Source organism: Gymnoscopelus braueri, assembly GCF_963280865.1.
Source record: "Gymnoscopelus braueri genome assembly, chromosome: 18".
Lineage (NCBI taxonomy): Eukaryota > Metazoa > Chordata > Actinopteri > Myctophiformes > Myctophidae > Gymnoscopelus > Gymnoscopelus braueri.
This window is the reverse complement of record NC_137618.1, coordinates 14,470,345-14,542,433: the sequence shown is the minus strand read 5'-3', so window position 1 is coordinate 14,542,433 and position 72,089 is coordinate 14,470,345. Positions and strand designations below refer to the sequence as shown.

The following is a 72,089-nucleotide window of genomic DNA, read 5'->3' as shown; positions in this document are numbered from 1 at the left end:
TACTGTGTACATAGGCCTACTTGCATACATTCTGTAAAGTGCAGTATATATCTGTATAAGTGTTTGTGTCTTCACATTGTTTGAAATTGATACAGTACATGCAGGTGTGTTTGTGTCTACGTACTGTATATATATGATGGCCAGAGGTTCTTTCTAAAATTGGATTTTATATACAGTATATATATATATATATTTTTTTTTTCCCAGTGTCTGTTTTGAAATGGAGAAATGTCTCATTAGGATAACGATGTGCCAACCTAACCACTTAAACCCTATAGTAGGGCAGGGGACAGGCCCTACTATAGGGCTGGCTCCAGCAGCACAGAGTGCTGCTGGAGCCTCTCCCCGGCCCTACTAGAGAAACTGACTTCTCTACTTGGAATGCTTTTTTCCGTGTACACCAAGTCTCTTTGACAAAAATAGCTGATCTACAAGCTCAAAATGTGTCGCAACACAACAACAGCTTGTAGATCTGCTATTTTTAACGAATGTTCATCCCCAGAATAGCCATGCTGGGGTTCAAGTGTCTAACCACAGTCTCTGACCCAGACCTTCCTGACTGGATTACTGTCCAATTCATCATTACGACACATTGTAATTAAGTGTTTCGCTCTCTCTTATCTCCTGCGATTACGTTTTGTGACCATTCTTCTCTGCCACTTCGCATTTAATCCCTCTCTTTCTGCCTCTCGCGTTCTATACCTTACAATAGTCTTTCTTTATCTTTACCTATTCACTTATTTTTGTTCCTTCATGTTGTTCACTCTTCTTTCATACCCTTCTTTCGCACCTTAACTCCCCCTCTTCTTTCCTCATATTTTTGATTCCCCTTTCCCTCCTCTTATAATCCCTTCCTGCTCTCTTTTTCACACCTTACTTCTTTCCCTTCTTTTTCTCCATATAACATGTGACCTTGAGCTGTCAGCTTCACTTTCCCCACGAACAAGGCTCTGGACCAAGGAGGATGGCCTGATGTCAGGTTGCGTTCTCATAGGCGTATGTTATTGTGGGATTAAGTCTGATCTTTGCCACTGGATATCCGCCCCGCCGTGGGCTAGGTCATCAAGCAGAAAAAAACAACAACTGCAGTGTCTTTCAGCTGTGTGCATCCAGCTTGCTCCTTTACTGTGAGTGCATGTTAGTGAATACTTTATGTGTGTATATGCACAAGTACTGTATTGTGTCAAACACATAATTGTACATATACAGGTTTAGTGGGGGGTGGGGGCTCACGGTTGAAATAATTTCCTTACAGAAATAAATGTTTGAAAAGTATCCACATTACTTCCTATGACAAATATAGTACAGGGACCACGGAATTAAACATTTGGAAGGTATTGGCACATCTGTGTCACTGAATGACCTTTGAAGTGTACTGGCACAGTGGTGGTGCAGCTGGAATGTCGTTGATACACTGCGTTATCTCTCACTTGAATGTTGCTTGAATCAGTACGTGGTGGGGCAATAGTACTTAACCATGGAGATCTCATGCACGCAGTGACCAGTAATTATGAAGTATTATGATACGTGACCTTATAAGTAATTAGAAAAGGCTTTATGATGTGTTATGGTTGCATTATGAGTGCTTATGAGTGCTTATTGCTGTATTCATACAGTGTTATAAACCAATTACAATGCTTTATATACTTGACCATATAAGTCATTATAAAATAATTTATTCGCCTGACAGCTAGAAGGTCCTGGGTTCGATTCCTGCCGGGGACGCTGTGGGCGCTGGGGGCGTGTCTTCTCCTCCGCGTCATCAGCGCCCATACCCTAGGTGGGGTTGACGAAAGGGCCTACTCTGTGTGGAGTTTGCATGTTCTCCCCGTGTCTCTCAGGGTAGTTAATACCCTCACAAAAACATGTAGTAATCCTGGTCGCTATACCGCCTCCCCCATGACAGCTGGGGCACCTGATGGAGGAAAAGGGAACTGGTTGGAATAACGTGTTCCTTCCACGCGCTACGTCCAACCAGGGAAACTCCCCCCTGTCAGGTGACAAGAAGGTCAGTTGGCTCTCATGCATTGAAGGAGGCATGAGCTCGGCCCTGGCCTCCCTAGGCTGGTGAGGGGAGTGTAGCGCCCAGGATCACTTAAAAAATTGGCACCGGGTGAAATATAAGGGTTACAAAATCACGGGATAAAAATTATTTAAAAAAAAATATTATGTGTTGTGATTATTAATATTACAAAGAATTATGAGTATTTGAGTTCTTTTATAGACATAATAGCATCAAGTGTTACCGAACTTTGATCTTGTTGTCATGGAAATGACCATGATCGCATGCTGTTGCAGTGTGTCATCAGGCATTGATCGCATTTCTATGCCGCAGTGAACACGACTGTAGAATACTAAAGATAAAGATCTTGAAGTTCTGCAACTCGGGGGGCTTACACTGTATAAACAAGATGTTTGATATAATCCTGTATACATTATATTCGTTTAAAACTTTTAAAGGGATAACTACTGTACCATATAATCACAGAGGCAGAACAGATACTCTCTCTAATCTTCTGCCAAAAATATCAAGGCATTTCAGGGCAACTCAAGTCAAATTCTCCTTCTAAATTTGGACAAGCATCAGTGTTGCATCCCCAGTGGGGTGGTGAATAAGCAGTTTTAGCTATCATTATATTATTGTTATCGTTATATTGTTATTATTATTGTTAAAAGCATAAAATAGGGCTTAGGTGCTTAATCAGACGATGTAGTCGAACATAAAAAGTCTATTTCAATGTTTACGCGGCTATTTGTTGTATAAAATTTCATTTTACTACTTTATTTTATGTAATGTCACTGAACAGTATAGGTGGGAGGGAGGGTTTTCTTTTCCTTTGTCTTATTTGTTGTGCTTTTTTCTTAGAATTTTGTTTTATAGAAGAAAGAATGTACATTGTACAAATTGTATAACATTCTATATTCTGCTCTTAATTAACCCTCTTAGTTGTATAGTGTTACCTTCTTAGAGGAAGAGATCATCATTACCATCTCTGGCCTCACGCCTTATTCAGCTGATGTTCTCAGCTGGTGCATAATGACTGAGAACTTTCATTTCCTTCGCTTGACGTCGTTCCTCTGAACAGAGTTGACCTCATGAGTCTGTCTTGAATTATCTGTGGAAACTGTTCTTCCCTCTCACGTCACAGTTTGACCTTCAGACCCCACATTAGAGACCAATGAAGCGAAGTGAAATCGAACACTGCCAAACACACACACATGCACACGTACGTACGCACGCACGCACGTGTACACACACACACACACACACACACACACACACTTGCACACACACACACACACACACACACACACACACACACACACACACACACACACACACACACACACACACACACACACACACACACACACACACACACACACACACACACACACACACACACATCTCTCACACACCTATCACACACACCTATCACACACGCAACACCTACGTATCACACTACAAACTTGATTCCACACTCGTCACCAAAGGAGTAGCTCACCCAGAACTATTGTTTACTCACCCACATGATGTCTTGAATACAAGGATAAGTTTAGTTTATAAAACATTCCTTTACAGCGAATGAAGAATCTAAAAAAGACAATAAACTACTTCTGGGAAAGCATCTGTGTCATTTTAGATTTGAGCTCTATTCATTCATTCATTCAACCATTATTTAAAGGAGGAGTTCACCCAAAAAATGACTTATTTTCTATCAATTGCACACCCTATGAAGCCTTGAATCCATTATTTTTTGTTTTTGTCGCATTCCTAAGCTAATAATTTGATTCCCGTCTCCTACCGGCTAATGTATCCAGTAGGAGACACAAAGTAGATTAATTGTGTCTCCTACTGGAAATACACCCGGTCATCAAATTATTGGCTTAGGAATGCCACAAAAACTAAAATAAATCCATGAAATCAAGGCTTCATGGGGTGTGTAATTGATAGAAAATAAGTCATTTTTTGGGTGAACTCCTCCTTTAAGATTCTCTGAGAGATCATTGAAGGAGACCCTCATTTAAATAACATACATATAAATAACATAAGAGTATATACAGTAGCATCATAACGTTTTTCAGAAAACTCTTAGGATTTGGAACATTGGTTTAGAACAGTGGTTCTCAAAAATAGCAGATATACAAGCTCACAGCACGTCACTTCGTGCCGCACTGCGAGCTTGTACATCTGCTATTTTTGAACATTTTTTTTAATTAAAACAAAATTTTGATTTTGTTTTAAGTCTTCTCTTCTGGGGGTCCCTGGCACAAACATTTTCAGATGGGGGGGGGGTCTGCGACCATATATATATCAATTTGGAAACAAAAAAGTTTGAGAAAGTACTGATTTAGAAGGCATTTGTAGAATCGGCCTCAGGTCTTAATGGGTTAAGTGAATTGATACATACAAATTTGGGGTGAACTACTCCTTTAAGCACAGCATGCATATCATCCAAGTGATCAGTCATTCAGAGACACACACACACACACACACACACACACACACACACACACACACACACACACACACACACACACACACACACACACACACACACACAGGTCCATCCAAAATTGATTTCAGGCTAGTTTAGAACGATATCCATTTGGGATCCACATATGTACCCTGCCAGTTAATCAGTAGAGGATTAACGAAAAAATTGCAGATTAGGAACCACTGCCGTGTTTCCTGGGGGACAGAATGAGTCATCTACACTAATATCCATATCATTTTGTGTGTGTGTGTTTGCGTGTGTTCAATCAAGTCTCATTTAGAAAAAGTGAGAAAGTTTGTGTTTGTGTGTCTTTTCTGTGACAAGCATCTGCGCACGCGTGCGCCTGTGCGTGCGTGCGTGTCTTTTCCTTTCTTTCAGTCATCTTCAGAAGCTGCCCACACGTCCGTTCCACCCGTGGGAGGAATTCCATTGTACAGTGAGACTGAAGCAAAAGGCTGTTGTACTGGAGACGTGCCAGCTCACACAAAGACTAATGGAACAGGTACAGAAGAGAAAATGTATGACTCCGTTTGGTTCAATATCGTGAGATAAGACTAGACTAGACATCATCTGGGATTTTGCATATCGTAATATCGTGATATGGCCTAAGTGTTGTCTTTTCCTTTCAGAACTTGTCCTAGATTTTCCAAAATGCTAAAAATTCTAATCTACATGCAAGCTCACACGTAAAATAGTCTATTGCTATTTTTGCTATTTTTGACCATTTTTGACATTTTTAAAAGTACATTTATATTACAGTATCGTCACAATATGATATTATTGTCACAATAGCGATATCGAGGTAGGCTACTGTATTTGGTCAAAAATATCGTGGTATTTGATTTTCTCACTGTGTAGGATCGGATGTACGGTATCACTGGCACTGAAAGAAACTTGTACATGTCCACTAGAATTAGGGATATAAATGTGTCATTTTAATATAGCGGGTTGCTTTGTTTTGTGTTTCTTTTTGCTTTTTTATGATTATACAAGCATTGGAAAGGAAGTTCATGTGAGCAAAGGCCACAATTCCTAAAAAAAACACCAACTAAATCTGAGCTTTTCATATAACAGTAACCCATCTGTACCACAAAATTTGGTACCACAGAATGTGGTACACATGGCACAGCCCATGATTATACACAGCATGCCATTATGTAAGAATCAGGCCATCAATTGTTATTTTATTTTTCCTTTCTTGTTTGTGTTGCTTGCACACAAATACTCAATAAAATCCTTGGATGACTACAGCCGCTTGGTCTGTCTGTACACAATAAGACACAATAAGATATCTCTATTTCCTTCTCTAGTTCATTGCTGCCAAGGTTTTCTTTTTGCTGCAAATGCTGACAATGTATAGAATCTTATCACAGATTCTATGATGCCAATAGTTTTTCTGTGAAAATAAGATTTTCCCGTCTGCCTTTGCACATAATTATTATTAATTAGTTGGTGATGTCAGCTCTTTAAATGGCAAACATATGGATGAGGAGAACAACATACAAAAGTATGTTTTATATGACCACACGTTCAAGAGCTCAGCTTTGACAGTCGGAGTTCCAGCGGAACGGACAGAAGAGAAATGAAAAGAGAGCTATACACACCAAAGTGACCAGAATAGAACAGCGCACTTGTGTGTGCATGCGCAGTGTGTGTGTTTGTGTGTGTGCGTGTGTCTGCGTGCGTGCGTGTGTGTGTGTGTACAGTACCTCCCTTGTTCCATTCCGGTTGTTGCGGTGTGGTTCAAATTATTAATAATTGCGGTGCAATTATAGTGAACAACTGGCCTCACATGATGTGTGTCACTTGATGCTTGCAGGGCCTTTAGGGCACTATTTTAGGAAAACAGGTGAACCCGCCTGAACTGCAGTCAGCGGCGTGGCAGGTTGGGGCGTGGTGACTGACTTTTGGTATTTTCTGTGGCTGGAGAACTGCTCCACCCTTCTCCGGGAGAAGGCTGGAGTATCTACAGTGAGGTGGGTTGGATTAGGGTACGGTCACACATACAGTACGCATCAGAAGGGGAGTAATCTCTCAAGAACAGATTCTGCTCTGCGTTCTGAATCTGTCGTGAAGGTTCGTCATAACGTACTGGGCTACAAGTGGGTGTGCCTTCAGATCAGGAAGCAGGCCGCGCTTTATTACCCAATCAAATGTAGTGGGCGGGATTTACGTGTCCGCCGATCATTCCCCACTCGAAACCAACCGAAACTAATTTAACAATAGCGTCCGCGGAGCAGACAAAACCACGAAAAGATATTCACATTTTAACTTGCTCTTTTATCATAGAAACAAGTGGGCTTATAACCAAAACGATCCATGTTCTCTGGGAGAAGTGGTGTTAGTGTTCCGTGTAGACATATTGTTAGTGGGAATGAAAACATAGTCGCACCACCGGAAGTGAAACGCTGAAGGCAGACCAAAACCCAGGTTTCCTTGCGCACGGGTGCTACAGTACGTCGTCATTGTCCCAGAGCCAAGTGAGATAGTACAAACAGCAGAGGGCGCTGTTTTTCCTTCTCATTTGGTTCTGGGTTCCCAGATTGGAAGGGGAGTAGCAAACGCATGCCGAGGTGTCATACGCGCCATGTTGTCTTGTGCGCGGTGGCGATTTGCTGGTGTGTAGTTTGTTTGACTTTAAGATTAGAGTGGTTGGCTCACTGAAAGAAAACTACAAGTGAAATGCCTGCCAAGTTGGGTCAATGATGCACTTCTTTTGTATTGGTTGACGGTTGTATTGGTTGAACTCCATGCGTTGAACGCGACAGACATCGACGCACGGAAACGGGAAGCTCCAACCCTTCTAACCCAGACTAGAAGTGAAGGGGTGTCTGTTTCTGATGTGTGACCGCGCGTGCCTTAACTGAATAGGCTATATTGTGGGTGCGTTGACTTGCAGGTGGATTCAGTGATGACAAATCAGCTTTTTACCTTTAGGAGCAGTGTACTGTGATCAGTGCAAGGTTGTTCTGGTAATTTTCACAGTGGCATGGAAGAAAAGCCTTGGAAATTTAATTTCTCCCAAGAGTAAACTGATGTCCTTGTGGCATGGCATCACAAGAGCAGATGATGTAAAATTATCTTGCGGGCAATCCGGCAGCCAAGTGGTTAAGGCCATTAAAAAAAAAACGTATCACTTTCTCTTATCAAGTACTGTAGGTCTATTTGTGAATGCATTAACAGTGAATTAAATGTCATTACTGTATGCGTGGACAACTCCTGGGAGAATCTATTTAATTAAATATAATTAAAATGCATTAGTTCTGTCAAGACAGAAGACTGACTCAGACTGAATATGAACTGCAGTAGATCATGTGCTCAGTGGAGCTCAAATCTCCGCCAGGAGGCACACTCCAATAACAATACATACACTGTCTGGTGCAGTAACATCTTTACCTCTCTCTGTCTCTTTCTCCGTTTGTCACATTGTCGTGTTTAGTGTGTCGTGCTTAGTGAGTTTCTCTCTGTGTCTCTCTCTGGCTGTGTGCGGTGCCCATCTGCAAGCATCATACTGTGGGTGCACTGCGCCGTGTGGAAGAGACCGACGTAGTGATCTTTTAGAAACGTAACCAATGAGGGGGCTCTGGTGGTTCAGGAGTAAAGTTCCTGCCCACCACCACAGTCAGAGACTATAGGGTTTGAATCCTCTGCGGTTCCTCCGGCTTTGCACTGTATCTCTTTCTGTCTCTCCTCTGTCTGTCTCTCCCTCTCTCTCTCTTCTTTCCCCCGACACGGTCGAGGCAGAAGGCCGCCACCCTAGAGCCTAGGGTCTGCCTGACGTTTCTTCCAGTTAAGAGGGAGTTTTTCGTTGTCACTGTCGCAAAATTGCTTGCTCAGGGTGGGATGTCGGGTCTCTTCTCTACATGTAAAGTGTCTTGAGACAACTTGTTGTGATTTGACACTTTAATTAAATTGAATTGAATTGAATTGTCACATGTATCAGAGGAGTGGTCTCTTCCTGGGGCCAACTGTAGGAGTCAGCAGTGACAAGGAACTAGAATACACTGGGAATCGGAAATTGGCATAATGACTAAATTGGGAAAAAACAACTGTCAAAAAATTATAATAATAATAACTTGAGCAATGAGACCAACACTTCTGCTGGATTTTTTTAATTTGTATTATATATATATATATATATTTTTTACAACCCCAGATGGGGTCTCAAGTACGACTCAAGGCAATATAGTTGCTCGGCTTCAGCAGAAGGGAGGAGCAAATTGACATTCAGTAGTATAGATGGATTCTTTCCAAAATGTAAAAAAAATAAGGAATTTGGAAAATGGTCTGAAGTAATGTCAAGTATACATGATTTGAACATTCACGGTACGTCATTATCAGACCTATAATTTACCCTTTAACTTCTTGTTTATGTCAAAGAATATTGGCTGTACAGATTTTTAAGCAAATAGATCCCATAATACCGGATGGACATCTAGTGCTGATTGAGTAGTCCCACTCCATACCATCACGGATATGTATATCACAGCCTGGAGGGATAGTGGTTCTGAAGTTATAAATTCACAAAATAACATATAGTTGTCATTATTTGGGAACGGCACAAGTAATTCGATGCTAAACGACGTAATTTGCAAGATTAGCTGCGGGGAAAGATACACAGACATAATATCTCTGGCTTGTGGCCTGGCAGAGATAACAATTTCCCCAGAGTGTAAAAACAAAAGAGAACCAAGACTATACTTTTGTTATGTTTTAAGAGAGGAAACCTGTAATCTTCCCTCGACATTGAATTGATTACTAAAATAGCTTATAGATTCGGTTGTTCCCTTTAATCCATAAAGTGTTTTGGTATTTCCTTTATTTTCTCTCCATTGAGTGATTCAGTTTACTTTTCTCATTTTCTCGCACCGATAATCTACCAGCGAAATTGGCATTTTTATAGAACTGTCACTATGAGTCACTGAATCCCTCCATTAACTGGAGGTCATGGTGAGTGGGCTTCCAGAGGAATTTGTCCCAGTTACGTTGAAGTTAAATGGAAACCACGGTGCATGACGTGAACAGAATTTTAAAGTGGACATTTAAGTGTGGAACCAGTCTTCCTCTCCCATGCCTCCATCTTTTTTCTTGCATTCTTTTTTCTTCTGTCCCTGTTTCCTTCATCCCCGACTTCCTCCCTCCCTTTTTTATCCCTCTTTCCTGTGTCCCTCTTTCTCTCTCCCACTCTCTCTCTGAAGACCCATAGAGAGTCTCACCAACAACATTGCCATGTTTTTTCAAAGGCTTTCCAACTTCATTAGAAAATATCAGATGAAGACATACAGTAGAGTGAGAAGCAGAGAAGGGCGTGATGCAACAGATGCTATTTGCCAGATTCAACATCACCGCTTCACAATTGCAACATTTGCCATGCTGTGTTCAGAGCCGCCAGTACATTCAATTACTCTTCTTTTTTGGGGTAATTGCTTTGTTATTTGTTTACTTGCAACTTGCTTAGCTCCCTGGCCAAGTCTGTCAAAAGTCTGTTGGCAAATGAAAACGTTGTGTGAGAGCCCACTGGGAAATCGGACCGAGACAGAAATACACACGAGCACTTGGGAACGGGAGACAAATTTGATTCTGCCACAGAGGCTGAGCACTGAAAATGTCATTTAAAAAAATGACATCTGTGAATTACATTATAGAGTCTCTAATCAACTTGAAATGTAGTCCACTGGAACTCTCTGGGACCAGAAGAGGAGAAGATGGCTACTTTATGAACAACTTTGGATGATACTGTAGATATCCAAGTTTTGATGATACCAATGATTACTTCTTCACACAAGATTGAATGTGACTTCTGCTCCTTTCGCGACATCTATCCAGCCTATAAGTCAACATTTCCACGAGAAAAGGTACATTCAGCAATAAATCACTGTTGATATGAAATAAAATATGTCCCCTGGGATACCGGTAGATCATTATTCCTCTCATGATGCCACAAGAAATAGCACACAAGTTTTAAACTATGAAAGGAAGCGGGTAAAAGAAAGATGAAGAGAGAACAGGCGAAGGTTAGATGGATGAGGCTCATTAGACACGCCAGGCCTCATGGGCACTTTCTTCTCTGAACCATTCTCTCATTGTGAAAGTTTTTATTGTGAGTGTAAGGTTTTCTACTTTTCTACTGTCAGTGAGCCTGTGGTGATGCAAACATCACCATTTTGTTCAGTGGATTTTCACCCTTATTTTGGCTTGAGTGACTCCATAGCAAGATCAGAATGTGTGACCGGACAAAGATTTTGCTTTAGTTATGTCTTCTTTATGTTCAGTGAATCTGCAGACGTTAGGCCACCAACACCCTCTCTTGAACATTTCCTTCACCTCCTCCAATATTTCTGCTGCATTTCATGGATTTACTTTGCAAACCATATCCCATCCCTACCATTGGTCTCAAACCCGAGTCATGGTTTCTGTCCAGCTATAGGATAGATGCTCCAAACCAGCCCTTGCCTTGGCACTGCACAACAAAGTTTAGAGTGTTAATGTAATTTAACTATCAGAGTTCACATTTAGGCAAATTCCTGCCAAGATTCCGAATGCGTGAAACTTGTGACACAACATTAGTTTGACTTAACTCGACTTGAAAACAAAAATAAATAGTTTTGTTTCTCAGCAGGGCAGATAATGTTTTTTTATACTGTATAAAAGACATTGACAGAAGATTTTCATTTGAATAGGAGCTCTTCGTGGAAGCTTATTTCATTCATTTCATCTCAAGGGACACCAAAACATAGCGAGCATAATAACTCAAAAGCAATAACCACATTATAACCACATATACCCTCTATGATCAAATAGATATTTCTGCTGCTTTATTGGACAATATGTTGGTGATGGATGGGTGCCATTTCCTGGTATGCTCTGAGGCAATCTTTGTATGAGAAGGCCTTTTACACCATGCAATCCTCAAATCCACAAAATAATAGCATCAGGCAGTATGTGCCTCAGTCCCCTGGTCCCCATAGCCTTCAGGACACCATGGGAAAAAAAGTGATGACAGAAAGTAATAATGAACTGCCGTTAACAAAATGAAGGCCCTTTTACAGCACAGGGTTATTTCAAAGGAAGACAATAGAGGCAACATTCTGTAACGTTGAAAACCTTATTGGTTCCTGCATTTAAAGCAGGAGACAATCATCACATTGTTACCCAGGGAGACATTGTTACCCAGGGATGGAGGGAGGGGGGGGGGGGGGTGACAGAGAGAGAGAGAGAGAGAGAGAGAGAGAGAGAGAGAGAGAGAGAGAGAGAGAGAGAGAGAGAGAGAGGAGAGAGAGAGAGGAGAGAGAGAGAGAGAGAGAGAGAGAGAGAGGAGGAGAGAGAGAGAGAGAGAGAGAGAGAGAGAGAGAGAGAGAGAGAGAGAGAGAGAGAGAGAGGAGAGAGAGAGAGAGAGAGAGAGAGAGAGATTAACAGGGCCAGGGGAGAACCATGTCTCTATCGCGATGAAGGACAAAGAAAGAAATGATGAGAGAGGAGCAACGTTCTTATAGTACAGAACAATGCAAACAAGATGGGGGTCACGACGCACAATGAGAGAGAAATAGTGAAGCATGGTTTCGAGCTGGTCTCCTGCAGAACATGAAGTGTGATAAATCATTCTATAATGTGTTCGGAAGCCTTGTGAAATGAAGAACCCACAGCTCTGAATGTTACTGGTATATCAGGAAAAGCCACAGCATCTGTGTGCAGTTACACCGCTCCACCCAGCCCCTCCCTCCAAGCAGGAATACACCAGAGGAAGTGTACTGTGTGTGTGTGTGTGTGTGTGTGTGTGTGTGTGTGTGTGTGTGTGTGTGTGTGTGTGTGTGTGTGTGTGTGTTTATGCCAGTGAGTGAGTGCCATGTTGTCCCTGCAGTCACAGTAAACATTTACATCTTTCCAACAGTCTCACGCTCTCTGCATTTGCCTGAATTGCCTCTCTCCTGAATGGAAAACTGGGAAATGAATAAAGGGGCGACGACAGGAGGCAGATAGATAGATATAAATAGTTTGTCTGTAAAGAGGAAATTATTTTCCACAGTATGTAGGTGGAATCTCTGTGTGTGTGCGTGTGTGTGTGTGTGTGTGTGTGTGTGTGTGTGTGTGTGTGTGTGTGTGTGTGTGTGTGTGTGTGTGCTTGTATGTAAATGGTAAAATGTGCATTTATATAGCGCTTTTTATCCAAAACGCTTTACATAGATTGTGCATTTACATTCACCCATTCACACACACACACATTCATACACCGATGGTGGAGGAAACCATGCAAGGCACCAACCAAGCCCACAGAACCCAGTGGTTGCATTGAAGTGCATTGGACATGCTGGCCATTCATACTGTAGATACTGCAGCTCAAAGCGGCTGGGGCCACTGTACATGTACATGAACGAGCGAAAACGGTTTCGACCACTGGGCTCGACTCACGAGCTTGCGCACGGGGCCGCGCACCGAGGTGACGCAAAACGCTTCACCGAAGTGACGCAAAATGTGTCACAGAATCTTAATCGATTGTGCCATTAACCCATTCACACACATATGGCGGAGGAAACCATGCAAGGCACCAACCTGCTCGTCGGGAGCAATTAGGGCTCAAGGACACGACACTAACTCTAGGGGAGCGCCCCAGCCTGGGATCGAACTAGGAACCTTGCGGCTTTCCAGTGCACTCTACCCGGCCACTCTGCCCCTGAGCCACTGCCGCCCCCCAAAAGTACTCTGATAACGGGTACAGCCCACAAGTGATGCCCATCGACCGTGAATGATGGGTAATTCACTAGTAACACAAACTCATGAGACATACAGAAATGTACAGCATTATACAAAATACAGGATTTACAGGAACAGACTCAGGCATAGTCATGGACTGGCACTCTACTGTATACACCTCAGACTGGATTTTTTTTTTGTAACTTTGAGAGGAGGTTCCTTTTTCAATTCTTGTATGGCTGTAGGAACAAAGCTCTTGCTAAAACAGCTCTTGCCACAAATAGTTTATGGGCTACCTACGGCCAGAAGGAAGGAGGGAAAAGTGCTGCTAGAGTGGGTGGTCTGGTTCATGTGTGATTGTGATTGCTTTGGTTGGACTTTGACAGTTGTTTGTATAGAGGGCGTAGAGAAATGGGCTGAGTATGCACCCCTGACTGTGGGGTTGCCGTATTGAATATAATGGTGGGTGACAGAAACATCTGTTTTGTGCAAATTGAAGCAGGGATATACAGTATGCTACTCCCAACACTTGAGCGTAGTAGATACTGATATCTTTGCAGAATGACTCATGAAGCTGTACTGTACATAGGACTGCTGTACGCAGTATGCAGCAAAATTACACTTTGCTTGAGGTTTGGGTTGTGTACCTTGCCATGATGTAACTCCAAATATTGGTGAGATATCTTCAATAGTTCAGAATCAACTTTATTGTCACATCACAGGTTTACAGGTGTAAAACAATTGCTCCGTTGATTAGAAATTGATAATCCAAAATATTTTCCTCATTGTCTTAACATTGCACAGTGAAACAGGTCTCAAAGTCACTCTTTTAGCATACATAAACGAATGCAAACAATGCAAATTCTAATTATTTTATAGGGTAACATTATAAAACCCAACAAAATATTTTTTTAAAGAGTCAACTTCCTGATCTCGATCTGGACAGCGGATCCAGTCCGAATCTTCTTCCTAATTTAAATATACACAACGTTTAAAATTTGATTTAAAAAGAAAAATAATAAAATTTGTTTGCATTCGTTTATGAGCTAAGAGTGTCTTTGAGACCTGTTTCACCATGGATGATCAATTTCTAATCGATGGAGCAAGTATTGACAGTATACTATACCGAAACATCTACCCAGGTGTAATTTTGCTTTAAGTCTTGGCTAATTGAATTAAATGCTCATCATTTTCAGATAAATATACCCACGGGTTTCCCTCTTTCTTTCTTTCTTTGTTTTGTTTATTTTATTTTTATTTTGAGTATGTAGTTCCTTGCAGCTATCAGATTGCATTCATGAGTGTGACATAAATAATTTCATTACAAGTAGTAGACAGTAAAATCCTCAGTGTCAATTTATCCATTTGTAACACATCCAACTTATAGTATATATCACTTTTCTGGTTAAAATAACACTCAGATTGGTGCACTGACGCTCAAGTGACGTTGTTTCCTCTGTCACCTGACCTGTGGCTTCTATGCCTGATTCATCCAATGACTCATCCTGATTCATTCCCAGGTTTTCACTCAGAACATTCTGTTCCCAGTCTACCTCACTGAACCACTTGATCATTACTTGATTACATTAGCCAAAAATAGCAAATCTACAAGCTTGTTGTGACAGTTGTGAGCTTGTACAGTAGATTGGTAGATTTTTGGCGAAGAGATTTGGTGTAGATGGAAAAAAGTGGTCCAAGTAAAGAATGTAAACAGCTAAAGAAAAAAAGGTAAACACCAGAAGTAGAAACTTAATGTCAGCTCTGAGGAAAGATAAGTTCCTGCTATGTAAGATGTTGTTAGCAGGAAGTTAGACAGTTTGTTTAGCACTGTGGATATTCCAATTGAGCTTTTCCCCACAGTGTGTCCTCTTACAAAGGCAGTCAGACTGTTACTTTGTGGTTTTGTTTTAATTAGTTTCAACTGGCCTGGTTAGAGTGCTGACAGGGTCACATGATTTGAGATGGACTGATGTCCGTGGAGGAATGGAATACTGTATGTGACAGACAGATAGCTCTGTTGTTAACTACAAGTCTTCCACAAAGAGCTGGCTGAATAGCAGCTGGACCTAATTATAACCATAAATTAGTTGAGTTGTAGCTGGCTCTATATACAGTACCCATGTTGTTCTTTGCCATCATTTTATTAAATTCTTCCTGTATGTCTCCGCCACATGTGGGGGCGGGGGGGGGGGGGGAGTTGATGGTTTTCTTCTATCCAAACTATATGGATTTTCTGAAGTGGTTTCCCTTGATAACGGCCCTTCACTGGAAGCTGTGTGTAATGATCTCCATGAGACAAAATCACACAGCATTGTTTGCCTCATTCAGTTCCTGCGTTGCTTACATTGGACAGTAAGGGTGTGCGGTAGCTGGACCACGACTGAGTCAGGTTGTAATCAAAGGGGTGGGGGGGGGGGGGGGAGGGGTAAATAAATATATTCATAACATTTCCAACGTACCAGATAACTAAAATAGAAAACAAAAACAATACTGTAAAATGGAACCTGTTACATCTCAACTAATTTATGGTTAAAATGTGGTCCAACTGCTATTCAGCCAGCTCTTTATGGAGGTTTACAATTGAGCATTAATAGACTTAAGGCTTGCAGGTAACCCATTACACATAACTTCTGCAGAGTATAAAAACAAGTCCTTTTTTCCTATACAGCTTTACAGCATTTAACCTCAGGCAATGATGAATGCCACGGCAATAAAACATTTGATTATCACATACCCACAGCTTTAGTTATTCACAGAACTGGCACTTTAGCAGAGTTGATTGGTCAGCTGCAGTATCATCCCTAGAGGTTACTGTATATAGCAGCTGACCTATCAGCCTAAGCACCAAATACACACTATACTTAGGTGACGAGGGCCCCCGGGTTCTTTATACTTGGTCTTATCCTTTTTTCTTTCTACACCAAATCTCCTTGCCGAAAATAGCCGATGTACAAGCTCAAAACACCACACGTTGTGAACTTGTAGAGCGGCTATTTTTGGCGAATGTTCGCTCCAGAACAGGGACGCTAGAATTAATGTGATAAAATTCATATGAAGTGTTACTAATGGACCACACAGACAATTTCATTTGCAATGTTTTGAGTTTCTCAGACAGTTTTTAAACAGCTTTAATTCTTCCAAGATCAAATATTGTCAAATCCGGTCAATCTAACAGCAAATTAGACTTTTTTTTATCAAACCTTCACTTTGACAATTTCAACAGCTTTTGGCAGCAAGCACAATGAGATCATTTCCTTGAGGTACAGTATTTGTGAGTGTGTTTTATAAAGTGTGTTCTTGATGACAGCGGGAGTTTGTGCAGGTCAATTGAATCTGTAAAACAAGGCCAACTCTCAAATGCATCATGGAAGAAACAGTCCAAACGAAATACAAGAAACACTGGCAGTCACAGTCAATAGAACCTTATTGATACATTAGCAAAGCTGTTTTAAGCAATACCATTGCAACATTGCCTTGAACAGCAGGGATGTTGATTGGCAACTGGATAAAGTTCAAATAATATAAAAATAAGTCAAAGATGTGTGATGCTTCGTTTTGTCGACTACCAGAAATGTAAACCTGGATAACAGAGAGCATTAAGAAACAAAAATGTAATACAAAAAAAAGTTTAATTCCAAAATGAGATATCCACTTTGAAAACAATGACAAGCACTCTTACATAATGGTTGCTTACATAAATTGAAGCACATAATGGGTTCCTATTGAAGTGATGAGTCATCCTAAGACCCTCAATGATAAAATAGTTAGTTGTATAAGGACTTGTTTTTTTGGGTGTTTTTTATTTTATTTTATTTTCATATTGAAATTCAGATACAAAATGTTACCAGGTTGGATGTATAAATATTGTTTTTCAGAATTTGATTGAATAACTGAGCCATTATTTGCACCGAACGCTACACTGCCTAAAAGCAGTGCTTGTTTATCATGGCTTCAATAGCCATACTTGACATTTCAACCCGTGAGTCCATAACATTTCCTGATGTGAGCGTGTCTTTTATGCTTGCTCGGTGATAGAATAAGACAGACATGTCCAAATTGGGAGCATGACATTTGAAGTGTTTAGAAGTGTGTGTGGGGGGGGGGGGGGGCTGCTCAGCAGTGGTGTAAAGTGACTAAGGGTACATTTACTCAATTACTGTACTTAAGTACAATTTTGAGGTATTTTTACTTTACTGGAGTATTTCCACTTTTCAGCACTTTTTCCTTCTACTCCACTACATCTCAGAGACAAATATTGTACTTTTACTCCACTACAATTATTTGAAAACTTTAGTTACTAGTTACTTTGCAGATATAAATGATTACATTATAAAACATACATTAACCACTTTAGCCCTATTTTATACGTAGGCTATTTGAAAATAGCCGATCTACAAGCTCACAACGCGTCGCATCGAGCTTGTAGATCTGCTATTTTCAAACATTTTAGTACTTTTACTTTCGGTACTTTAAGTACATTTTGATACCAATACGTTTGTACTTTTACTCAAGTAAATTTAGAATTCCAGACTTTTACTTGTAACAGAGTACTTCTACATTGCAGTATTGATACTTTTACTTAAGTAAAACATTTGAGTACTTTTTCCACCACTGCTGCTCAGTTGGCTCAGATGAGCGCATGGGGAGAGAGCTGTTAGGGGTTAATTGTCTTGCTCAGGGACATGGACACATAGAATGTGCGAGCCATGGGTCAAACCGGCTACCGTCCGTCGACCCACTCAGCAATGGGCATTTATTATGGGATGTAAACATTACAGTCTAGCTGATCACAAGCCAGACAGGCGCATCATTGTGACTGGCCACAGACAAAGTCTAGTCCGCAAGCTGCCTGTCTACTGGCAGAATAACAACGCTCTGCCCAGGAAATTATATATCATGATCACAACAAGTCCAATATGAACGAAGGAAATATTGACGAAAACTAAAATGAAGACTCTAGAATGAATCGATCTGGTGTACATTTGTTTGTCTGCTATGATGGATGCCCCAAACCCATGTGTAATATAAACCCCTTTCATTGTACAGTATGGCATGTGTCTGTGAGTATTTCTAACATGCCCGCTCAGTAAAATACTCAGTGTTAATCTAATTCTGAGAGTGTACAAAATTGATTTGGACACTCTCAAAGTTAAATTAACACTTACACATGTAGGACAACAAATCTAAACATTCTTTACCAAACCTTAAGTCAAACACTGTCTACATCCACAAGAGAAAGAGATGTCCACAAGAGAAAAAATATATAATATAATCCCCATTAACACTCTGTATCTTTATTTAATCAATGTATCTGTATGTGTACATGTATGTTAAAATAGATTTTTTTTAGAGTCACTTTATTATACTGTGGCTTGTACTGGTTACTGTATGCTCCAGTAGTACTCCAAAGACCTGTTCTTTTCTAATAAAAGTCTTTTACCAGGGATATGGATGGAGAACAGTACAAGCAAAGTGCGTACTCATAGACTTTTTACAACAGAGAAACTGATGAGATTTTCTCGCTTCTATGATTCATGTCTGTGTGACCCAAGTCACTCATGTATTCTCAAGTCCATAGCTGACATGATGTTTTATAACATCACATGGTGCTCCAGAGCTGCGACAGTTGTCGGAAGAGTTCTGAAGTGGTTTCCCTTGAAAACGGCTCTTCACTGGAAGCTGTGTGTAATGATCTCCATGAGACAAAACCACACCCCAAATAAGGGGAGCATTGTTTGCCTCATTCAGTTCCTGCTTACACTGGACAGTAAGGGTGTACGGTAGCTGGACCACGACTCCGTCAGGTTGTAATTAAGTCTGTGTCCACAATCCCCATAGACACGTGTATGCTGGCTCTGGTCCTGGATCAGTACTAATACCACAGTCTTTCACATAATAATCTCTCAGTGACACTCTCAGGAAAACACCATGGTACCACTACCAATGTTCACTGAAGGCAAAAAACATAAAAGTGGAGTTCATTCTACTAACCCCCTTTGAATTCTACTTCTGCTACTAACCCCCCACAATTTTCAATAAAGGCAGAGTGAAGCTTTTCTTATAGTCAGCATGTTTAGCATGTTTGGGTAAGGTAAACCTATTCCTGCAGTGTGGCAAAAGCTTTAAAAAAAGCTTTTAAAAAGCCTGCACTGAAAATCCCCCTTCCTGCAGCCAGAAAAGCACATTTATCATTGCAGCTGAAAAACCTTCAGAAGACAATTGGTCATGCTTTATCTGATTTTTTGTTTTGTTTTGGTGGCTACAACCTTTTGAAAAAGAAAAAACTCTTCTTCAAATGCAATTAAAAAGGCCTTCATCAGGTTATCTTTAGAATACTCCTAAAGATAACCTGATGAAGGTCTAACGGACCGAAACGTTGTTTTCCATAAAATCGTTTTAATTGCATTTGAAGACGGGGGTTCTTTCTTTTTCAGTGCGTTGGGCCCTCGTTTGGTCTTACGGTCCTACGCACCTGTCGCTTTTGTAGGTGTGCAAGAGACTTGCTTTTTATTGGCTACAACCTTTTGAAACATGTTTGAAGGACAAATAAAATATTTATTTCAAAAAGAGCTTCAGTGTTACTTTATCCTCCACTCACTCGCCTCAGCTCCCACACATCTGGCACACCACCACACCTTTCTCCCAGCACCCACCGACCGCCGGGCCCCTCCCTCCTCACTTCCACCAGACTAGACCATGCCCTCGCTCCGCTTGCTCCTCCACACCACCAGTGCCGTCATGAGGAGGGTGACCATGACGGGGATGACGATGAAGGGCCCCAGGATGCGGTTGGGCGGGTCGCTGAGGAGCCGGCCGGACATGGAGCACTCGTGGAAGTAATGTGTGTGAACGCGGATGAAGAACTCGTCCACCAGCCGGTTGGGCCAGAAGCAGTCCAGTTTCAGCGCCACCAGGTAGGTGCAGTTGGTCAGCTCGCCGTAGGGCCTGCGGGTGGATGGGAGAGAAAATTAATTACCACTGTGAATAATCCACATCCTCTGAGGCATGCATGCCTGTCATAGCCCTGCTAGTTCCTGTTGAAACGACAGAGCCCATGTGTTGTTAACCCATTAAGACCTGAGGCCGATTCTACAAATGTCTTCTGAATCCTAACAGTTTTCTGAAAAATGTTTTTGGCCGCCGACCCCATCAAAATATGTTGTTCCAGGGATCCCACGAAGCAAAGATTTGAGTTAAAAATGTTGTTTAAAAATATATATGTATTCAAAGATTTGCACAATGTTCAAGATTTTTCAAAAAATTGCAGATCTACAATGAGCTTGTATATCTGCTATTTTTGAATAGCCAAAGTATAAAATAAGGGTTATAGCTAAAATAAAAAATTACACACATGCGTTCCCGGATTGAATGGGTTAATATATCGATCAATATATCACTGATCAATAATTAATTCAACAGATCAATTCGACTAACACTCCAATACACCAATGCAAAAGGTCTTTCTGTGTAGAAAGTGGGCTATTTGACGTTGTCTTTGGCTTTATACTATGTGCCCCAAACTCGTACAGAGGCATGATGAAACTGCAGCGCCGCTGTCCATGATGTTTCAGTTTCACGGCTGTGCATGACCTCACGGCCAATTGCGAGAGTCTGCAAGTGCGTCACTTTGACTCCACGCATTCCTACACGTCCGATTTCAAAGGAGTGGATCGAGATGGGCCCAGTGCTCCAGAACGCAGCGATTGCACAAGACAAGTTCAGTTCTGCATTTGAAGTTGCTCATGATGCAGATAGTCCCTGATGTCTGATGAGCAGCAGTACTGAAAAGAGCTTTTATCCCAGTGGTCGTCCCCTTGCATGACATGAGGACCTTTAGAAGTCTCAAGCTCACTAGCACAATTTGCCTTATGGCAGCTTGAAAACCGTTAAAACACACTCGCAACTACAGTATTACGCATCTAACCCATGTGTTGAAATAAGAATGTCTTCTGAAGCATGAAAGCCTGTTTAAATGCTAGCACGTGTTGAAATAATAATGTGTTATTATCAGTTAATCAAGCCAGCCTGTTTAAACAATGGTTTAAAATCAGATCTGATCCATTTTAAAACAATTTCTGTGCAGCAGCCTGGCGCACTCACCCAAATACCTCATGCCATAATGGGGGGAAAGTTAGCATAGATGTGTTGGCAAACAAGTGTGAAAAACAAATGCAGGTGAATTCATGGAACATCTGTGAGAAATATTAGTTTAGAAATAAATATTTATTTCTAAACTAATAGACGAAGCTATTAGTGGAAATTCCTGTGTTCCAGTTCTAGTCCATGTCTTGGCTAAATAAGGGCAAAATAAATCAGTGTACTCGGGAGGTATATTTTTGGCAGCATGGCATGACACAAGATTTTGAAATGCCAAGAGAATTGTCATGCAAATGGATATGGCCGCTCCCCGCTCTGTTTTTCTCACTTGTACAGGTTTCCCTTATGTACTGTAGTATATACAGTATATCGTTGCTGTCCAGCAGAAACCAGCTAACTCCATTTTGACGCTTTGATTTTTTTTCCATTAATCAGTGATACACCCAATTACGTCTGTGTGTTGATAAAAAAAAAATTACCAATGAAAAGTATTCTGACAAAAGCAGCTAACTCCATTGGATCCTCAAACTTTCTGCTAAACCAGCTACTGTAACTCCATCAAAGGGGGGTGGAGTTAGCTGGTTTTGCTGACTCCAGGCTCCACCCCCTTTTGACCTCCAACCTCATTGTGAGCTTGGCGGTCCATTCAGCTGTTCTTATCAATGATGAACAAAACCTCCTAACTCCACTTTTTGTTTTGTTTTTGTCATTTCCTGAAAAATGAACATTTTGGAGTTAGCTGGTTCCTGCCGGACAGCAGAGATATGCAGGTTATGTGATTACAATCAGGAACATAATTCACACAGAGAAGTAGGGATGAGAAGTGCACACTGCTTTGATTTGCTGGATTCACTGACTATAATTGTGGATAAATAAAGTCTAGATAGTGAATAAATGAATAAATCTCACATAAGATCCACCTGCTCCAGCGATCTGAGAAATTAGTTTGTTCTGTTGTTCTGTTGTTATGTCATTCTGTGTGTTCTGTGTAATGAGTTGAGACTCATTACACTATCCCTGTTACTCACTGAGAAGGGTAATTTAAACGCCTGGGCAAAATAGTGTTTCACTGTGAATTAATCAGTGTTGGGCAAGTTACTTTTAGTGTAACTTGCCCTTGCGTGCGTGCGTGCGTGCGTGCGTGCGTGCGTGCGTGCGTGCGTGCGTGCGTGCGTGCGTGCGTGCGTGCGCTGCCAAAATAATGAGAATGGAATGGGCAGTTAATTTTCATGGAACTGAGGGAACAGTGGGAATGATCAGTATAGGCTGACCAGAAGAGATGTTTAACTTTTGAGTCAAAAAGGCCAAAAGTCAAGGTCAAAATTACATAATCAGACATGCCTTGCCTTGTCTCAATTGCTGAGTTTGGCAATAAAAGTAATGTTATATTAGTTTTACTCTGATACTGTACTAATGGTTCATTAAAGGATCTACACCATGAATTTAAAAAAAATATTTGATATTTAATATCATATGGTGTATGTCCCTCAAACCTTTTTCAAAAGGTTTGAGCCTAAATCATCACTCAGATATACTCATCCCAAGTCAATTGTCTCTGGCTTATACAGCACTTTCAGCTGCAATACCAAAACGTCCTTTTGGGCAGGGGGGGGCTACTGAGCAATTCTGTCTGGCCAGCATCAATGCAATGGCAATGCAAGTGATGTCACTTGCCTTGCCATTCTGAAATGGCCTGTTCAGACACGCCCATTCTGAAAATCTCTGAAATGAGAATGAATGACTGAATGTTAAAAAAATATATTTTTTGGGGTACAAGAGACACTGGGGAGCCCAAAAAATACCCCCCCCCCCCCCCAAAAAAAATGAAATTCATGGTGTGGCCCCTTTAAGTATTTGATAATGTGTGCAAATGAACAAGTGGAATCTCTTCTGTCTGTGAACTGGTTGCACAACTGAATGTTTACATGCTAAACCTGTGTCTATAATATTGTCATACTTCACAGTTTAACAAACTGCAGCCAAATTCAAATGCTGAAACAGCATAGGTCTTGCATTATTGGTGTGTTTCCGTTGGCCTTCCTTCCGTCCACTGTGTCATATAAAATGTAGGAAAGTTTTGTATTGAGACACATTAAAGTTAACCTCTCTCTGAGGCAAATGCTGTTCTGCAATGTAATCCTTATCAGATAAAAAATAAAGGTCATGTATTCCATCATGAGTGACATTGAGGGCTTACAGTTACAGTTAACTCACCATCCCAAATAACTTCCAGCAATGTTTTCGTTATGTGTGTTTGTAATTGTGTTGTGCCGCCCAACATATAAAACACTTCTGGCCTGTGGCCTTTTCGACCCAAGAGTGAATCATCTCTCTGGGGCAGACTACTGATCCTAACCACCAGATTTAATGAAAATCCAGCAATCCTCTCGTATGTAGTATATTTCAAAAGATACGCTAAAAAGGTGAAATAATCATAACTCATATTTACAGTGTTTAGCTCATTGTTGAGTGTTTCACAACCAGACAAGCTGGCAGTCAGCAGTAATGTTGTCTGCAGATATCAAATTGTACAGCCTCTGATGGCACTAACTGAACATAAAGACAGACACACTGTGTCAATAAATCTCTCTCTTTGCTGTGATTGTCTTAACTTCCTCTTGTGTAATTGCTCTAACTGTCACTCAGAATTGTCAAGGTCATTTTCCTCCAGTTATAACTGAATTGGATTTCTGTCATCTCAGATCAATAGTCAACAACTTCTGACTGGGTAACACATTCTACAAAGCGCTATGTGTATAAATCAATGCATTTGAGAGCATCCCTCCTTCAACCTAAGAGACAACTTTAACTGTTTTTGAACTTCCCGTCGAGACTAACATGTTTTTCTGTCACTCAGGCTCAGGTAGATCACCTCTTTGGCAGCACAGAGAGAGAGAACGGGGGAGATCCCTCCCTATGAAAACATACCAAGCTGTCACACATCAGACAAAATGTTTTCTCACTTATCCCTCCCTCACTCTCCCTCTTCCTGGCTCTGTCATTTGCTTATCCACTTTTCAGACTGCTGTTTAGATAACTTCCTGTATTTATTTGTCTTGTTCCTGAGTGTGCATGGGTGGTTAAATCCACATGCATATGTGTGTGTATTTACAATGTACGATACTGTGTGTGTGTGTGTGTGTGTGTGTGTGTGTGTGTGTGTGTGTGTGTGTGTGTGTGTGTGTGTGTGTGTGTGTGTGTGTGCGTGTGCGTGTGTGCGTGCGTGCGCATGCGTGTGTGTGCGTTCACTCCAAAAGACAAGAACTACAGTGTATGAAGAAAACCTTGCACGCGACACACGCGTGTGTGTGCTCGCATGCTGTATTATATGCTAATTGGGTTATTGGCTTTTTGAGTTACAATGAACAGTAAAATCCTCCTGTTGATTCAACAGTGACAGCGTAACAATGGACTCATAAGGGTTCAATTAAGAAAGGATTTTTTCTAAGGAGGGGCAAATGGATAGGAGAACAGGCAACCCACTAATAACTTAACCCAACTTCCTACATTACCACTGTAGCCTGTTCGAAATAATAGGTCATCAAAGGTGAATGTTACTTCTACTGTATTGATCTATAAGAGTGTTCCCAAGAAATTCTCAGACACACTCTGAACAAAAGGGCTGTTGTAACATCAAATCCCCATCAGGCTCCTGTAACTACTGGATTCGTTCTACAAACCTCTTCAGAACACAACAGGTACGGAGCCCCTAAAGGGCCATGGTGCAGATTTTTTTTAAATCTCGTTCTAACGACATATATGTCGTTCTAACATCTTATTAACTTGAGCGCTCGAGATCCTAAGACGTTCCCACATCATAATAAAGTGTGGGAACGAGATCCTTATAACGAGATAAGGATCTTGAGCGCACGACATAAGGATCTCGTTCCCACACTTTATTATGATGTGGGAACGTCTTAGGATCTCGAGCGCTCAAGTTAATAAGACGTTAGAACGAGATAAGGATCTCGAGCGCACGACATAAGGATCTCGTTCCCACACTTTATTATGATGTGGGAACTCCTTAGGATCTCGAGCGCTCAAGTTAATAAGATGTTAGAACGACATATATGTCGTTAGAACGAGATTTAAAAAAAATCTGCACCATGGCCCTTTAGGGGCTCCGTACAGGTTCTCACTAGCACTTACATAGAACATGAAAGAAATGACAGCGTACTGAAACTAATAAACATAGGTTAATTGTAAACGGCTGGCTACAACTTCTGACACATGCAGTGATTGACATTTTCTTAACCACTTTACCTATTTTGACAAAGTTTTGATAAATTCAGAAAATGTGCCCAAAATAGGGACACCAGGGTTAATTGTATGAGACAGTCTACATTTCCAAAAAGGAAATGCAGTTATAATCAAAGTGGCAGCCAGACAATGAATGAAGCTGATGTTGGACTCTATGAGGGCTGTGAAAGCACAAGGCCCATCATGATTATCAGTCTAATCAACCATCATTGAGGTCCAGGAAAGGCAATTCGTTTCCCACACTACAGAGCTCATTGCATTTATTCAGTTCTGAGCTCACATGTGACCTAATTGCAAGGTCACTCACATGTCCAAATTATGATTGTGGAGAGCTAAAAATAATCAGAAAGGGGAAAAACTCCCTCTGAAGCCAAGGGCCAGGGCTATTTCTAAAATAGCTTGTTATGAGGAGATAGATGGCTTAAAATAATGATTAATTGAAAAGATAAGTGCCTTTAAAGTTTAACATGGGAAAACCGGTCTAAATTTGATCCTGTGTTACGGTCACAGTCATCACCTCTCGGTACTGGTGTTGTTGATGCCAAGATGGATTTTAGTGAGAAGAACTCAAATGGAAGGGGGTACAAAGAACAGTGTGTACTGCAGTGCACACATAATAATCCAGTGAACGTCTGAGAGAAAAATCATCTACTGTACATTGCATAACATGTAGAACTGCAATAACAACAAATGGTGGTGCCCTCAGTTTTTCTTTTCCCCTTTTTGGAAAATCTGGAGAACCAATATAAAAGAACTGGATGATATTGAAACTGCAGTTTGTGATACAAATGAATAGAGGCTTCCTTTCATTGTATCATTTTCACACTGGACTCGGACAATCAATGCCTAGAATCAGTTTTCAGATCCACAAAATTATCCGATCTACAAGCTCAAGGCCCTCAATATACTGGGCAATCTTCGGTCCTACTCTCACATGAATAGGGTTAGGGTGAGAAGTTCAGTCACCCGGAAGAGACTCAGAGTAGAGCAGCTGCTCCTTCATGTGGAAAAGAGCCAGCTTCGGGCACCTAGTACGGATGCCTCCCACGTGTCCTCGCTCGGCTCCAGTGAGTGAGAAGGGATCATTTAAGAGAATACCATACCATCCACCTTTCTTTTACCCCATTTTCAGTTACAGTAGTAAAACATTGTTGTAATGTTGTCAACCAGCTGTTTCAGAATATTGTCCCTTTGATGTCATCTAAATTCTTTGGTATCCAATTTATAATTCAGAAACATAAAATGTGTTTTGTACTGCAGGAAGCCCATATATTGTATTATGTTATGCATCATAGCTAGGTAGCAGGAATAGAGTCCATTTGACAAAATTTACTCACTTTCCCTTTGTTTCGTTAAATTTGCATGTTGACACATCCACAGAGCTTCAGTGCCAACCGGTGTCCTGCAGGCATCACACACCATGGCCTGGAGCCTCATGCCAGCTGATAACATTTCATGCCATGTGTCCTCTCCACTGAGGCTTTCTGCACTCTGCTCAACCCAATGCATGGGCAAATACACACACACACACACACACACACACACACACACACACACACACACACACACACACACACACACACACACACACACACACACACACACACACACACACACAAACACAGCCTCTCACAAACAAGGTTGCCTTGCGACACAGATACACAAACAGTGAGGAATATGACGCATGAGTGAATACGGATACAAACAAACAAACACACACACACCCACAACATGTGTGTGTGTGTGTGTGCCGAGCTACTGTCCTGATCTGCTCTCTTGACACGTCTCTCACGCAAACACACGCACACATCATTGTCCATCAGCATATTCATTTGAGCATGGGTGGTTCAATAAATTGCCAGGCTTGGGCAGGAAGCCCTGCGTTTGGCCTGCAGTTAGCCTCGTCCGCGATGCTGGAGTGAACTGAAAACAATGATGCTTTGAGTCGTCTCCACAGAGAGGTTGAGAGGATGATAGAGCTTGCGCGCGCGCGCGGGTGTGCGTGCGTGCGTAATGTTTGTGGTTGTTTTGTAGGGTTTGATGCCTTTGGGCTTACAATGTGACTGGATGAGTTTCCTAGAATTCCTACTGTACATATACTGTAACAAACCTCTGGGATAGACTAGGCTAGGTGTTTCCTTCTTAGTAATACTGTAGTGTAGGGTGTGGTATTTTACTGATTGCACAGTTGACACTGACACTTTTGTTTTGCCTAAGCTAGGGCAAGTCATGGTATGGACAACTGTGACGGTGGGTTGTTTTGTTTTGTTCTGCAGTGCAGGCTACAGTACTGGGGGTATATTCTGTGTGAATACCTTGTTCTTGGGTTGTGCTTTGGGCTGTATACTGTGATGACACAAACCCTTGTGTTTTTTATTCTGCATGGTGCAGGCTATTTGTGGTCCTTTCTGCATGCCCTGAAGAAAGCCATAACGGCCGAGACATGTTGGCTTGTTTTCATTGTTCAAAGATGAACTAGCCTTTTATAATTAAAGCTTTTAAAACTTTTTGGGAAGATGTGCCTTGGTTTTTTTCAACTTATCTGACTTTGAAAGCTCCCCCCTATTCTAACCAAAGAGCACCATCCTACAACTGCATTTATCTTACACAGACTTTAAGAACGCTGCAGCCTTCCTTCTTTGCTTTTTTTCTATCTGTAGAGCTGTATACTATCTATTGTATACTGTTTCTGTAATGTAATTTCTTCCTTTTGCATTGCTGTACCCAACAGTACTTTCTTACTCTCAATCTGTAACTCTGTAACTCTAAAACTTTAAACCAAAATATACCACTTACAGTATATAGCACCTTTAATTGAAGCTGAAGGGTAACAGGAAAGCGGACAAGCTTGCTTTATTATGCTATACTTGGCAAAGCTTTGAGACACAGAGCATGACTATGAATGCACTATTGTTAACCTTTGGAACGTGTTAGACTTTAACCGAAGCCAAACATTTTAGCATGCAATACCAGTCGTGGGTTGATTGAGCCCAAAGGGCATCCGTTATACAAGGCCCTCCAACTTCTTTTAAGTCATTACCAGATGGCAGCATCTCCAGCTAGCAGCCTTTGTCTATAATGATGGTTGAAGTGCTATCCAGCCCTGATGTTAATGGTATTATCCAATTATTTTGACAATAAAAGGTGGGGTTTGTAAGGGATTGTGATTGACAGAGCACATTAAAACTACGGAGAAAGCCTGAACTCTAAATTGAAATATCAATGTATATTTTTCCAGGTGAGTGCTGATGATGATGGTATGGGAACTGAAACATCCAATTTCTTTTCTCACTGTAAATAAATCATCTGTGCATCCAAAGACGTGTACGGGCTTTTTCTGATTACGTTTGTCCATTTTCACACTGCAAAGATTAATGATAGTACTGCTCAATGCATTTTTGCAATGATCGATAGACGTTTCACTCTATTCTCTACAAATTCATTTTCTATTTCATTTTTTGCAACTGATTGAATTCATATTATTAAGGATGCTGTGAGCTTGTGAGCTCACATAGCATCTCTGAGGCAATAGACTAGTGGAATACTTTAGGCAGACCTTTTACATGCCAAAATATAAAGGGTACATTTTCATATGCATACAATTCAATTAACTGTCACTGTCTGTTATTTCTTGTGTTGTTATTTGGCTATTTCCTTGTTCTTTTGTTTTGCCTTCCCTGTGTTTCTGTTGTTTCTCTGTGTTTTGTTTGTCAACAGTGTTTCCAGACTTCATTGTTTTGGTCAACCATGTGCTTTTGTTTATATCATTTGAACTTCAGTTTCCTACCTTTTGTCATGTGACCTCCCCTGCTAGTGGAACCTACAGCTGCCAGGCATTGGTCACCAGGCCTGCATTGCAGTTTTCTTCCTCCAGTGCCATATTGTAAGCACTGTTACCGTGTGTTTTTGGCTCTGTATTCTGTTGCCCGTGCCCCGTCTCAGGTTCTGTATTCTGTTCTGTGTTCCTAATACCAGAGTCCTGTCTCAGAGACCTGTTCTGCCTGCCTGACCTGCTGTGTGCCTTGACCTTTTCCTTGTATCTGGATTTTGGATCATTGCGTGCTCCATTTTTGCCTGTTTGGTCTGCTGTCCCCATGGTTTTGACCTCTGCCAGATACACTATCCGTAAGTCTTGTACCCTTTGTGTGATTTAATCATTCCTGTTGTATTGAACCTGCTCCGCATCCGGTCGTCTGGCACTTGGGTGACACCCCTGACACACACTGTGACATTAAACTCGCAGGATTTTAAAGTGTGAGACAACAGATAGAGAGAGGGCCCAAACCGATCACTGTAATCTCATTTTTATGCTGTGGCTCTGTAGGGGCTACAGTAAGTCGTGCGTGCGTGCGTGCGTGCGTGCGTGAGTGTGTGTGCGTGTGTGTGCGCAAACTTGCCCGAATATTCTTTCACATGTTTAATGCTTTTTGTAATTATTATTATTAATTAAACTTGAAATGTATTCTGGAAGTGGATAGCTTTACGCAGTCTACCTCCTGTCTGCTTGGACCAGGTCAACCAGTGTATAGTGAGGAGCACACACATATTTTGTGCTATTTTCATCACTTTAGTTGGCAGAGGCTCCACTAACCTGACGACACTAACCTGCTTTAAATATGTTGTTTCCTTGTCTGTTTCACACATTTTGTCAGAAGTATGATCCACCCACTAGTCCGTGGGATGTTACGTTTCATTCAGACAGACCGACATTGCCATCCTTAGAGCAATGTACAGTAGGGACTATCCAGGCAAAAACAAAAGTTAAAACTAATTTGTCTGTATATCTTATTAGTTAGTCATCATGGTGCCAGGTGGAAATGAGTCATTGCCTGACAAAGTGGATGATACACACATGAGACACACACACACACACACACAAATGAGTCACATAGAAACACTGTGACACAGCATAAAACACAGAAGACCGTTTTTTCAGTTTCTAGTGGTTTTAAAGCAGGGTTGCAGGACTGCATCACCATTGCTGATAAGACAGTTTTCCTTGCATGGGAATGTTGAACGGGAGAGTAGGACGGAGACGGAGGCGCTACTGTACATCCTCCCAGTGGGGGCCCCTCTCTGGCAGGTGAGCCAGTAGGGTGAAACTGCATTGGCAAGCAGTGGGTGGAATTAACCCATTAAGACCTGAGGCGATTCTTTAAAAAAATCTAAATCCTAACAGTTTTTTGAAAAAAAAAATCTAGATTTTTCAAAAATAGCAGATCTACAAGCTTGTAGCGTGGCACTCGGTGCCGCGCTATGAGCTTGTATATCTGCTATTTTTGAATAGCCAAAGACATCTAAAGTTACACAGATGCGTTCCAGGTATCAATGGGTTAATTGGAAAAACGACTAAATTGGGAGAAAAAGAAATTGCCTATTCAAAATTAAATTAAAAAAATATTTAAGTGAGAACATGTCGGGCTCCTTCGCCTATTCACTCCAGACTCCATCAACTCAGGTAGTGAGCTTTCTTCAAAATAATTAAAATATTGAGAACTATTTTTTATTTTTCTTGGCACAAGGATTGTTGTCTCATAACCATTCAAATGATTTAACGAATAATTGAAACCGAACTATCTGTGTTTAGCAGACAAACTACAGCTGCTGTGTGCACTTTGTGAACGTGAGATAAGATGAGCTTTGTAAGTCCCCCCGAGGGGCAAATTTGTCTGGAGCGCGCGAGCAGTCCCGTCACATCGACATCGCATTAAACCGCCACTTTATACTGAACTCTGGGACTGACCCCAGCCCAGCTTGGCCCTCAACCCTTATTATCAAATAGACAGCCAGGATACACAGGGTGACAAGATGAAGACAGACGGACCCAGGGATAAACCCAGTGACAATGTCTCTTTAGCCTGATTTATACTTGGTTGTCATGTCACACACTGAAAATTGGCAATCTACAAGCCCACGACTTGTGGTAGCGCAACGCTTTGTGAGCTTGTATATTGGCTATTTTCAGTGCGTGAGCGTGACACCAGTGGGCACGGAAATGAATCTATGAATCACCCTTTAGCCACTCCACATCAAAGAGCTGGACTTATGGCAAAGCCTCTGTGAAATATAGAGACCTGTCCTGGGTGAATAGTGATAACAGCTCTCCATGCTGACAGCCTAATGGAGGAACAGGATGCCAGTGGACAAGAGAGACAGCACCATGTTGTACAATGAATGAACACTGTATGCTGTAGTAGGTGCGGCAACACAAAGTATCGAGCCGAGTAGATCGCAGAGGCAATGAGACTCGTGGCTACAATCATTTTAAATTGCAACTGTAATTTTCTACTCACATGGGCACTGGAGTGTTAGCTACAATATGATGATGGGAGAGGGCATGGCACAGCGAGGCACGGCACGGCACAATAACAATAATTGCTTGAGGGGATCGGTGGTAGGGGGGGGGGTAAAGCAGAGGGAATGCTATACAACAGAAAGTGGTGAGCCACATGATGAAACCATCATGACTCATACTGTAGTGTGGTTTATTTGTACTATGTTGTCACAGTGTTGACAAAACCAACAGAGAATGGAGGATCAAAATATCTGAGCACAGGAGCAATCATTAGAAATCATGATGAAAAGTCTCCTGTTAGCCATGCATTTCAATGCCAGGACATGAGGTTTGTAGGCTCAGAGATATCAGGGCATTGAAATGATGAATCCCTTCAAAAGAGGAGGGGACCGTTTACTCTTAAGTCCACATCAATGATTTGTGACACAACTAGATGCAACTTGCAACCATTTCCAACGGAATCCTAAAAATGTGGTTTGCAACGATATAAAACTGTACTGGACTGAAATGTGCGAGGAGATTGTGTAACTTGCACCACAGTTCTAAAGAAGATGGCTGGCTTAAAAAAGGGGGACACAACATGGGACACATTCGGAAATTGGCTCTGAGAATCTGCTCCAATTTCAGAGCGCTTTGGTGTTGACGTCATAGAGTGACTATTAATTTATGAATAGTCAGAGGAGATGCTCATTAACTAACGTTGCCATTTTCATCTTTTAAAATTCATTCAATACATTCCATGTATAAACATGATTATACCTTTTTTGTTACTGTAGACAAATGTTGAATGTTGTCTAGAGTACCAAACAAACTGCAACCATCGCATTTTCCAGCTGTACTTCCATTGTTCAGATTCTCGGAACGACCCGGCTTTTCAGTCGGAGTGGTCAGTGTGCTCACTGAGTGCTCTGGGAGCACAGCACTCAGAATTTTCGACGACCGGAGAGCACTCCAGCGCTCTCGGAGGGTATTTCCGAAAGCACCCATGTACTCGTAGGCTCGCTTCACATCAGCATTTGTTTGGTTGTTATAATGTACGTACGTGCAGATGCAAAGCAGACTGCACTTCCTCTGATTGCCTCCTTGGCTATAGGTGCTCAGCTACAGTCAACATTATGCAGAACAAAACAGATGAGTGGTTTTGCAATGCAAGACTTATAGCTCGGGTTCAAATGTTTTATTGTGCCACTTCAGGCTACTTCCCCCCCCCAGGCTACTTCCCCCCCCAGACATGTCAGCAATCAGGTCTTCCTCAGGGTACAGGCCTCATTATGCACTGCTACAATGAGAGAGTGGGTGTATTGTGAAACCGGGGTAATATATTGTGTGCAGGGATTGCTTGTGGCAATATGAGGGTCCTTGGAAAAGTTTGGAAACTCCTGGTTTAATGCATAATGGCCAATGATGAGGTGGAAGTAAGTGGACCGTAGAATACACAATAAGCTACAACAGGAGACTGCACAAAGCACTACAGTGATGTGCACAGAACATTTTGCTGAACCACAAAACATGGTATGAGAATCAATGAGTGAGATCTGTTTTGAATCCTATGGTGGATATGACCTCAATCTTTAATCTTTTTCAGATTAAACACATTTCTTTTTTAGAAGTATGTGCTACATCAGCGGTAGCCCTATAGAGTCCTAATAGAACTTCATAAGAGACCGATAAAATGGGTTAGAGAAGGCGAAGTGGGTTAATGTGCACTGAATGAACCGACATAATTAAGGACAAGGAACAGTTGCACATCTAATGCACAATGCAGTCTGACTGTACGTGAACTGTTCAGAGGACTATATACTGTAGAATGACGACAATGTAGCAGCAGTGGGCATAAATGACAGAAGAGGACTGAGTATAGATGACAGCCAGGTCTCACACGCACACGCGCACACACACGCGCACACACACACTCACACTCACTCTCACTCTCACTCTCACTCTCACTCTCACACTCACTCACTCACTCACTCACTCACTCACTCACTCACTCACTCACTCACACAAAGTCAAATACACACTACTCAGGATGTGTAACTATTTAAAATGTGTGTGAATGAGTAAATGTAACACACATTGTAAAGCACTTTGGATGAAGATGCTATACTGTATCTCTGTCTGTCTGTCTGTCTCTCTCTGTCTCTGTCTGTCCCCTGAAAAAGTTAGAAACAGCTCCGCTTACACCCCCCCCCCTTTCTTGTTTCTCCCATGCACCCACACACTCTAATCAATTGTTGGAAGGTGACCAAAACTCAATCAGCTACTGTATAGGGGCTGCAGCCAGGATGGAGGGATATCTATTGGGATTGTTGGTGTCCCAAAGCGTCTTGGCGCTAATATAATCTCCTCTCTGTCAATAGATCATTGCCTCTGTGGCAATTGACTGCAAAAACTTAGAATCTTGCAGAGTAATTGCATTATGCAAATTTGAAGTCTCACACTCTGCATAGTAGCCTACTGTAGACTGTGTGTGTGCGCTCGCTTGTGTGAGAGAGACAGATTGTGTGAGAGAGACAGATTGTGTGAGCGAGACAGATTGTGTGAGAGAGAAAGATTGTGTGAGAGAGACAGAGCGAGGGAGGGCAGGTGAATGGAGGTATATAAATATCTGTGTTTGTGTATGTACAGTATGTGCCTGGGCTTGTTTTGCTGGATATTTGTCTATGTGTGCATGCTCGCTGTGTGCTGTCATTGAAGCAGGGACTGTACGGAACGCCTGCCACTGACTGACTGATATGTAATGTGTGCAAAGATATGCTGTATTAATCTTGTTGGGGAGTCGTTATGATAATGCAAGTGTGTGTGTGTGTGTGTGTGTGTGTGTGTGTGTGTGTGTGTGTGTGTGTGTGTGTGTGTGTGTGTGTGTGTGTGTGTGTGTGTGTGTGTGTGTGTGTGTGTGTGTGTGTGTGTGTGTGTGTGTGTGTGTGTGTGTGTGTGTGTGTGTGTGCATTCGTGCGTGTCCTGGCTGTCAGAAACAGGCGGTGGTGTGAAGTAACTAAGTACATTCACTCAAGTACTGTACTTCAGTACAATTTTGAGGTATTTTTACTTTACTGGAGTATTTCCAATTTTCAGTACTTTTGCTTCTACTCCACTTCATCTCAGAGGCAAATATGTACTTTTACTCCACTACAATTATTTGAAAACTTTAGTTACTAATTACTTTGTAGATTTTGATTATTATTACAAAACATACATTAACTACTTCAGCCCTGTATACATTTCGGCCATTTGAAAACAGCCGATCTACAAGCTCATAACGAGCTTATAGATCTGCTATTTTTCAAAAAGGGGGGTTCTGCTTAATGAGTACTTTCTACTTTTGGTACTTTCTACTTTAAGTACATTTTGATACCTGGCTATCTCTTCCTGCGGTACTTACTCCACAGTCTCCTCCCAGCTGCACCACTGTCTCTGGTCCAGCTCCTCCATGTCCAGACGGAACTTGGCCAGGCAGAACTCCTCGATGGCGTACTCATAATGGGGACCACACCCCAGCACCGACACACACTGGCACATCATTGCTGTATAGGGGAAGAGAGAGAGAGTAGTGGATGGAACCTGGAACGCATCTTTGTCATTTTTTGATTTGAGCTAAAAAGCATAATTTTACACTTTGGCTATTCAAAAATAGCAGATCTACAAGCTCGTAGCGCGGCACCGAGTGCCGCCCTACGAGCTTGTAGATCTGCTATTTTTGAAAAATCGTGAACATTTGTGCAAATCTTTGAATATCTATTGTTTTAAAGCAAACATTTTAACTCAAATCTTTGCTTCTGGGGGTCCCTGGAATAAGATATTTTGAGATGGGGGTCGGCGGCCAAATACATATCATTTTGGGGGTCCTTGACATGAAAAAGTTTGAGCACCACTGATATACCGTAGAAACATACGCTTTTTCGAAATACTGTTGGGATTTAGAAGACGTTTGTAGATGCAGCTTCAGGTCTTAATGGGTTAAGAGAAGGGAGGGTAGGAAGGATGGGAATAGGAATAGGGAAAAAAAAGGATAGGCAATGAGACGGGCGATGAGAAGTCAGATAATGGAGAGAGACAGAACAACGAAATGGGAGGTGGCTCAGGAGAAATGGGGGGAGGGGAGGGGGGGGTAGAGAGAGATGGGAATAGGGAAATAATAAGGCAGAAAGAGTGAAAGAACAGGCAGGGTGGGGAGAGAGTGCGGTTAGGTGAGAATGTTCCCTGAAGCCCATCTACTTCTGTCGAAGGCAACCAGCTGATTTAAAGAAATGGTGTGTCACTGCCGTCTGAGATCTTTATGCTTTGTATACAGGCAATATCTGACTGAATAGCGGCTAGGTTTAGACCTAACAGACCTCAACGCCTGATCTTTTAAAAGGAACGCTCAGAAACATGAGGGGAAAAAACACAGCAGCAGACATGTTGCAATGAACTAGCTGTCTTTTGGAGTCACTCACTAAGAATTTCATATCAATCAACAGCAACTTGTATATTTTCAGTGCCTGAGACACGCACGCACGCGTGCGCGCACGCACGCACACACTTAAACCCTCAGCTGTCTTCTCACCGCTTGCTAATGGCGAAAGAGTTTACAGAAGCTTGGAGACGTACAGAGTGCCTGCTTCTCTATTGTGGCAAGATTCAGAAGAATTGAAAAGGTCTCTTTAATTACCTCTGACAGAATGGGTTTATTGTAAGTGAGGAGAAACATGAGTAGACTTTTACATTGAGCTGTCTAATACGCCTCCGTCTCTCTCTCCACATAATTTCCAACTCTTTTACCTCTTTCTCCATCTTTGTCTCACTCCGGGCTTTCTTAGTATTCTCTCCTCACAAATAAAAGTATGTGCACATTAAAAAGAAGATAAAGAGGAGGAGGTCAGGATGACCAAAGTAGGATGGCGGGATGGGAAACATAAACATGTAAAGCTGTTTACATTGCCACAAAGTTTGTGAGGCGAGAGGATGAAGTTTATCTACACAGGTTGACAGGGCCGAGAGATGAATGTGAGAGAGAGAGAGAGAGAGAGAGAGAGAGAGAGAGAGAGAGAGAGAGAGAGAGAGAGAGAGAGAGAGAGAGAGAGAGAGAGAGAGAGAGAGAGAGAGAGAGAGAGAGAGAGAGAGAGAGAGAGAGAGAGAGAGAGAGAGAGAGACATCTAGACATCTAGGAATGCCTAGGAATGTCACAACATTGTCATGGACAGCATCTACAAAAGGTATTATTTAAAAATAAAAATGTCTGCCCAGCGCAGCGGCGGAGGAAGCTACCGTATGAGCTTCTTCGCGGCAATCGTGTGTGCGGAGTCTTTGCACAGATGTGTGTGACTCACTGTAGGCATACATAAAATAGGAGAGAGAACGTGTGTGCATGCATATGTTGAGTTGAGTTGAGAGAGAGACTTATACTGCAAAGAGACGTCTATTTCTGTCTCTGACTGTCCACTCAAGTGGTGGAGAAACAACTCACCAAGTGGCTTCTCCTGTCAGCAATGTTTTCCCCCAAGTCATCATGTCGGATAAATATCCTATCGTAGAATTTATCGGGATATTATCATATTGTAGTGTAGAAGTGCCCTGACCTGGGATTGAACCCGGACCTCCAGCTCACCAGTCTGGCACGCAGTGGGTAACGCCCAAAGAGGGTCTTTTGTGGGGTCGCTACTCTATTGTGAGTTACATCCCTGTAGCCTAATAATTCATTAGGGTTTAATACTCGGATGGCGACAGTGTCACTGTTCATGGTGCTTAAGGGCTCATATCAGATGGTAGTCTATTGTCAGGGATGGACGCTGTGATTATAGGGTGCATGTTTGTGTCAAAGGAGCGCATTGTGCTGAAACAGGCCTCCAAATGGCAAAGGCTGCCACGACATGTTTAATTATGCTAAAACCAAGATGCAGCAAAATATAACACAGCTTCTTTTCTCTTTTTTGAGTGTTGTGTTGTGAGCAGAGCGGCAGGGATACTCTCTGAGTTGTAGAACAGCCTTGTGAGCATAGAGCAGGATTCTCCCCATTCAACTCTGTGCTGTAATTAACATTACTGCTGACGGTTTTACAAAGTGTATTTTCTTTAATTTAACTAGGCTATGAAAATCTACTTGCCGAGGTAATCCAACAGGAATGAAACACTGACTACATTATTTATGTGAGTTCAGCCATATTTAAATGTAACGTGAAAGAAAAAAAGAAAAACCTTATCAGAAAACGTGTCTATGTGGATGAAGCATTCTGATGTGTCAAGTTCAATTAATTCATTGCAAATTGTAATCAGCAATATAATTCAGTGCACCTGTCTTTTGTAAGCCTGTGATCAAGCTGAAAGCTGAATAAGCAGATATGGATATTAAAGCAAATTCAGAGCAGTCAGGACCGGGGCGATACATTGTGAAGTCTTGGTTTTGTAATCTTGCTGCGGATTTTGGTGCTAATTAAATATCTGAGCTTATTCAGCCTTGTGACAGACTGTTGACAGGCCTCAGTGGCTCAGGAGGTCGAGCGGCCGCTTGGGAAGCGGAAGGTTTCCCAGAATTAAGTGTCAGTGTCCATGAGCAAGACACCTGAAGCCCCTAATTGCTCCCGATGAGCAGCTTGGTGCCTTGCAGGGTTTCCTCCGCCTGTCTGTCGGTGTGTGAATGGGTGAATGTAATGCACACTGTTGGATATAGGCGCTATGTTATATAAATGCACCGTTTACCATTTACCAAGTATGCAGTGTGTTTGTTAAGCCATTAAGACCATTAAGGGAAAGCATCTGTGTCATTTTAGATTTCTTTGGTTATTCAGAAAATAGCGGATATACAAGCTCATAGCGTGGCACACGAGCTTGTAGATCTGCTTTTTTTCTTTTTTTTGTGAAAATGTGCACAAATCTTTGAATATATACATTTTTAACTCAATTCTTTGCTTCTGGGGGTCCCTGGAACAAAATATTTTGAGATGGGGGGGGGGTCCACGGACAAATACATGTCATCTTGGGTGGTCCTTGACATGAAAAAGGTTTGAGCACTACTGATATATAGCAAAACTGTTAGGATTTAGAAGAAATTTGTAGAATTCCCAGAAGCAAAGATTTTAGTAATTTTTTTTATAACATACTGTATATATTTGAAGATTTGCTAAAAATGTTCAAGATGTCTTTTTAATAGCAGATCTACAAGCTCGTAGTGCGGCACTCTGTGCTGTGCTATGAGCTTGTAGATCTGCCCCGGATCTGTTCCCGGATTGAATGGGTTAATGCCAGTAGTCAAGGCCATAGGAGACAAAAGCGTGGATGATTGGTTCCAACTGCTGGAAGGATAAGAGGGAACCCATTTGACTTAACAGTAATGGGTGCAAATAGCAATGAGAGAGAGACCTTTCCCCTCCATTTTCTACATAAGTGTGTGTTCTTTTCTGGCAGAGTAAAGGTGAGAGACAGAGAGGGAAATAAGATGTGAGATGGATGCCATATTTCTGATTTAAGTGTCTGTAAATAAAATGGAACGTGGCTTATGACAACCTCTGACCAGTCACGTGATGCTTCTTCTCATCTCTCTGTGCGAAGTCTCCCAGAGTGCACTGGCCTCTGTGTAGGAGCTCAACCTGCCTGAAGCGTGTGCGTGCGTGTGTGTGTGCGCGCGCGTGTGTGCGTGTGTGCGTGCGTGTGTGCATTTGTGTAGTGCAAAGCTAAGCTGACTCCTCCACTATCTCATCTCTTCTCAAATTCACCTTCCTGTGTCACAATGCCCTTTCGACTGCCTCAAAGCCTGTATTATATATTCAAAAGCAGCACACACACACACACACACACACACACACACACACACACACACACACACACACACACACACACACACACACACACACACACACACACACACACACACACACGGATGTACGACTCCTAGAGTTGACCCAATCATTGATCTGCTGTGTTACATCACAAAGTAAGCTGTAACTCGTGGCCTTTTCATGTTTTCTGGGGCTTTTCCAACAAACGATTGGAGAACGATACAATACTGCACACTGCACATAAAAAGACCTTGACCTTGAAAACGGTGCTGCGTGTTGGATTGGGTGAAATGGTCCAATGGTAACAGCTTACTTACTTAATCACTTAAGCCCTATATTTTACACTTCATCGTACAATGGTGTTTGTTGCATAACAAAAATGGCTTATCTAGTAGATTGGCTATTTTCCGCTGTTTCGAAAATCTTCCCTTACAATGACATGCCCAAAATAGAGATGCCAGGTAATGAGTATGACACAGGTAATGAGTATGAGTATGAAGGTATTGAAAACAAATAAATAATAATAGACCTAAATAAAAAACGTAGATGAAACATTACATTCAAAGCGTATTATGATGTGAGAGCTGGGAGGGGAAGATAAGTAGGCTCACAGTGGAGGAACGAGATTCATCTCACAGTCTGACAGTCTGGGAGATGATGGGAGTCTGAATATAGAGTAATTACCCAGGGAATGTGGGAGTCAATTCTGAACTCTTTCAGAGAGAGAGAGAGAGTGAGAGGGAGAGAGAGAGAGAGAGTGAGAGGGAGAGAGAGAGAGTGAGAGAGAGGGGAAAGTCGGAGGAGGGAGAATAAGGAGAGAGTGAGAGATGGGTGCAAAATGAGAAAGAACAGGGGGATGGGTAAAAGAGAGAAGAGAGGCAGCAGGAATTCAGATAACAGGAGGGAGGGGGTAGAGAAAGAAATGGAAGAGAAGGGGCTCATGAGGAATGGAGAGAGAGAGAGAGAGAGAGGTAAATGGGTATAAGGAGGGTAAAATGTGTGTGTGTGTGTGTGTGTGTGTGTGTGTGTGTGTGTGTGTGTGTGTGTGTGTGTGTGTGTGTGTGTGTGTGTGTGTGTGTGTGTGTGTGTGTGTGTGTGTGTGTGTGTGTGTGTGTGTGTGTGTGTGTGTGTGTGTGTGTGTGTGCGTGCGTGTAAAAGGGCTACCATCTAACTGGATTCAGAAATCCCAAATAGTTGCAAATATACAGATGGGACGGCATATAAGGTTCATAAAGATTTTAACTTGAAAGGCAGCAGATGTGGACTTTTGTTTTCCTGCAACACATGTCTTAGCAGAACTGATTAATTGTTTCAGTTCTCCTAAATGTCACTAATAAGCACGGGCAATCGAATTATTATTATTTTACCACAGTAATGCATTATAAAAAACGAAGAATCGTTTTTTCACCGCAAGTTGCAACATACAGTATAGCCTACTGTGGTATGTTGACAGCCTCTTTGAAAAGAGCTAGTTTGTGAAGCCACGGGTTGGTATTGTCATTCATTACTAATCATGCCATTTAGCATAATCCAAAACTCACAAGAGCAATACTTGGCGTGCTCATGAAAAATGTATAAGGAATTGTACGCCGTGCTTCTTGACAGTGGCCTGTCACAGTGTTGGTGTCATTCTCCATTCTGTGACCATTTTTTGGGATTGATTGAATACTTAATTAGTCAGAAATGTAAACAGCACGAGGTACAGTCAGACATTAAGGCTAAAAGGATGACACAAAAAAGTCCTGGCGACTTGTTTCCGTTGTGGCCCTTCTATGTATTCAATTCATCAACATAGCATAAGAAAATTACATATGTCATTTACAGTATGTATATATTATATATTATATGTCGGCAGTGAATGACTTTTGATGGGAATTTACATTTACCTCCCCTTGTGGTCTCCTAATGTTTTTTTTTTGGGGTCTCCTGATAGATGTTTTTTTTTGGGATCTCCTGATAGATGTTTTTTCAGGCCAATTTGGATAGAAACCAGTGATTCACATCTTTTAAATAGCTGGTGTCAGGGCAGTCCACATTTTGGTTTCAGAGTAGTAGAATGAGTCAGGTATGAGGGTATTAAGGGCACTGTCCCTTTGACCATCTTAAATACCAATCCCATTAGGGTTCCTCTGGTGCTCCTGTGAACCAGACCGTTCCTCTGCACTAGGAAGCAAAGATAATGAGACCAGGGTCGGTGTGTGAATGTCCAAGGCATAGGACAAAATATGATCGTACAGTAGAGCACTAACTTGACTTATTCATATCTCTATTTATTATTAAACACTTAAAACCCTATATCACAAATACTGTAGCAAAAAAAACGAAATGTTCTAAATTTCAATACAGCATGCATTGATATAAAAACAAATTACTTTGTAATTTGTTCTGTTCAATACTTGAGTATTTACTTGAGTATATAGTTTGACTCTATACTATCCCGCTCACCCGCAGCCCGCATAATTGCCTCTGAAATCCTGACTCGACCACCCGCACCGCGGGTTGACCCGCGGAACCCGCGGGTTACGGGTCGGCCCGCTCATCACTACTATATACCTATATAGATGACTGTACAGATGTCTCTTGGGACCTGAACCAGAGAAGGGGGTGAAGTCAATCCCAGGTTGTGGACAAAGGTTGTGTAGGTGTAGAAGGAAGGTGATTATTTTGAGACTTGGGAGGAGCAGGGATGTGAACTCAAGCAAGGAGCATGAAAAGGTAAGCAGTTATGTAGGAGACGACGAGGTAAACCGATCTAGGTTCGGAGAAGGGCTGTAATATTGCCTTCTGCCATGGTACAGGGGAAGGCTAAATGGAACAGTGATTTTGCCATATGGATCTATAGCTGAGTGGTTACTGGTTAGTGAGCCCGCCGGGGCAGCCAGAGGCCCTGGTTGTCGCAGGTTCAATTCCAGGCCAGGCCAGCAATGTGTCGATGTGTGTCCCTGAGCAAGACTCTTAACTCCTAATTGCTCCCTGCGCGCCGGCTCCCCGAGCGAATGGCTGCTCACTGCTCCTAGTGATTATACAGTAGGATGGGTAAATGCAGAGGACGAATTTCACGTATGTGGATATATATGATATAATATATCTAACCCTAGCCCATATATATATACATATAAAGTGACAAAAAACACCCCAAGGAGTGGGGACTACATATAAAACTAATCAAATCACGAGCACGTTGATTTTCTGACCAGAGAACTTTGTCGAACTTCGACAAGGCGTTGAACTTCTGCAAGGCGATCTGTTTTTTTCTTCTTCCACAATTACGGCATTTTGTTCTATACTGTATGCTCTCGCTAAAACGTCATTGTGCTGCAGCCTTTAGAGTAGTGATAGAATATCAGAGTCTCTCCTCTTGATCTTCTGGGCTCCAGTTAGAAAAAAACCTTTATTTTCGCATTGCGGGTTCATTTGTAAAATCCCTGGGCTTAGCGCTGTGGGCCTGTTCTCCCAGACACGTCCACTATATGGACAAAACAGATGGGTGCCTTTCATGCTGTAGTTACTGTACAGACGCCTCACACTGTCAGTATACAGACAGCATGTAGCATGTGATGCCTTCCAGTCTGAACTCGCGGCCACACAGGCAAACAGGCTACATACAGAGACATGTTGTTTATTTAGGGCTCAAGACTAATGAGGCAGTAAGTGAGCTGATGCCCGCTGATGGAGAGAGGAGAGGAGAGGAGAGGAGGTCTGGATTAAAGCAGATCTATATTCCCTCGTTCTCAGACTAGTATCACTCTGCATATTTCTTTATATCTTTTTTAAATTTGTTTCAAAGTTTAGTTTCAAAGTTTCAAATTGGTTTCAAAATGGTGAATACATAGAATGATTCTAGCCTGCCAGCATGGAGGTATGTCCACCTACTTTATAAAATGTTAGCCTTTTTTTGTAGTCTACTGTATGTCCAAGGGTACCTTGTCATTGTGTAAATGCAGTTAGTGGCATGATACCATTCCTTTACTGGATTTTACAGTGTTTACAGCGGATAGAAAGAAAGAAAGACAGACAGACAATAATAAAGACAAATAAGAAAGAAAGACCAAGTGGAAGAAAACTGTTTTTAAACGGTGCATGCCATTCAGCTGTTAAGGCTGCCTCTAGGCATGTTTATGAATATAAATAGCCCTCTATTAAAAATAGCTGCTATCATTCAACCCTTGATTATATGTTGTGGGAGTGAGTGAGAATTTCTGAATGCTGCCGACTTCAGCCGTCATTCCTTGGGGGCAATACGTTATTATGATGGTAATAATGTGTATGAATTATGGCGATGCTTTGCGAAGGGGCTGGGTGTTTGATAGCCGCAGCATTGTGTCGCTATCTCCAATTCACTGCTGCATTATTGCATTATCGCCACGAGACTGTACTTTATTGATCCCGCAGGGGGAAATCAGCGCAGCCAAGAAATATAAGTGTACATAAATATAACTATATGGATGCACAAAGGTTCATGAAATGAAAGACGGATCTGCACAGTGAAATCCTCAGCCTTAATGTAACTCTGAGAGTGTACAAATGTAACCAAATTGTACACTGTCAGAGTTACAAAAAAGCATAAATTAACAGTGTGATTATCAATCATTGCCAACATTAAGATTATCAGTAGCATACAGTCAGTATAACTTGTAGTCATCTAATCATCACATATTCCTGTAATAAGAAATTCTAAGCGTTGAAATGAATAATGAGGAATTAGGTGTTGAAATACATATTAATAAATACACTTTATAAAAGATTATAAAAGAATATACTGCAACAGCATTAATGCAGGGAAACATAATGGCAGACCTCTGCTATTGCTACTGTACAGATAGCTATTATACAATACAACAGCAAGAAACAATGGATACAGAAACAACTGTGCTACTATGGCCATATCAATTTAAATTGTTTTTTCAAAGATGTTATTTTGAGTTGAGAATGTGTGAAGATCCTTGTCAAAACAAGACAGATTTCTTTCTTTCTTTCTTTCTTTCTTTCTTTCTTTCTTTCTTTCTTTCTTTCTTTCTTTCTTTCTTTCTTTCTTTCTTCTGTTACTGTATGCCCTGCCACTCTCCCCTCCTCATTGAGCGCATCACAACTCATAAGCAGCCCGGAATAATTCCTAAGAAAGAATGTTCCTTTTGGATTGGAAATGAAAAGAGGTATTTCTCACCCGTGGAGTGTTCACTCGAGACACGGTGTGCACTTAAAAGTGAAAGAGTCTTTGCTTCCCCCTCCCCTTCCTGCTGAAATGACCTTCTGCTGTGGGCCTGTAACTCCACATCACCTCCAGTAAACACTTAAACAGTGTTTAACAAAAACAAACAAACAAATCAACAAAAAACAAAAAAAAATGTTTTGCATATTCTCTAGGGATTCATTTTTTTACAGATGGACTTTCAGATTTAAAATGTATTAAAAAGCAATGATAATATAATTTGACCACAAAAAAGGCTAAAGGTTCACTGTGTTACATCTGTAGGTAGATTTTTATACCATACTGAAATTAGCTCTAAAGAACTAAAACGTTCATATCAAAATCCATTTCCCTAACCCTAAAACTAACCTCAACCTAACCTTAAATTAGCGCAAAACACACATACACACGCACACCCGCAGGCACATGTGCATTAAAACTTTCATCAACCTCTGTCTGCTGCCCTAGTCAAGACAGCGGGGGACCAAGGTGGAATTTCATTTGTAACGGAAACATTATAAACTCTCATATGAGAGAGAAAAAGAGAGAGAGATTGAAAAATGCAGGAGAAAATTGAATATGAGAAAAGTGAATATATTCAAAGGAACCATGAACTCAGCATTCGTTAATCTATGTGCTCCTGTCTCCGTCCGTCCCTCTCTCCCTCATCCTTCCAACAGAGAGTAGCTCAAGGGGGCCTTGGAGGATACACCGTGCACCTCTTTCTCCTACCTAAGCACTCTTAGCATTATTAGCATTATTAAAGCCTCGGGCGAGCATCTCCACGGTTGTATGAGCACGTCTCTTGAAAGCTGCAGCATAAACAGGCCATTGAGTTCATGTAGGACCCAAACTGTATATTGACCACATTAAAGACAGATTTATACTGTACTTCATTGTGTGCCAGTATCCTGTGCCAGTGTCCCGCACGATGTGTTGCATCACGACACATTGTTGTGAGCTTGTAGATTAGCTATTTCCGTTGTGGGACAGCATTGTATGACTGTGAATATTTCGCATCAAACTATTCATATAGAGATGATGCCTCATTCATGCAGGTTGATGCCTTTATTTGCACTAAAAATAGACTTCATTCTGAATAAATGTTTTATATTATGATTAAATCTTTGGCTATAATGACAGGTTGAAAGTGGTTAATGAATGTATGGGTACAGGCAAGAGAATACGTGTCCTCAACATGTTGATGGCCGTGGATTGACATTCAATCGGCGCCAATAAAAAAAACGAAATAAAAGACGTTAAATGGCGGAGATAATATGCATAAAAGAACTGAATTTGAGGTCGAATGCAAACGCCATGGGGTGGCAATCACTATCCCTTGGGACCCCAAATGACACCCTTGATCACAACCTCGGCACCGCATGGAGGACCTCTGGTACAGAGTGGAATTACGCTATCCCGAATCATGCAAATTGACGCTACGTGGATGGTGAAAAGATGGAAATGAATACATGGGTGAACCTCTTGTGTTTGTAATGATAGCAATTAGGCAATTCAATAGTGCAGAAAATGAGAGAAGAAATGGCACGCACGGCCAGGTAGTAATCTAGGACACAAAGTCACTGATGTGTAATTGATAAAGCTTAAGGTTCCCCTCTGAGCCGCTACTGCTGCTTGTTATTAACCCATTAAGGCCTGAGGTTTCCGATTCTACAAAATGTCTTCTTAATCCTATCAGTGGTTCTCAAACATTTTCACGTCAAAGACCCCCAAAATTATATCTATTTGGCCGCCGACCCCCATCTCAAAATAGTTTGTTCCAGGGCCCTCAGAAGCAAAGATTTGAGTTAAAAATGTTTGCTTTAAAAATATATATATATTTTTAAAAAAATAGCAGATCTACAAGCTCATAGCACGGCACTCGTGCCGCGCTATGAGCTTGTATATCTGCTATTTTTGAATAGCCAAAGTATAAAATAATGGTTTAAGTGGTTACACAGATGCGTTCCCGCTTTTAATGGGTTAACAACACTGCAAATGAGTGTGACCAAAGAAATCCATGGAAATGGACAGAAGTGACACTTTTCAAGGAGAACCCATTATTTTGTGTGGTCAATCCGGAGAGGAGAGGAGAGGGACAATTTATCTACTATCCGTTCTACTAAACCATCCAATTTATTTTTTGTCCTGGTCATTACAGAACTCTTGCACGAAGGCCACCAGGTTCGTTGTCATCTGAATCATTTGCGTCATATCTCTCTCTCTATCTTGGCTATCTATGGACTGAAGTACCTGTGTTTCATAAATCATCTGAGTGTTATATCTGGAGTTAGAGTAGACTGTAGTGGTGAGAGGAGAGAACTGTGGAAGCAGTTCAGTGTGCTGTAATTCTGTGCTGTTATGAAGAGGAAGAGAAGTAGCATAGAGCACCGAAGTCCTGACGTCACTCGTCCATACCCCTGGTTCACGGAAGTAATTTTTCTATGGAGAATAACATTGGGTCATCTTAGAATCGTCTCATATAAGAATTGTGGTCCAAAAATAAACAAACTATCCCTGCGATATTGTCAGGGAGGTGGTTCGGTATCGTTTACGATATTCACTAGTCAGTCACTCATATATGATACAGTCTGTTTCTGGCGAAAAGTAGTTGAACATACAGTACTGTAGCCTGGCATTGGCCAGACTGATAACGTGGATTCACTCACGTTCCTCCCCGGTATCAGTCTGGACTTCGGCCCATAGGGAGCGAGTATGAGAAATCAGAAAATGATCGGGCCAATCAGTGACTGCATTTCAACTGCTGTCCGTACAACAGTGAAAAGCATCAAAATCATTTTCTGATTTCTCATACTCGCTCCCTATGGCCGAAGTCCAGACTGATACTGGGGAGGAACGTGAGAGTGAATCCACGTTATCAGTCTGGCCAATGCCAGGCTAACAGTACTGTGCCATGCCATACAATGTGGCTCTGAAATATTCCCACCATTCACAAAACTTTCAATAGGAACATCATGTTTATCTCTGTTCCAGTACAATATCTATCTACCTCAAGTATCGTTAGCATTAAGTACCTGTGTGGCTATATGAACCTGAGTGTGTTTCATAAAGGCTATTTCTGGCTAGATACCTGACTGGTGAGAGGAGAGGAGTGGATTGGAGAGGAGAAGAGTTTTGCACAATGGCCTTTTCTGAGACTTTCACGATCCACAAAAACTGAATATTATAAAGCAAGGTGATTCGTATTAAAAAAGGCAAGGTACAACAGCAAACGGCAACTATCCAATTGTAATTCATGCTTTAGAAATGAATGGAAGATGAGTATAACAATCTTCATAAAAACGTGTGTCCTTGATCCTGGGCTGGTAAAAATCTTAATCTGATTACATACAGACACATGAAATGACTTATAAGGAGTAAAAGGCCATTCACACAATGAACAATAACTGTAATTTTAAAAATCTTTCCAACTCAAGTTGAGGGCAGAGTTCATACCACAACTATCATGACAGTGGTGAACGATATCATTGGAATTACTTTCAGAGTTATTTGATAAGTGATTGAAACGCTAACAGCCAGTCAAAATCCATAAAAGTTTAAAGGGCAACACAATGTATTTTCAACATTTTTACAGAACTTTATCATTCATCAATGTGAATGGTCACATCATTATCGTTATAGTTATCTTTTTACTCGTCATTCTTCGTGGACGGCCTTCAGTTTATTGATATTAATCATAATTAATATCTAAAAAAATACATGCTAGAATGAACAGTTCTTTTATAATTATCTTGGTGAGGGGGCCTGTTAAAATATATATTTGATTGTGTGCCTTCGCAACAGTTTCATTACTACAAATACATAAACTTAACAGGATTAGATACCAGAGAACTATAGTTCTTGATCTTCTTGGAATTTCATTATGTTAATATTTCTGTTAAGTAATGTTGCACCAACTCCATGTATGAAATCAGTCCAACGGCCCATTGTTCTAAAGTACAATTGGTCCGATGGCGCACATTTATAACTAAGCCTAAATCTTAGCCTATAAACCTAACCCTAATCCTAACCTCATACTTACCTAACATTTGTCATGCTATTGGGAATTCTGAATAATGGGTCGTCGGACAAATGGCCAGCCCCCCAAAGAACACGCATCACCAAGTTTACCAACACACAATAGAAGAATTTTTTGACATAAATTAGTAAACACAGGTGTTACCAATTATAATAATCAAGGTTCCATTCCACTTAGTGTAGCAGAGCCTTAATTAGTATCATTTATAACAGTGTTTAGCCTATTATTTCATGTCAAAATATCTGCTGTTAGAAAGGTCTTGCTAACTGTTATACCTAAATCAAACATACCTACCATAAATTGTAATAGCTGCAGCTGTGTTTACCTTTACACATTGGGTATTGGCAGTCCATACACTGGATAATAATGAATCATGAGTCATCAGATTCATAGTATAGTTGGGGTACTGCTCAGCCCTAAACTTGGCTGAAGGTCCTGTTGTTTCCCTTAATATTTTATATTTCTGTTTCATATTTCGCTTCTGTATCAACATAAACAGAGGCAGAACAGACGTCTGTTATTCAGAAACAATAGACTGCACCGCAGAATACCTTGATTGATCAACCAGACTTGAATATTCAACAATACACCCTAATGGCAATGTGTCACCGCCAAAACCGCTCAACCTTTTGGGAAAATCATCTCCATTGTAAACCTATGTAATGTGACCTAAATTAGCTTATATCATTTGACATATCTATCCAATATTTGTTTTGATTATAATTTCCATAGTAAGTTGATCTAGTAGATTTTAAGAGTTTGTTTTGTTACCTCCGACCTGCTAAAATGTGGAAGTAATATGACATAAAATCGGCAGGTCGGAGAAGAGATTCGCTGTCGCTCTTGTTCTTAAAATCTACTTATCGAAAAAAAAGAAATCAACTTAGTATGGAAATGCTCCAAATAATTCCAGGTTGTTTTATAATCAAAACAAAAATTGGATAGAGATGTTAAATTATATAAGCTAATTTAGGTCACATTCCATTGATTTACAATGGGCATGGCTTTGGTGGCCCACCAGACTTTCCGGTCTGGTGTATTCTGTGTAATTGTGTCCTTGTTCAAAACATCTGGCACAATAAAGCCGGACTGTAATTCCGTTTCCAGACCCATATCTTTGTGAATACACATTTCTGAAGCTCATCACTTTCTCAATGTTAAAAAATATATACTGTATGGTACCTTTGTTAAATATAAAGGTCCATCAAATGTATTCATTTTGAACTAATAGGCGTAGTGTGGGACAAAAGCTTGAAATGAAATAATGACTGTTAAGGGCTTGATATACTTTCTTGCACACTGGTGTCACGCACTGAAAATAGACGATCTACAAGCTCACAACGCTTGGCAGTGTGACACGTTGTGAGCGTGTCGATTTTCGGTGTACAACACCAGCCCGCAACTGTTAAGCCTGTGTTATGCCTTAAGTTAAATACTAAATATATATAGTTTTTTGGGAGGCGTGGGGTGGTCCTTGAGGATTGTTCGAAATATGCTAGTGGTCCAGACTTCAGAGTTAAAAAAAAAGGCTGAGAACCTGAACCACTGTACTAGGCCACCAGGACACTGCAGGCATATAATTGGTTTGATAAATATCCCCCTACAGTCCACCGACTGGACAGAACAGAGACAGATAGGGCTTGCCCCAAATCTATCGGAAACACATTCACGCAACGCAGCAAGGAAGCCAGCTCGGTCTCTTTACATTCATTTCATGTTTCTCACTTTCTCTCTTTGACACTCTCTCTGTCTCTCTCGTCCTTTATTTCCCTATTTTTGGGTGCTTTTTACCCCTTTTTCTCCCCAATTTAGTCATTGCCAATTAACTCATTCAGTGCCATGCTTATTTATGGACTTTTGGCTCTGAGTGCCACAACCAAAATTCATTGTAAAGAAAAAGTGCTTAGGAGCCGAGATACAGCCTTTTTTAGTAAGTAGTTAAACAAAGAGTGAATGGAGCAGCAAATCTTCAAACCATCATATCTTGGGTTCTGAACCGTTTTTTCCAAAAAAGATTTTATTTTTTTATTTTTATTTTTTTGACGTTTTAGACGTCCTGTGGCACCCAGGGCTTTTTAGACGTCGGACGTTTTAAACGTCCAGTGGCACTGAATGAGTTAATGCCTACCCACACACATTGTGTGTGTTGTCACTGCTGACTAAGTTAACTTGGATAAAAAATGGACACACATTAATAAGACATTTCAAGGCGGCCCCCAAAGAATTGGCAAAACACGATTTTAATGATAATATAACCTTAATTAAATAAAAAGGTATGTAAAACAAATGTCGCAAAAAAAAATCTTTAAGACATAGAGAAATGAGTTTTCATTGTGTAACCAATAAACAGGAACTTAAAGCATACTACGTTAGTTCCATTGATCCAAGCCAGAACACTATAATTAAAATAAACATGCTCTGAAAAAGCACACGGCCCACCTGTGTGTGTGTGTGTGTGTGTGTGTGTGTGTGTGTGTGTGTGTGTGTGTGTGTGTGTGTGTGTGTGTGTGTGTGTGTGTGTGTGTGTGTGTGTGTGTGTGTGTGTGTGTGTGTGTGTGTGTGTGTGTGTGTGTGTGTGTGTGTGTGTGTGTGTGTGTGTTCATGCAGTAATAGTTTTATTGTAGTTTACAAAGTAGGTAAAATTTGTGAGATACTGAATTGCAACATACAATATAGCCTATAACATTTACATCAATGGTTCTCAAAGTGAACCAGGTGTCCTTGAGGGATTCCAGGGGGTCCCCAGCTAAATGACTGGTAACTCTTGAGAGTGTACAAATGGGGGTCCATGGCCTAATGCATAATAATCAGGGAGTCCGTGAAATGAAAACATTTGAGAATCACTGCCTTACATAAACTGAGATGAATAAAAGACACTTTCTTGAGTCATAGATTCATTTTAGTAGACTTCTTGGCGACGGCTCTCGTAGTTCCATTGTCATTAAAACGTTTGTCTATACGGACGTACCGCTCAAAAAGGAATACTCCTATAGCACCAGAGGAGATTTTGGAACACAAGTTGTTAAAAAACTGTGTTTATTGTATTTATTTAACTGTAAAATACATAAATAAATACATTTCCATTTATTTTGGTGTAAGTGTCGGGGGCAGACACTGTTAGTGTTTAGAGAAGTTGTCAAAAACACTTATTTTGAATGGTTATTGTGAAAAATATACCAGTGCCATGCACGCACGCACGCACGCACACACGTGCACACGCACACGCACACATGTCAGGGTAGGTTTTGGTCGAGGCGAGGAGAGGGGTGCTGAAGTCACTGAGGTGGAGAGAAGTCATCAGCAGTGATGTCAGCTTACAGAGAATAACTGCAGTAAATATAATATGACACGACACGACACTCTCTCGCACACACACACTCACACGCACACATGCAATTGTTGTCTAATAGACTTTGCCTGATTTGGGAATAGTTTACACTGGCAGGCATCGTGTGAGGGGTATCTACCTAATGTCGTGTGTGTGTGTGTGTGTGTGTGTGTGTGTGTGTGTGTGTGTGTGTGTGTGTGTGTGTGTGTGTGTGTGTGTGTGTGTGTGTGTGTGTGTGTGTGTGTGTGTGTGTGTGTGTGTGTGTGTGTGTGTGTGTGTGTGTGTGTGTGTGGTGTACATTCTGGAATGACCTTGGGGGTCAATAAAGTATCAGTATCCATCATGTACTGTTTATTTCTGTGCATGCATTCATGTACTTTACAGTATATGTGTAGAGTAGGGATGTTTGTGTGGATGTTTGTGGAGGGGATATAGCTCTATTTTAGTTTTCAAAATGTATTTGAGGGTTTAACGGTCCACCTATCCACCTCTCTGTCCAACACTTTGGTCTCAGACAAGATATCTCAAGTAGGGGTGCAACAGTTAATCAAACTAATGTATTTAATAATCTATTTGGGGACCGGGGGGTGGTATTTATATTTTTTCAACAATTGCGAAAATCAAGCTTAAGTGGTCAATCATACTAATGGATTTAGTCGATTATAAAAAGATCAATTAGAATTGTATCGCGTTGATTCGTTGCTAATTGCTATACAAAACATTAAAACCTGCTTCTCAATTATTCCATTAATCGAAGAAGAAAGTGATAGAATAAGAAAATATTCGAGTGTTGGAACCTTAATCTCAAGGAGAGGATTGCTATGGAATTAGCTGTGCACCTTTGTGCTCGCAGAATGATGATGCAGGGCTTTAGACTCTAATATGTCTAATAAGCCTCATACTGTGTACTGTATCTCACAGGTCCAAATTGATTTTACAAATACGAGACATAATAGGACACAGAGGTTATTAATGCCATTGCACATTTTAAAGCTCCCTGCATCCCACCTCTTTAGTGCCTGGCCAGACACTGCAGAGTACCGCCATACATCACGTCATGGACAGACGAACACAGAAACCTCTCGAAAGAATTCTCTGTTCTCATGTTCTTCCCTAAAACCAAGTGGAGGCATAAATCTGCCGCCTTTTGTTGTGCTGCCCAAGTGTCTGGTTTTACGCCAGGGGCCCACAGGAGACTATAAGGGGCTCCGTAGATTCACATTCCTCGCCCAGGGGCCTCAATTACTTCTCTTTCGGTCTGTGCGTGCGTGTGTGTGCGTGCATGTGTGTGTGTGTCTTTCTCACTGTGTCACTCATCTAGTCTTTGTCAAGGTATGTATTAATGCATATCTATCTTGCAGTTTTTTGGTCTGTTACTCTCTCTCTCTCTCTCTTCATCTCTGTCGCTGTATGAGTATTCTTTCTAATAGTATGCATCAAGTTAAGGTATGCTCTATTTAAAGGCCCCTACCAATGACCTCATGATTCAGTTTCAAATTTCACATTTGCTACCTTTGATCTCCAGTGCAGCTACAAGGAGAATTGTTGTCAAGGGGTGCATAGTTCATAGTGTCTGCTTCCAAAGACAGAAGTCAGATTTTGCTTGGTAAGCTAGTGACTTAATTGCCACAGTTTGTTGTCCAGCTGTTGGCATGTCACTTTTCGAGCACTTTAATTGCTCGCCGATAGCGATGGCACAGCATGTAAAGAAATGCTTTTGTTTCTCAAATTCCTTTTTATAGTGGAAGTCAATGGGGCTCAGATCGGGCTGAAATCTTGGCCAAATTTGGAGACATACCTCATAGATAGATACATAGACGACTACATCATAGCAGGCTGCTCACATTACGTCTGAGATTCACATTAAGTCATATATCCACATGATTTGACTTTTTATTTACATTTTTTATCTTTGCTCAGCTTCAACTCTGTCCTACAAATGAAATCTACCACTCTACCTCCAGTTGTTCTCTCCGCTCTCCCCACACCCTCTTGCACACTGCACTGTAGGTCACTTTATAAATATATACTCCAGTCACCACACTTACACCTGTAAATAGTCCCTATGGGGCCCAACAGGCTAACCATCACAACAAGGTCAGGTGGCCCATGAATTGTTCAGCAAACCCCCTCCAGGGGACCCTCGCTGGTGGCAGGGCAGTATCTAGCACAGCGAGACAACTGAATGTGTATCTATCCTGTTCCCCCTGCTCTCTATTAATGAACAATTCCCTTTTATTAATGAATATGGATTTAGAGCTGCCCGATCAATACTCATGAACATACAGTATATATACTGTAGCGGCTAAAATACAGATTTTGGCCCATTTTTGTCTATTTTTACATATGAAATGTCTATCTTTATTATGTATGGGACCATGCCAGGTAGCATCAGAAAAAGAGCTCAAGATATATAAAATATATGAATATAAAGGCTGGAGTTGCTGGAAGTACTCACTGGATTAAAATGATGCAGATGACAGGAAGACTATCCGAGAGAACCTCAGTGTGTTTCCTGGTTTAGAACTGACAATTGCTGCAACCCAGCCTGGAGGTTACCTCCGGCATGGAGTCCTACCGCAGATTTCCAACAGATTTTTTGCATTGGATTTTAGATCTGTTGCAATGTTCCAGAATAGCTGGTTTAATTTGTTTTATCAATGCTGTAAACAGTTCTTAGCTTTTATAGTCTTTAAAGTGTTTTATATAATTGTGTGTATAAATGCCTGTCCTTTGTTGTTTTGGTTTGTTTGTCTGAGACCACAATGGAAATAAGTCTTTGAATTTATTGTGTTTTTATCCTTCTTTCTTTTTGAGAAGCATGTCTGTTTCATGTGTTTTCTCATAAACCTAGCTTATTAAAATAAACTCTGTGGCAAACAAAAGCTTTTGATATGAACATTTTGTTCATTAAGATTATCTCCTTAAAAAAAAAAAAAAAACAACACACAGGGAAATTAAAAAGCACGTAATGGCTTCAGAGTTCACCGCTAAGATATTAATGGGTGTAATTCATTTATGTTATGTTAACAAAAGGTGAAACTCTCTTCTCTCCTTATTTTCTGCATAAATCGAAAACCCTATGGTAAAAAAAAAGCATGGAGGGGGAACCCACTAAACCCACCTAAGGCCAAGCCATCACTAAGCATTGCAAAATGCTGAAATACTGTACATATTAGGTTTCAGGCAGTACGAAGTGAGTGAGAAAGAGGCACATGGTTGACAGAAGAGGGTAGGAGCTGCTCACAGAGGAGGTTCTGTATCGTGGTGAGAAGAGGTCACACCAGGTGCAGAGAGTGACCTTCAGGTGACACAGAACCCTCCAATGCATTACACAGGAACTGCTGTCAAAATGACAAGTGCAAAAGAAAAGAAAATATACAGTACCCTGTACCCACAGTGAAGGCTGACGTTGTAATGTTGTGTGTGTGTGTGTGTGTGTGTGTGTGTGTGTGTGTGTGTGTGTGTGTGTGTGTGGCTGCGTGCATGCATGCTTGCGTGTGCATCTTTCCTTTCACGTGCATGAGTTGGTCTGTTTGACTTCCTGTGTTTTTGTTTGTGTAGTACATGTGTGAGTGAGAGAGAGAGAGAGAGGTGGTGAGCATGGGTGAACATTACACACATCTCCATAGATCTGTGCAGCCGTGTGTGTGATTTGCGAGCATATGGGCCTATTGTATAACGGCTTGTATGTGTCTGTGTGTTAATATTGTTGCAACCAATTATGATTCACATTAAAGTGATCTAACGGAGACAGGCATATGGTGGCAAAGTTAAGCAAATTATTACTCCACGGATTATGCATTTATGCATGAAACATATCCAGTCTGAAACACGAAATGCACCGTGCATACTGTCAAAGGGAACAATTAAGATTCAAACCACAGACAAGCAGTGGTGGAAAGTAACTAAGTACATTTACTTAAGTACTGTACTTAAGTACAATTTTGAGGTATTTGTACTTTACTGGAGTATTTCCAATTTTCAGTACTTTTACTTCTACTCCACTACATCTCAGAGGCAAATATTGTACTTTTACTCCACTATAATTATTTGAAAACTTTAGTTACTCGTTACTTTTCAGATATAAATTATGATATAATGAAACATACATTAACCACTTTAGCCCTATTTTATACATAGGCTATTTGAAAATAGCAGATCTACAAGCTCACAACGCGTCGCATCGCGACGCGTTGTGAGCTTGTAGATCTGCTATTTTCAAATATTTAGTACTTTTACTTTTGGTACTTCAAGTACATTTTGATGCCAATAGTTTTGTACTTTTACTCAAGTAAATGTTTTATTCTGAACTTTTTACTTGTAACAGAGTATTTTTATATTGCAGTATTAATACTTTTACTTAAATAAATAATTTGAGTACTTTTTCCACCACTGCAGACAAGTGAATTATCGTGCCTAAAATATAATATTACACAGTACAATCTGTTGTTAATGTATTCATGTGTAACTCAGAGCACAGTAAAGTCCTTTGGTAATTTATCCATTTGCAACTGAGAAGGTAAAAAAGTTATACACTCTCAGAGTCAAACTGACAAATGGATTCAGATCTGAACCAAGTCTCCTGAGGAGGCGCATCTGAAGCCTGTCCTGGACGGGAATCTCCAGACGTAAAAAACGGACGATGATTCACAGGGATAAATTAGAATACCAGCACAAACAAGTACTGTTGTTGATTGTCAACACACATCACATCACTCCCCTGTAATTAAACCGTATAATAATGGTTACTGATTGTGTACAGTGCTCACATTGATGTGGTGTGCGTGTGCGTATACGACTGTGTGTGCGTGCTTTGATTTTTGTCTATATATGACATGCATTTAGTTTGCCTTATACAGTAGCAGCTGCTCTCACCGATGGAGAGTGTGAGGGGATTTGGTTATTAGATACAGACCAGGTTGTCTGTGTGTTATAGCTACTAGCATGGCTTCCATTACTGAATAGAGTGCAAGTTGGCTCCAGGGAGCTTGACTAAGTGCTAGTTGCTATTCCACTGTGCTCTTGACACATGCGCATAATACACACACACACAAATTAACACACATACATTTCATATAGACACAAATTGGCCGTGACATACATGGCCAATTATAAAAGAGGTTAATATGGAGGGAATATGAGAGAAGAGACAGGCTTATTTTCTCTCATTGCTATACAAGCAATGAGAGGAGAGGTAGAGAGAGAGAGATATGCAGGAATGAGTGGTGGAGGAAGACATAATGTCTTGTGCGTATGTGTCTCAGAGCCAATGAATGTGATTAAGCACTTAAACCCTCTACTTTTATTAAAATGGACTGTATTTGAAGCGGGTTTTTTTTCTTCATTCTACAAAAAATCTCTTCACCATAAATAGCAGGTGTACAAGCTCACAACAAGCTCACAACAAGCTCACAACAAGCTCACAACAAGCTCACAACTCTGAGTGTAAACCTGGACCCCACGATTTTGATTTAGTGTAGGAACAGTAAAAGCCAGTGGACATGATGGTGTTATATAATGTGACATGTTTGACCACTTTAGAATGGTGCTGTGTGGCAAAAAATTGTTGATCTACAAACTCACAGCGTGTTGCATTGTGATTTGTTGTGAGATGGTAGATCTGCGATTTTCACCTTTTTGGTAAATTGGTGAAAATTGTTGATTTTTTTTTGCCTATAATGACATTCACCAGGTTGAAAGTGGTCAAGAGGAGAGTGCCACCTATAATTGAGCATTGAGCACTGCGTGGCATGATGGTCCTGAGCCCTACTAATTTGAACCAAGCTCCCAGAACCGCGGTAGAACAGTGAAGCCTCCGTCGCCTGGTGGTCAAATCTGGGACTGCGAGACTTCCGCATTTAAAACGCTACTGAGCATGCTTCTATCGTCTGAAACCCTTGTGCCCCCTGCTCGGTGTTCCAGTCAAACCAAAATGTGGTGCTCAAAATGCGGAAGAAGAGTCAAGTGAGTGAATGAGAAGAGAAGAGTGGTCAATCAAAAAGTGGCCTTGAGCAAAGCACTTAGACGACTAGTTAGGTCACTAACTGCAGAGCTGCTCGGAGACCAAACGCATGCAAGACGTGTGATGTGTATGTGCTTACACCCGGCAGGTGAGGGAGTACTTATTATGTCGAAGCAGATGCCAGGTCACAGAAGCCTATGTTTTTTTACGTGGCCCTCACTGCCTTCCTACATTTCTTGCAGAGTCACAGAAATATGCTTCTTTTATTTAACAAAGCTGTTTCCCCACAACACGTGTGACTTTATTGTGTTATTCACTCAGTCTCAGACTGCTCACGAATCAGCATAGAAGGTAATGTTATTCAACTAAACAAAAAAAAACATCAGTCATCCACGGTGAAAACAACAACAACAATATGATTTATTTTCTGTCCTTGGATGTCTCTCTCGCACACACACACACACACACACACACACACACACACACACACAAACGTGCGCACATGTCATACACACACACACACACACGCACGCACGCACGCACGCACGCACGCACGCACGCACTCGCGCACACACACACACACACAGTCTACTTCCAAAGTAATCTTAGAAAACACTGGAAAGGAGAATTTCTTCTTCCGTGGAGATAAGGAAATACAAATAGCACCTGATGAAGCGTGGGGCGAAACACATTGTGCAATAAAACTTTGAAGCCATTCAATTATATATATATATATACATACATACATACATACAGTATAGTACTGTATACAGAGAAAAGAGCAGAGTGGGAGAGATAATAAATAGGATGAAACAGGAGTAGAGAACACAAGGGGGAAAGAACAAAAAATGGGCGGGACTGTTCCATCCAAGATTTAAATACTGCTGATAGATCTTGGCCTTGTTTATGACTTAAGGGTGTGTGTGTGTGTGTGTGTGTGTGTGTGTGTGTGTGTGTGTGTGTGTGTGTGTGTGTGTGTGTGTGTGTGTGTGTGTGTGTGTGTGTGTGTGTGTGTGTGTGTGTGTGTGTGTGTGTGTGTGTGTGTGTGTGTGTGTGTGTGTGTGTGTGTGTGTGTGTGTGGTATTATTATTATTATCCAAAATGTCATATCTTTAATTAATTTCTTACAGAATAAAAACTAAAAGCCCCTAAAATATTTGTACACACCCCATCTAATTAGAAAAAGACCCCCTTTTCATACAATGCTGCTGACCTCCATGCTTTTGAGTCCCAATCCTGTTATGCTTCTTTATCGAGGTTCAGTACCCCCCCCCCCCCCCCCCAAAACTAGGACACCTCCCATGTGTAGGTTTGAATCCTGCTAAGCATTGTCATGTGTCTTCCCTCTATTTCAATCAAGCAGATGCCCCATGAACATAATCTTCTAGTCTAGTGGAAATGCCAGTCATAAACCTGATTTATACTTTAGACGCACTGGAAATATCCGATATACAAGCTCACAGCACGTCGGTGATGCAGAGTGTTCTAAGCTTGTATATCAGCTATTTTGCAATGGGAGCATACGTTTGGTATTAGACAATGTCCCTGTGTTATTATCATGGAAGGTTAAATCTAATGTATTAGTGGAGCGTGGATTCTAAAGCTCCATTCATACAGTACTTCCTCGCACGATGGTGTAGTGTGCCGAAAATAACAGATCTACAAGCTCACACCGTGTCACTTGGCGAAGCATACATGAAGCTTAAGGTTACAGAGAGGAGAAAGAGGTGGTGGTTGGTTGTAGACAGTAAATCCAGGGAGTAAATTTCACTCTGAAAGTGTCCATTGTTACTTTCATCCTTAATTAACACAACAATGGCTGACGGCTAACACAGGCAAAACAAGTGCATGCAGGCATAATAGTCTATTGTTTGTGCACGCACTGAGCCACACACACACACACACTTGCACGCACATGCACGGACACGCACTTACGCACACAGCGCACACACACACACATGGATGAGCAGATACAGATGCACAAAGACAATCACACAGTGGTCCATTTGTTCATTTAGCAAGGGGAACAATGGGAAGCTACTAGAGGATTGTTGCCTCTTACCTTTAATTCTAGAATGAATTTGGACACTAATTCAGTTTAGATATGAGTATGTGTTTGTGATTAAAATAATTAAACAATTTGGGAGATCAACATCATTAAAAAAAAAGATTTACACAGAGACGATATGCGTGTATATTTACTGGGCTATTAAAGCTACAATCCGTAACTGTCATGTACTACCCGGCTTCCGTGCCAAGGGTCCCCTCCGCAAGCACTGAAATTTCTAATGCTGAGCTAAAAAAGAAAGCCTGTTTGGGTCGTAATTTGTGCTTCATGCTATAGACCCCTTAACAGACGACGTCACACTGATAAGAACCAGTATGCGCGCAGGCAGGCACCAAATGAAACCCATTCTGTCAGCCAGGTCTCGCTAGGACACGCCTCACTAGCCAACACACAAGAGGGGGTTTAATGTACTGAAACCAGTGCACCCCGAAACAATATGTTGGGAATTGATTGCATGGAACGATCACCTGTGCGTCCAGTCTCAATGTTGGTAAACAAATAATTAGTCTATACCTCTTATCAACTAGTTGTGGTCCCACAGGATATACATTTCTCAATAGAAGAGCAGGTAGACCAACTACAACCACTGCGGACACACTAGTTATATTGTATCAACGTACTCTACGATACAGATTGGTCAAAACCACATTTTATTCACCAGCAAAGGTTAAGGATTACTGACTCACTGCTCTTTTCTAAATAGGCTACTACTGGGTCTTTTTGATTCATAATGGAGAGTATAATCATTGTCTTCTCATAGACCATGCCCAGTTTCTTTCTTGTTTTTCCTCTCTTGTTCATTTCATTGTGTTGGAATAATCTGTCAGTGAGGACCACCACACTCCTTGTATTGCATGTGCAACAGACTAGGCCGCTAACAGTGACCCTAGGGATATAATTCATTAATTGATAGTTGATTGAGTAGACTTTTTTTTTTAGCAGACTTTATCAAACGATTAATCGATTAATTAATAAGCGGAGTTTTTTGGGACCAAAAGGAAAATTCTTGTCCAAACATAAATGCCTTGATGTATGTAACATTAACGAGCGTCAACGAGCATCAACTGGAAACAGACACACACACCTCCCCTCTACAGTGCTCTATGAAGTCTCATTTCTCTCCAAAAGTACTTGAATATGATTAAGGATTACTGTGATTATGGTAATCTCACATTTGATATCACACACACCATACTTTTCATGTTTTTTTTCTTCAATTAATCGAAAATAGATCAATTCGATCATTCTTAACGGCAATTAATCGATTATAGATTAATTGTTAACGTCCCTAAGTGACCCTGATTCTGTTTTGTACAGAAACGGGCATTGGTTCATGACTGTAGCAGGTAGACTTCAGAAGATGACTGCTTAGCATTTCAGTACAGAGCTATTTCAGGGCGGTTATTAAAAACAATTGTCTCTTGTGGTTTCAGGTTGAGACGAGTTAAGCCTGATTTATACTTCGTCGTACGCCGGTTTCGTGCGTCAAATATAGATCTACAAGCTCATATCAGTTTGCAACGCGATGCTGTCATACGAGTATGACAGAGTATAAAATTAAGCATTAAAGATCTCGCTTCTAACAAGATAGAGGTGATAGGAGGAGAGAACACTCTTAAAGGGATAGTTCACCCAAACATTACTTATTTTCTATCAATTACACACCCCATGAAGCCTTGAATTCATGGAGATTTTTTTTTCTCCAAATATAATATTATTTTTTATATTTGTTAAAAATATAAAATATTAAAAAATATATATATTTTTTTATATTTTTATTAAAAGAAATATATATATTTTTTCCAAATAAAACCAAAAGATCTCCATGAATTCAAGTCTCCATGGGGTGAGTAATCGATAGAAAAAAAGTCATTTTGGGGGTGAACTATCCCTTTAAGAGCAGTGGGTTCAAGTGAGTAAGGAGAGTCAGATATCTAACATCGGATATTGAAAAACAGCTACATGAAAAAGGGCGACATGGCTTCTGTTGTTTGCAATCGACTCCTCTCATCCCTTGTTCAGCATCAATCTAATTAGCCAATGTCAACTGGGTGGGCCCACCAATCAAACAGGGTACGCGCGCGCACACACACACACACACACACACACACACACACACACACACACACACACACACACACACACACACACACACACACACACACACACACACACACACACACACACGCGCCTAAGTCATAAACAAGGCCAACATCTATCAGCAGTATTTAAATCTTGGATGGAACAGTCCCGCCCATCTCATTTGTTATCCAACCCCCATTTCTTGTTCTTTCCCCCTTGTGTTCTCTACTCCTGTTTCATCCTATTTATCATCTCTCCCACACTGCTCTTTTCTCTGTATACAGTACTATGCTGTATGTATGTATGTATGTATGTATGTATGTATGTATGTATGTATGTATGTATGTATGTATGTATGTATGTATGTATGTATGTATGTATGTATGTATGTATGTATGTATGTATGTATGTATGTATGTATGTATGTATGTATGTATGTATGAATGAGTGTGTATATATATATATATATATGTGTGTGTGTGTGTGTGTGTGTGTGTGTGTGTGTGTGTACATATACACATAAATAATACAATGCATTCGTCAAAGGAAGTGACTGCACACTCCATGCAAATGATGAACAAATTGGATGTCTTCAAAGTTTTATTGCACAATGCGTTTCGCCCCACGCTTCATCAGGTGCTATTTGTATTTCCTTATCTCCACGGAAAAAGAAGAAATTCTCCTTTCCAATGTTTTCTAAGATTACTTTGGAAGTAGACTGTGTGTGTGTGTGTGTGTGTGTGTGTGTGTGTGTGTGGGGGCGTGTGTGTGTGTGTGTGTGTGTGTGTGTGTGTGTGTGTGTGTGTGTGTGTGTGTGTGTGTGTGTGTGTGTGTGTGTGTGTGTGTGTGTGTGTGTGTGTGTGTGTGTGTGTGTGTGTGTGTGTGTGTGTGTGTGTGTGTGTGTGTGTGTGTGTGTGTGTGTGTGTGTGTGTGCGTAAGAGAGACATCCAGACAAGGACAGAAAATAAATTATATTGTTGTTTTCATTGTGGGTGACTGATGGTCATAGTTGATTAATTACCTTCTATGCTGATTCGTGTGCAGTCTGAGACTGAGTGAATAACACAATAAAGTCACACTGTGTTGTGGGGAAACAGCTTTGTTAAAGAAGCATATTTCTGTGACTCTGCAAGAAACGTTTCTGAAAATTCTAATGCTTTATTGGGATTCAGTGATTAAGCAACCGCTATACTATTTAACCCTATATACTTTGTCGTAAGATGAATAACATAAATAGCCACATTTTTCCAAAAACGTTTTTCCTCTATATAGTTACTGCAGTTAAATGATTCCACACAAATTAATCAATAATTTGCTCGAGACCAAAGCTCATTAAGACATGCTATAGTTTTTTCATCACATGGGACCCCAATGCGCATTAGTTCATGGTCCATTTTGGGTGCAGACTTTGAGTCTGTATCAAAACTTTTGAATACTGTTTCAGTCCTATGATGTCAAAACAACACAGAGATCCTTGAATGTTTCAAATTAATTAAAAGTTAATAATGAACTTAAACATGATAACTGTACTGTCAGGGAAAGAGGATTAAAGTGTGTCCCACTGACAATCCTTGAGAGAAAGTGATTCTTTCTTTATGTTCATTTTGTCGTTGGGAACTACAATTGGAACATTGTCAGGGCCGATTAAACACTGTTGGGTCATGACCCAAATTATTCTTGAGAAATTGGATCAGACATTTCTTGATTGGCTAGTTCTAAACTTATGCAAAGTTTCAACAGACTATTATGTTACTATAATCTTCCAAGGGCCCTGTGAAGCCTAATTTGTGCGATGGAGTGTACATTTTTAATTTAAAGGCATAGTGTAACTTTGTCCTTTGTTTACATAACAAAACAGTATATAAAAATGTTACCCATCATTCCTCTATACCAGCAGTTATCAGCCACTAGTAGTGGGGTGTGTTTGACCCCAAAACGTCCCTGTCTACCAAAACAACCAGTGAAAACAACAAAATACAGTGAGAGGGTAATGTGTTTCTGCAGGCAAACACCACCACGCTACTCCAGAGGCTGTTACTGTTTGTTATGTAAACACAGGGCAAAGTTGCATACTATGCCTGACTAAATTATTAAACATTTTCCAACTTGCATCCCTATTTTGGGGCGTGTTATTATAGGCAAACATTTTAGAATGTTTTTGTTTAATTTAAATTTTTTGTTTTACAATTTCTACATATAAAAAAAGTAAATTTAAGTTCACAACGCAATTCATTGTTGGGTCGTAGATGGCTATTCGTCATACAACGAAGTATGTAGGGCTTAAAGTAAGCACTTCACCGATTCCAATTGGTCTTCACTAAATGCTCATTTCTGTCTACTCATTCCGTGTCTCAGGTTTCTGAACTGTCCACAGCCTTCCTCTGCCTACCAATGACATCATCAATGGCCTGTGTCCCTGTTGAGCAAGACACTTAACTGCTCCCCGAGCGCTACACTAATGCCTGCTCTCTGCTCCTTTGTAGCTATAGGATTTATCATTTATTTATTGTAGGGTAAAGTGCAAAGGACACATTTCATGTACGTGCAAATGTGACTAAAAAAGAAAATGTCGTTCCCTGTGAAAAAGTTTTTTAAATTCTGATGCAGGAGAGAGAGGGTGGTGAAATAGTAATGAGACAACCTGCTGTTGGTGCTGTGATGAGTCATTTTCTTTTTCTGTATATAGAACGCCCACATGGGGTCTTTGTAACAGGAAACAATGAAGAAAGGCCAGAGAAGATGGTTACATTATGAAAACACGGCCAAACACCTCTGTCAGAATGCATCGTGGCATACCAGTGTGATGATGGGGAGGGTACCACTTCGACACCTCGATGTGGGTGAACCGGGAGGTGATCTGGTGGTTACCAGACAGCCTCTCTGCCCACTCAGCTACGGCCGCCCATCTCAATGTTAACCACAAACACTTATAATACGCTGAATAGTGAAAATGGACAACGCAACGTGTCACATAGCGATGTGTTGCGAGCTTGTAGATGTGCTATTTTCCAAATACTTTGAAAATAATTTTCAAAGTTCGCCTAAAAAGACCAAAACAGGGACGACAGCTTGTAAGTGGTTAACGACGAACTTCTAACCAACTACAAAACATGTACACTCTTGAAGGTGTGTCTGTTAGGTCTCTTAAGGAGTCAATTGAAATAAAAAAGTTGTCTAGTATTACAACAGGAGTTCCTGCATGAGTGCTAGCTGGAAAGAACGGTCAGATTAGATCCATGAAATGAATACAGCACAACGTCTGATCAGTTCATGTCTTTTGTATTAGTGGTGATAAATAATGAAGCAAATTGAATGACTGACACATGGGGGCAGAGAGGTTAAACTTCACTCTGTTCCTACCGCTTTAACATTCTGCCAATGTTCATTTAATATTCTGGACGGCATTCCAATCTATTCATACCCCAACTATAATGGGCAATAATGAGTCTATATGCTAGACTCTAGTTGAATACACGATAATTCAATTTGATACTCTAATTCACTATATCCTTGGGGAAATAATGCCATAGCATGTAACCTCCATTTGGTTCCAATTGTACACTCTCTGAGTTAAATTAACGCTCAGTATTGTATGCACCAGCATTAAAGTACTGTTTCGTTTAATTTGAACACACCTGTTCTGTTCTCATGCCTCTATGACAGAACAGTATAGGCCTATGTTAACTGTCAAGTTATATGCTACTGTTATTTGTTTGTTAGTTTTTTCAAATTAATTTGTTTTTTTTTGTGACCAACTTTTTTTTTTTTAAACAAGCTTTTCAGAGGTAAGAGACATTACGCTCACTGTGTGGGCAAGCAGTTCATACAAATTCTCACAGTGGCATACAAAAGTGTCTTTTCAGTACATACTGTAGATTGTCCGTCAGTATGCACTGGGGTTAGAGTTAGTCGTGTACTGTATAGCCTGCCTGCTGGCAGTTGTGACAGTCTCTTCCTCTGATCTGGCGGTCCTGTGGCTGCAAGACAGCCCAGGTCGCTTCTTAACCCCCCTACCAGACCCCCGGGTTCGCATAGACATTATAGGGAAGGGAAAACCATGATGTATACATGTATATAATACAATATTTTTAAAATAATGCAATGAAATGAAAAAAAGTAAAAAGTAAAAAGTAAAATTATAATTGTGTTTGTTAGATACCCTCTAATCCTGTTCAAATTAATTTGTATTGTCCTTCTGTTAGCAGTTGATATGTTTTTGCATCATGTTGCAATCAACTTTTACTATTAAGTTGTAGCCAAACCATTCTGACTAAAGGGATGAGACGAAGAAGTCACCAGAAGATACCATGGGTTTATATAGAAAGGGACCACAAATCTTGAATTGAGGTCCCTGCACTAAATATATAGATAATGATGTACCGTGCATGTTCACATCACGTATACTTTACATTACTTAAGACCATTTTTCAAATATTATTTTTTTTCTCCACATTTTGGACAAGATAGACAATTTTATATCGAGGTGCCCATATGTCCCCTATCCGGTAGACTACCACTATATTCATGGATTGAAAACAGAATCCAACATCGTGCAGCATGGCTTCATAGTGGTAATAATGAGTGTCATATAAACTCACCTACAAGTATCCAGAGGAGAACATGTTTGTGGCTCTGTGGTTCCATCCTCTCGTGGACTTAATGATCCATTGATGACTGAAGTTTTAAACAAAGCAAAACAAGCCAAATGACAGGAGCAGAAGTAGTGGTAGCTTACTGTATTCTCACATGGTAGCCAACTGTGGTCTATGGCTGTGTGGTGGTCAATTTGGCACCAGTGTCACTATCTTGCGCAAATTGCGCGGGGAAGACAGACTGGCACAAGAAGAAAAGGTCCTGCTCGTCGCTTTTATAGTCCCTCATTCGTCAGCGATCTCTTGTCAACGATACTTCAAACTCTTGGATCTGAATGAGTCCGAATAGATCCGGTATTTAAACGACATTTGCGGCTCCCAGGCAGGACTTCCAAACTCCACTGTGTGACTGACTGCACACCATGCGGGGGTCGGGACGCACCAGACGCGGCTCAGAGACAGCTGATAGGCTGGCTGCCGTAGGATCGGTCGTGAACACTACACTATAACACGAGCCCGTCGGGACCTGGCAGTGGCTGGGACAGTAGGCTAGTGGGTGGGATAGATAGAGCACTGCGGTTCCCAAACGGTGGGTTCGGGACCCATGTTTGGGTCGCGCGAGTGAATATCCCTTTATTTTTCCTACATTTTGTTTTTAATTATTATTTCAAAACATTTTCAAAAAGAAATCCCCCCCAAAAAAAACATTTTTCATGAATAAGGAATTAATTCAATTATTTTTCAAAATAATTTCATGAATAAATAAAAGCAAAATCAAAGAAATTCCATAAATTAGAAAACAAAAGTTTAAGTAGAAGTGAAAATAGCCGATGGACAAGTTCACAACGCCTCGCAATGCCATGCTTTGTGAGCTTGTAGATCTGCTATTTTCACTAGCATGCGTCCAGGGGAGACATCAAATTTCTCTTTTGGGTCTTGAGCTAAAACGTTTGGGAACGTTTTTTTAATTGTTTTGTATTAATTAATGTATAGGCTATTTCAATATAGTCTAATGTAGTAGACTTGATTAAAATGTCACTATTCATTAGTCATTAATTCATTATTTCATTAATATCACCCATGTTTGAATTTGGCATGTGTTATTACATGATAAAATACAAGTTGCTTAATGTGGCTATACTTAAATCCTTAGTCTCCTGAAATCCATGGGATTTAATAGATCTAATCTCATCTCACCATCTGAATCTGAATCCCAAAATGTAAACACATTAAACGACAGGGATCATCAAAGCCGAACATTTTGTCAAGTGTTCCTAATACAAGTGATTTGTTTTTTTTTAATGACATAATGCAGAAAATCTAATTTTCTAAAAACCTATCTAAAAATCTAAAAACCTAATTTAGACTAAAAGTGGCGCGTATTGTTAAGTGGCGTTAATTGAAAAATGTAGGCTGGATCAGAGCTGTCGGATAGCGCTCTCTAGTGTGTAAAAGCAGATCTACACTCTACAGCCTCTGACATATTAACAAGTATTGCTGTAACAATGCGATCACACTGCAGCCATTGATGGTCACAACAATATGCATGGGCCGTGATTAAATTAAACGTTCTCCTTTTGGAAATGCTTTTATACTAGGTTATTATTTCTGCCTAATAACCTAGACCAGTGGTGGAAGAACTAATCTGTTTTACTTAAGTAAAAGTATCAATACTACAATGCAGAGATACCCTCCTAGTCTGGTATTCAGAATTTACTTGAGTGAAAGTAAAAAAGTAAAAATAGCAGATCTACAAGCTCACAAGGCAATGCGTTGTGAGCTTGTAGATCTGCTATTTTCAAATAGCAGTGGTTAATGTATGTTTTGTAATAATATTTTATAACGACAAAGTAACTAGTAACAAAATGTGTCCAATAATTGTAATGGAGTAAAAGTACTATATTTGCCTCTGAGATGTAGTGGAGTAGAAGTAAAAGTATTGAAATTTGGACAAAGGCCTACTCCAGTAAAGTAAAAGTAGGCTACCTCACAATTGTACTTAAGTACAGTACTTGAGTAAATATAGCCTACTTAGTTACTTTGCACCACTGAGTCTACCCCATAATTAATTTCCAAGTTCCTCATATTAGGCCTACACATTGATTTGCAACCCTCCGCAATGATTGATTGATTGAATATTTTATTAGACAAAAATGCAAAACAGCAAACAGTCAAACACTTGGTATACATTTTAGACCAAGTGTTTGACTGTAGGCCTATTCGTTTTAGACTCAAGGATAACACCAAAAAAGTCCTTGCGGTCTTGTTTCCATTGGGGTCCTATGTTTCCATTGGGGTCCTATGTTTCCATTGGGGTCCTATGTTTCCATTGGGGTCCTATATGTTTCCATTGGGGTCCTATGTTTCCTGGGGTCCTATGTTTCCATTGGGGTCCTATGTTTCCATTGGGGTCCTATTGTCCTGATTCAGACATAATAATAAATAAAAAGCATCAAATAGGCTATGGTTTTGCTTTCTACCAGCCTGTTATTTTTAAGTAGGCTGTCCCTTCATTTAAAACATAGCCTCCACCATAATTCAGGCTATCAGTCCCTATAATACACTTGATTTGTACAGTAGCCTACTTAAAAAAAAAGAAGCATTATGAGTACTTATTAGCACTTTTAACTGTAAACACTGCTGCAATGCTTTTACTTGACCTTATAAGTCATTTAAAAACTTAGTTGAGTTATAAGTAGGCTATACAGTGTTATAAGCATATAATGCATTATAAGTATGTTTATAAAGCATTATAGACATGGGAGGGATGCATAGCAAGTGTTACAGCATCGTCCATAAAACCCTAGTGGTTTTGGATATTTCATAAAAGCAAAGGTCAGAGCCTCAATCTGCGATTTCTTCAACTGGTTGGCTGCATGTACAGTAGGAACAGCAGGAACATGTGTTTAGAATGATGATACCTAAACTTCATAATTGTACTGTCATAATTTATTGTGCTAATTGTTGAGGAAACAGAGAGTGGGGAGGCTCCTTTCACACTGTTCACATATCACATATTGGGACTTGGCTTTAATCCCTGTATGAGCCATAACACACACATTTAGTCAACTTTAATATCACTACATTAGATTATCTCTGAATATAATGTATAGGCTAAAATCCGTTTTTGACATAGAATAGATTTCATTGGTATTCAAATGCATTCCAAATAATTAACAATATGTAATTATAAAACAGATATTCTAAAGCAAATAATCATAAGAATGAAGTGTAAGAACAAATACAACCTGCTCATACCATCATTATAGTTATCACCATTAGTATCAAATGTAAAGTAGCAAATATCTTGAACCAAGCTGGACTTATATTCTAATTGCAGCATGCTTCTGGTATTTGATTAAAGACTGGCCTCTAGTGGTGAGTTATGGTCACACACTTTCCAACCATCAATAGTGTGATGTTGGACCTTTCAAATTATTCCAAATCCCGGGGAAAGAAAAACAACACCAAACCAGGTCTCAGTTAACTTTACTGTATCTGGGTACATCTGGAAATACTGACACCATAAAATACCATATTCAGGCAGTTTCAGGCAACACATTCTAAATGTTACATTTCAATGCAACAAATGTTGTTAGATAAAGTTATGTATCGAACAAAACACAATACAAAGGCCCCCATGCAGTGGTGTAAAGTAACTAAGTACATTTACTCAAGTACTGTACTTAAGTACAATTTTGAGGTACTTTTACTTTACTGGAGTATTTCCAATGTTCAATACTTTTACTTCTACTCCACTACATCTCAGAAGCAAATATTGTACTTTTACTCCACTACAATTATTTGAAAACTTTAGTTACTAGTTACTTTGCAGATATAAATTATTATATTATAAAACATGCATTAACCACTTTAGCCCTGTTTTATATATAGGCTATTTGAAAATAGCCGATCAAGTACCAAGTACCAAGATCAAGTACCAAATAGCACAACGCGATGCGACGCGTTGTGAGCTTGTAGATCTGCTATTTTCAAACATTTTAGTACTTTTACTTTTGGTACTTTTGGTATATTTTGATGCCAATACTTTTGTACTTTTACTCAAGTAACATTTTTAACACAGGCCTGTTACTTGTAACAGAGTATTTCTACATTGCACTATTGATACTTTTACTTAAGTAGAAAATGTGAGTACTTTTTCCACCACTGCCCCCATGGTTAAAAAAAAAGTCTACATATATTATCCCAAACTATTTCAGAGAGTTAGCTGAACTCATTACTCCTTCGGCTTGCAGGCTAGAAGATAGAAATATCTCACTCCCACAACCACCTCTGTGTCTGGAGAGGTCACCCCCATTACTGACAATAACCTGTGGAAAGACAGACATCAGTGAGTCCCTTTCTTGTTTCCTTTACAAGATCTTTGTTAAGAGTGTCTTTATGGAAATGACATTCGTTGACAAATATCATATGAGGCATGCTGTTAGTCCAGGAGATATTTGTCAAAGTATTATTATTATTATTATTATTTTCATTTCAGTTAATGGTTATTTTGTATCACACAGAGCAATGCAATAAATGTACAAACGATGTAAAATCTGTGTGCATGCAGGCACATGTGTTCTGATATACCAGTGGTTTTCAAAGTGGTTCCTTGAGGGGCTTCCAGGGGGTCTAAAGAGTATAAACACTTAAAGGTGTAGTTCACCCATTTTTCGATGACCGGGTGGCTGCTCAGCAGGAGAATCTTTGAGTCTCCTACAGCTATTAGCTTAGGAATGCGACAAAAACTAAAACATCTCCATGAATTCAATGCTTCATGGAGTGTGTAATTGATAGAAAATAAGTACATGTTTGGGTAAAATACCTATTTTATTTTTGGCTGATATGTTTTTTTTTCATGACATGACTTTTCTCTACAAATCTTTTCTTATAAGGGTCCCTGGCACACGATCTTATTCAGATGGGGGTCTGTGGCCAAATACATGTACATTTGGGGGGTCCTTGACATGAAACTGTATGAGAACCAGTGCTATATATAGTACAGGATAGCAAACCTCTGAGTGATGTCCTTGGACAGCCTGCAGGCCTCCTGTGGGTCTTTTCTCTGCAGAGCCTGGTAGCTGGAGAAAGACTCTATCATCTTTATATAGCTGAGCAGAGGCATGGGCCTCTTCACCCATACACACTCCTGCCTGAAAAACACACACAAACACGTGCACATGCAGCCATGCACACATCACAATTATAATTTAACATTTAGCTGCAATGTAGAA

The 72,089-nt window shown here is 40.6% G+C and overlaps 2 protein-coding genes across 2 annotated transcripts in view; both read right to left on the bottom strand.

Annotated features, from left to right (window-relative positions):
- Positions 1–16,354: 16,354 nt before the first annotated feature.
- Positions 16,355–67,306, bottom strand: ramp1 (receptor activity modifying protein 1). The gene is made up of 3 exons (XM_080456799.1): positions 66,859–67,306; positions 35,222–35,363; positions 16,355–20,132 (listed from the first exon to the last, which is right to left on the bottom strand). Exons 1-3 carry the CDS (start codon positions 66,902–66,904, stop codon positions 19,877–19,879), a joined length of 444 nt encoding a protein of 147 aa, XP_080312925.1. The 5' UTR covers positions 66,905–67,306; the 3' UTR covers positions 16,355–19,876.
- A 3,602-nt stretch (positions 67,307–70,908) lies between these two features.
- LOC308106185 (putative methyltransferase) overlaps positions 70,909–72,089 on the bottom strand; it is a 9,578-nt gene continuing 8,397 nt past the window's right edge. The window contains exons 5-6 of the mRNA XM_080457245.1: positions 71,871–72,008; positions 70,909–71,183 (exon numbers count right to left, since the gene is read on the bottom strand). Of these exons, the coding sequence (XP_080313371.1) occupies positions 71,090–71,183; positions 71,871–72,008 (232 nt within the window). The 3' untranslated portion in view covers positions 70,909–71,089. The remainder of the gene's footprint in view (positions 71,184–71,870; positions 72,009–72,089) is intronic.

What these genes read in the sequence shown, in the direction of transcription:
- ramp1 (XM_080456799.1), bottom strand. Translation starts at nt 66,904, where the DNA reads ATGGAACCACAGAGCCACAAACATGTTCTCCTCTGGATACTTGTAG. An exon ending in TCTCCTCTGGATACTTGTAG is followed by an intron (nt 35,364 to 66,858) that starts GTGAGTTTATAT and finishes TCCCCTATACAG; the next exon opens with CAATGATGTGCCAGTGTGTG. An exon ending in AGCTGGGAGGAGACTGTGGA is followed by an intron (nt 20,133 to 35,221) that starts GTAAGTACCGCA and finishes ATCCACCCGCAG; the next exon opens with GCCCTACGGCGAGCTGACCA.